Below are 53,152 nucleotides of genomic sequence, written 5' to 3'. Positions count from 1 at the left end.
ACATGCCCTTACACTGGTTGACCAGTAGGTGGCAGTGTGAGGCATAACAGATTGAAATGACATCAAGCTGATATGTTTACTACCACCATGCCTTTGATACATACAACTATCCAAACAGCATTTGCACACAATATATATATATATATATATATATATATATATATATAAAATTTTATTCTTTCTGAACCTCTGTTTACCCAGTAATTTATTTGATGTATGCTGCTTGTGAATAATATGACCAGTCTTAAGGATTGAACTTACCAGCCCTACATTTTTCCCATCAATGTATATACCAGGTAAGAGGGAAAAAATATGCGTATATAGGAATATAAATTTTGCTTACTCGTGTTATTATTAGGATTAGATTCAGATCCACCTTTCTTCAGGGTGGAAATGTGCGACAGGACAGACAGTGCAGAGGATAGTGAAGCTGAGCTGAGAAGGTCATTGTAGTTTGACTGAGATCATGCCCTTTATATTGTTTGACTTCTTTTGTATGTTTTTATTATCAATTTATTTAACATTCATTTCTATCTTTTCATCTTATTTGTTCAAGATCTCTGGTCTCCTTTCTTAGTATGCTTTTAGGAATATTACCAACGAGATGTTTAAAGCAGATTTGTATTGCCTGTTTGGTCCTTCACGATGTGTTAATTTTGTCTGTGGATATGGTGTAAGAGAACCCGCACATGCTTCATCATAGGCCAGTCAGTTCTGGTTTTGTTGGCTCTAACTGAGAACCGTGCGAACTGATCTTTACTCTGCAACTTCTGCCTATTCTAGAAGAGGAAATGTCATGAGGTTACTTTCGTTTTTAAAAAAGATGCTGTGTGTCAGAGGGTTTAGACCACATTTATTTTCATTTTCATACAATAGTTGTATCAGTTCCATTACCAGTCTCTTGGATCAGCTTTTTTTTTTTTATTCATGGGAAACAGACTGAAAATAAATAACCTTACTTAGTTAGTTTTTCTTTTTTATTGATTAATTCCATTATTAGAAAGCAGCTGTAGTAAACAGTATGTAGAGCCTTGATACTAGTCACAAAGTCATACCCTAAACTGGATGCCCTTTATTTCTTCTGCTCATATGTGAGTTACTGCTCCCTGGTGTAGTATATAACAAATGTTATCCTTGAATTGTGAAAACCTGTGCACACTCTGTATTTTCCCTTTCTTTTAAATCACATGGTGTGCTGTTTGTCTGTTTCACTTCATTTTTTTCTTTCTTTTTTTTTTGCAATCCTGCTGAAAAAACTGAGAAAGTAATCAAAATGTGATATTTTGCTGTCAAGCTCTTATTTTATTTTGCCAGATCACACAGTTCAGCCACTTTCCTCTGACCTGCGAGTGCCCTCAGGCATCAAACGGGTCATAAAGTCACAGGATGAGTTTTGTTCTGTTTTGGTGCATAACAGACACTTTAGGAAAGACAAATTGTTTCTCTGGATCCTTTTTCCTCAGGTAAATAAACTCAATTTTCAAAGTCTCACCTTTTGCCACAGTTTTAAAGCTCCCAGGAGGCAATTCTAAAAGAGCCATCAACAAAAGCCTGCTGTACAACAAAACTGGGGGTGATACAGCTTTCAGGTCTTGTGGAATAGCTTTCCTGGAAATTTTTTCTCCTATTATTTCCTATAAGTAAAATAGGTTAACCCTAACCCAACTACAACTATAGCTACAACAATAATATAAATAATAATTACGTATATATATATATATATATATATATATACGTAATTATATATATATTATATATATATATATATATATATAGATATATATATATATAATATATATCTTATATATATATATATATATATATATATATATATATATATATATATATATATATTCTCCAGCCAAGTTTAGTGTCAAGGTAATCTTTTAATTTAACCAACATGTAAGCGGGTCAGAAAATGGATGGATGGATGTTACTTTTGACTAGAAGTAATATTGACGTTTTGTTGTGACTCAGAATCCTCACTTGAAATTGAAATAATGCCGATAAATAGTTTTCTATTTATTACTGAGAAGAGTATAAATTGTAAAACAGGCCTTTTGAACAAAAAAAATGCAATTAACAACAAGGATTACTGATTACTTAAAAAAAAAAAACCAAAAAACAAATTTGTTGTAGGCGGAGCTTTCGCTCGGTGGGCGGGGTTTTGGTCACATGACCGGACAGCGTCCAGTCGGGTAATCATGGCGGCTGTCTCTGGATGTGCAGAGCAGATGTAGCGTTTTTGTCCGTAAACGATGCTGTTTGATCCACTCCCCGGACTTTGATCCGGACCTCGGTGAGCGGAGGGACAGGAGCCCCGCATGGGGACATGAAGGAGCGGAGGACAGACGCTCCTCACCGAGGCGGCTGTGACATGATGGCTCTGCTGGATGCTCGGACGCTGTGATTCCTGGCCATTGCTTTTGTGTACCAGCACGCTAAATGGTATTTTTTTCGAGCTGATCATTTGCATTTTTTTAGCGGTGTGCTTCTTGCAGATGTTAGGTTGTGTGCCCATGTGAATTTGGGTCCTTTTCTGTACAATCCCTAGAACAGCTGCATTGTTTAGTGGAGCAGCTGCGATCCAGGATCAGCACCTTATTTAGGGTCCTACTACAGCCAGTCTGCATGGACCCTCTCTCTGTTGCTCACACACAACCCTTCTATGACCGCTTGTGCTTCTTCTCATGTCTCTCTCAGTAATAACACTATGATAGGCTCCCCAGATGTGGTAGCTTTCACTAAAGAGGATGACTATGGGCAGGCCACTCCAGAGGCGCTGGATCTCCCAGAGGAGTTTTCCATACCTCTCCACCCGCTGGCAGACTCAAATCCTTGGGCCAAAACCTCCTACGCCAAGTTCACCAAAGACTTCATCCTCATCTCAGAGTTCTCGGAGCAGGTGGGCCCCCAGCCTCTCCTCACCATCCCAGATGATCCCAAAGTCTGTGGCACCTTCGATCTCAACTACTTCTCCCTGCGGATCATGTCCGTGGACTACCAGGCCTCCTTCGTGGGGCATCCGCCTGGCAGCGGCTATCCGAGGCTCAGCTTTGTGGAGGACTCGAGGGTTGTCCTGGGAGACTCGAAGGAGGGAGCGTTTGCCTATGTCCATCACTTCACTCTTTACGACCTGGAGGCGCGGGGCTTTGTGCGGCCGTTCTGCATGGCGTATGTAGCTGCAGATGAGAAGAAAATCATGCTCCAGTTTCAGGAGCTCTCGCTCCGCTTCTCGCAGGCCTCTGAGTGTCTGAAGGCCGGGAACAGAAGAGCTTTCGCCAAGGAACTCCAGAGGAAGCTCCAGGACCTAGAGTAAGAGCTTTCTTTCAAATCTACATACTATCTGATATAGCAGGGGTTCTAAAACGTCTTGTACAAAGGGCTAATAGTGATTTCTAGATAAGGCCAAAGGTTAATTTGATCAGGTTCATTTCTCAGTGAGATTAGGGGACGTGCGTTGCTCGGCCACCTCAGAACCTCTTGAAGCTTTGTAGTGATGATCTCTGCCATCTGACAGCTTTCTTACTTCAAATGTTAACATTTTCCCTATTTTTTACCATGTCAAATTTCTAAATAAACCACACAAGTTGGGAATTGAAAACAATGGCGCTTTCTGATGTCCACATCTCTGGAAATAGATGTCCCTGAGCCAATCCGCTTTCAGGAGATGTCTAAATGCATCTGGTGAATGCAAGAAACACAGACATACAGGTCGTAGTTTTATCATGTAAGGCCTCTTGAATTCAGGATTCAAGACGAGGATGTCCAAAACGTGCCAATAGTGGACTTTCAAAAAATACGGAAATATATATGTAATTAACCGTCTACGAGAGTTATACCATTGTGAGAATATTATCAAAACAACATAACTAATCCCTGAAACGATCATGTTTTGTTGATAGGCCAATTCATGTTTACGCGGGTAAAAAACACCGATTAAGGATTTATCTTCTTGTCTGTCAAATTTTAATACCCTTCCATAAGTCGTTTTGTAAAATCAGAGGTCTTTTAAAGATCTTAACTGTATTTTATAAAGGTGATATGGGGTTTTAAGAACACTTCACCTGATCAAAGTGTGTTTTACACATAGTTTTTATCCTTTATTTCTAAAGGGCCATCAGCCCCGGCACATTCGGCTAGAGAAAGTTTTCATTAAACTCGCATCTTGCTTTGCTGAGGATCTTTGCACAAAATTGAAGTAAGCTAAGCTGTCTGGCTAGTGTTAGCTTTTCTCTGTTTTGATATGACTTGTTGAATTTTAATCATTGGTGCTGACAATAGAAAAACCCTGAACTGATCTACATGAAACCAAATCAATGAAAACGACGAATTTTACCTCCACCTTTTTTGATGATTCAGCTCGCATCACCGTAATCATGGTGCCCCAGAGATAAGGTGTGTGTGTGTGTGTGTGTGTGTGTGTGTGTGTGTGTGTGGGGGGGGGGGGGGGGGGGGGTTGATTTGCCCTGTGGTCCTCTTTGAAATCTGTGTCCATTTTTAAATTTACAGTAACTGTAATAATTGTCTCAGGCTTTGTGAATGTGGACATAAACGAAATGATGTGCCTTCTACAAGGTCTTAAGATTAAGAATCAAGACTCTTTTATTGTTACCGTGGTGAAATTTTCTTTGAGACAGACACCGGCTCAGGATGCAGACAAACAATAGACAGGTAGACGCAACAGACGTAGACATTTTTTATTTTATTTTAATAGAGATTAAGTCAGTCAGTTGGCTACACTGGCCAAACCATAGACATTATATAGGTAGACGCCCCATGGACTGACGTTTCAATGCGGCCGCCATCTTGGGTGGGTCTCTCACGCAACACTGGTGCATTTATTTGTTCCGAGGAAGCTGTTTGCCCAACTAATATAAATCATAACTCCCTGAATTTTCATCTGATTTTCACACGGTTTGGTTGCAAGTCGCAGAGATGTGTTTATGATTTAGGACACTGTCACACATAAAAAAAACATGTTTTCATGCTAAAATATGTTCTTTTATGCTCTGGTTTATTACTGTATAAATAAATACGTGATTTCTTACTGGAATACTTTATTTATTTATGCTATTTAACAAGGACAGACATATGGTATGGCATATTATTAAATGTCAATGAATACATGCTCTCATGCTGAAATGCTTTGTTTTATGCTCTTAAACAAAAAGGCATGTTTTATGACATATTAATAAATGTGTAAATTAATACATTTTCTATTTTAATAAATTAACAAGTTGGATTGTTCATTTAAATGTATTTAACGGTCTCTCACACAGACAATCCTGAGCCCTTCTCTACATACCAACGATCATTTCTTAGTATTTTCTGTGTGCTGTGCATGCATACATGCATACACACAGTTTTTTAAAGGCCTGGAAAAGTGTTATTTAAAATTTCCAGGGACTTACACTACCCTGGGGCAGGAGCTTAAGACCCTTGGAAAGGGTTTTTCACAGCTTCCTGCATGTGTTTGTACTCTGTAAATCCGGGCAATGTGATGCAGCCTTAGCTTGTAAAATACAGAGATAACTAATTAATAAGCATGAAATTAGGTCCGATGGTGGGTTTCTGCATTGTTCTCACCAAGTAAAAACTCATCTTCAGACCCAATCTCATCCAAAAATGGTGATCTGCACCTCGTGATCTACTTTCACTAGTTATTGCCAGTTATTGCAACAGTAAGCTGCAGAAAATATGGGCAAAGTTGCTCCATCTGTGGTAACTCCTGTTGGCTGCTATGCCAGCCTAGAGGAGAGACCCATCCAATATGGCGGCGACGCAGGATGCTGTCCAGCACGGGACGAGGCGTCTACGTGTAATAATGTCTATGTAGCCAACCACACTTCCTGAGAAGCCCAAGCCTGCAAAATATTCTTTAGGGTCTACTAAGAAGACTCGTACCCAGTTCCAAAAGTCAGTCCTTTTTTAAACAACATGATTTACTGTGTTGCATGAATTAATCAGTCAAAGCTTCTTTGATGATGATTAAGCTACTTTCATGAGCAAAAAACACGTTACACTGACGTCTTTGTTCAAATTAGGCAAAAATCCAGATGCAGTAAAGCAGTTTCCAGCCTGCTGGTTTGCAGCTTTTAGAGGTGCAAGAACACAGTGTAGGGAAGGACGGGTCCCTGCGGTTATCTGACAGAAGCAGTTGGTGCTGCCTGGATCTGGAAAGGGTAATAAGGTAATTCCCAAACAATGGAGTCCATCATTATTGATTCTGAAAGGTTACTCACGTGTGGAAAACATTCCAGAATACATTCCAATCAGCTCCCAGTGGTCAGAGGTCGACGTTTAAAAAGACAATGGCTAAATGATGAGCAAAGCTCGTCTTATCAGAAACAACTCTGACCTCCTAAGCCTGCCAGTAAGAGATGGACTGCTCAAATGTACTTTACTGAAAACAGACTTACTGCTTTAATATTAAAAGTTCATGACAGAGTGATGGGTCTCTGATTATATGGCTTGTCAGGAAGGATTGCTCAGAGAATGTCTGTCTTTTCTTAAAAAAAAAAGTAAGCTTAATGCCGATACTGCTTAGATGTACAAAGTTGCGTTTTAAACAAACCACAAAACTTCCTAAACCAATGTCCACTAAAAAATGAAACCAAAACTGACACGTTTGATCATAATGGCCATTGTTAAACAGGGAAAACCCCAAATGCAGCGTATCAGACAGTTTTGATCATTTTGTAAAAAGCTTGTGTATTGAGCATTCATCAAATTCATACCAGCTCTGACGGCAGATGATCTGATGTTCTGGTGCGTCTCAGGAGTTTTTTCAGAAAAGTTGAATAATTTTGTCACGCATTTCAGAAAGCGAAACCCATAGATTCAACACAGATAGCGTGAAGTATTTCCCTTCTTGTAATTTTGATCATCATAGTTTACGGATGACAATGACCAAAATTGTCTTCTTGTCAATACTTCTTGTCAATAATCAAGCACAGTACCACCAATGTGACTGAACCACCTTTCGGTACCTTTATCAGTGGTTCTGTGTACCCTAATTGTATTCTATATTGTCATAATATGTAATATCACAGTTGTACTTTTTTTTAATAGTGCTACTGTCAACTGATTTCTGTAGGTGGGTTCCAACTTATTTTAAATTCTCTATAAGATATTGAAAACAATTATCAGTAGGCAGACGACCACCGGTATTTACATGTCCCTCACCCGCGTCTGCTTGGTTCTGCTCAGGTACACCCACTCTGTGCTGCAGCGAGAGGAGGGCCTGCAGAGGGAGGCGGGGCCTCAGTGCGTTTACTCCGCCCACACCGTGGAGAAGGCCAATGAGCTAGCGAACGTAGAGAAGAGCATTTATGAACACAGAGACCTGCTGAAGCAGATCAGCGCCTACCATCGGCATCCACGACGGGACCCGCACGCCGCCTCATGCCAGAAGTGTATGAGTGAGTGCCTGAGAGAGTGTGAGGAGCTGTTGGACAAATACGCCAAACTTGCAAACCCCCTTGGTTACAGCGAGAGGGTGTCCAAAGGCAAGAGTCAATTAGACGACGACGGAGGGGAAGAAGAGGCGGACGAAGACGACGAAGAGGCAATTAAACGCAGGCCATCCTACACGCCGCAGCTGATCAAAGCCAAGTCTGCGAAATGTTTTGACAAACGCCTGAAGAACCTGCGAGAACTGTGCGAGGAGACTTTCCACGAGGCCACCGTGGAGCTTCTGAAGGAGACGGAGAGGAGTTTCCGTGGCGACCTGTGTTATCTCTACACTCAGCGACTGGACAAGGCACTGCGCAGGAAGCAGAAAATTGTCAACTTCCTGTTTGAGGAAGACCTCGATGACAATGTTGACGATGAAGCTGAGACACTTAGACCGTTCTGTGCGGTGAATCATGCCGCAGACAACTACATGCACTTAAATCCACCTCACATTGTCCTGGGATCAGAGGCTCTTGAGCTTGATGGGCTAAAACCTCAAGGTGCACCAGACCCGGCGTGTGAAACCACCACTACTCAGGAGCTTAGGCTTCTGGGGATCCATCTGGACTCTTCTCCATCAGACCAGACCTTGGAGACACAGGAGAGCTCAGAAGGCACCAAAAGCTTCAGCAGCGATAAGAGTGGAACAGATCAAGCAGAGAAGCAAGAGAGTCTGGCGAGTATAAACACAGAAGGTCCTGATCCGGACTCGGATTTGACGCCGGAGCCTGACCAGAACGCCTACCCGGAGAGGGAAAGTAGCAGTGAGGACATGGAGACCACTGCTGGGGAGGACGACTGTGATACCGGACAGGACCAGACCCCCGTGTCTTTGCTGGAAGTAGTGTCCGAGCTGGAGGCCAGGAACGGCGATGAGTGCGAGCTGGCCGCCCGCTCAGAGCTGCTGGTTCCCATGGACACAGCTTGCTGTATGGCCCAGGAGGGTTTCCTTTATGAGGCAGCCGACCCGGATGCTGTGCTGTGCCTGGGCCCAAACTCTAACCTGATCCCCTCTCAGACTCCGGTGGTCAACCAGGAGCCACACGCCATGCACCCTATCCAGGACGAATACACAGTGGGTTCCCCATCCTCAGAAGGTCCAGCCACAGGGCTGGAGCTTCCTGTGGGCATTCTCGGCGATGCGGTTTCACGAACCTCCGTGGAGGACGGGTCGGACTGTACCATGAGTACTTCCACGGGCTCCGACCGGGCCGCCTCACCGCTCGGCTACGGGGGGTCGGTTACCCTCCGTCAGAGGAAGAAGGCCGGCCAAGGCGCGCTGAGGTTTGTGCGTCAGTACTCCTTTGCCATGCAAGCCCTGTGGTGTCTGCTGAGCGGCAGAACGCTGGTGGTGCTCGGGGCGGACGAGGGGAGGGTCCGCCGCCTCGTGTCCGCTCTGGCGCTCTTCGTACCCAACCCTGGGAAGAGTGGGGACAGAGTCCAACCCTGGCTGTCCTGTCCCTTCACCCTCACTGACCTGCATAGGTGGAAGCTCATTGGACTGCAAAGGTAAGAATCGATAAAGAAGTAAAATGGCTTCTACTAGGGCTGAACAATTAATCGCATTTTCAATATAATCGTGATTTAAAAAAACGCAATTTCCAAATCGCAGAGGTCTGCAATTTTTGGCTATGTAACAATTAGGGAATTAGACACGTCCATTAGGTGTCGGTAAAATGTTTAAAGTGGGTTTGCTCCACATGGAAGGGAAGACAGTTGCAGCAGTGAGATAATCTAATTTTATTACTTGTTTTAGAGTTTGTATAATCATACATAGCATTAAGTTCTGGTCAATCAGTTTAATACATAGACTTGCTTGTTGGTTGGACTTTGCACTTTATGTTCAACTAGGGTTGATGTCCAATTAAATTAAAAGCTGTTCTCTTGAATAATATTCTGATCAATAGAAACATTAAAAGTTCATATTTAAAATAGTCCTTGTTTACAAACATCTTTATTTAGAGGCCATTTTTGTTGCTTGTGGTTAATGTGGAGAGTAGTCAAAATTGCAATTTTGATTGAAATATATTGTAGTCAGAACGCAATCATTTCTGCTCCAAGTTTAGATGCTGTGGGTCTTTTAGCAACTAATCCACATGGCGACGAAACAAATTGATTTGTTGTTTGTATATGTCTAAAAAAAAAAATCGTATTAAATCACAATATTAAGAAACAAAATCGCAATTAGATTATTTTACAAAATCGTTCAGCCCTAGCTTCTACGTCTTTTTTGGCTTTAAACCAAATATACAGGGCCTTGTAAAATGTATCGCATTTTGTCATGTTTTAACTTGAAACTTTGTTGTGTTGTATTTGCAAGGTAGGTGTTAGACCAACACAAAACAGAAAACAACTGTGCAGTGAAAGGAAAATTATGATTTTCAGTATTATGATTAATAAATCAAATCTATAGAAAACGTCTAGTGCAACAAATTACCTTCAGAAGTCAGCAATTAAACTACACCTTGTGTGCAGTATAAATGGAGCTGTTCTGTAAATTAGTTTTCTTAGGGAACCTTAGTGAACCTTAGCAGCATCGTGAAGACCAAGGAACACAGCAGACAGGTTAGAGAGAGAAGTTTAAAGCAAAATAAAACAAAACCCCAAGCTTTAAAATGATCCAAGCATCAGAAAATGGAAAGACAGGATAAAATGGAAAATATTATTTAGAGACGCATCCAAGAGGCCCATAGTAGCTCTGGAGGAGCTGCAGGCATCCAGAGCTCGGATGCGAGAATCTGTTGAAAATATTATTATATATATTTTAGAGGTTGCAAAAGACTTGAGACTGGGGGCAGGGGTTCACCTTCCAGCAGAGCAGCGATACACACAGCCAGGTCTACGATTTAATGGAGCAGAAGAAAGCAAATTCACATTCAGCCTAAATCCTGATGAGAATCTACGGCAAGATCAACGATGCTGTCCAGCCTGTTTGACCGAGCTGGAGCCATTTTCCACAATTATGCACAGCTTTGTATCCAAATCTATTAAAATATGTGGAGGTTCGAGGTTGTTGTCGTATCAAAATGCAAAAACGTCCAATGGGTTTCAGTCCTTCGGTAAGGCAGCGTCTGCTTCAGAACAACGAATCAAAGAAGTCACGACTGAACAGAACAAAACCTTGAGTTTTTGTGGGCTTTTCAGAGTTTCTGCTGGTGTTGAATATTGAAGCGGATGAAATCATCATCCTAGTGGCTCCCATCACACCTTACTTCACAGTTACTCATCGGCTCTGACTCAGCCCTGGATGACTCAACCATGCAGCTCTTCACGCACATCTGTCCATGAACTTTTCTTTGCTCGGTTTCTGCAGACAGAACCTTGACTTTTCAACACTTTGCGGCTTTTAAACAGCAGAACAGATTCCAGCGTAATAGTGGCGTGTAGATTTAACCTCGTGTTTGTTGAATACGTTTTCATTTTGATTCCTATTTGGATAAGATTCTAGTAATCAGGGGAGCCCTTTCACTGATTTGGGCAAACGTCTTTTTTGTTTTTAGGAGCTCTAAGTTACACATCATGACGTAAATCTGCTAATTTTAGTACATTTTTGTGAAAGGCGTTCAAGAAGCAGCTTTAATTACCAATCAGGATATAAAATGCACAAAGTAGACACCATGGGCATTTTTTGGTCCTAACATTCTTACACTCTTCATATGAAGCGTCTGTTGGCATTAATATTCTTCATATATATTTTCAGTGTACTCTACCATACAAACCCTCATATTTATGTTGTTTTAATTACTTGAGAGAAAAAACTGTAAACAGGCTACAACAAGCTCTGAAGTATTAAAAATAAAAGAACGCTTACTCCAGAGAGGTTTTTGTTTCCCTTTTTGTTAATTTAGCATGTATAGTTTGACGTTAACATTTAATCATGGATGTGATTAAATCATGGGCTTTAATAGTCGAAAAAATAGGAATTGGGTTTGGGTCAGACATTTTCATTTATCGTGGGTTTTCTCTAATCCACGCAGGGGCATAGTTCTGCATACGGGTTAAAATATAAATAAAATATAAATGGTGTGTGTGGTTCTGCTCATCGTCCTGTCTGTACAAACATCTGGCTTTTGATTTGAAGTGAAGTTGATGGGTTCCTCTCAGACATCAGAACAGCCCCACAGGATGATCCTGCCACCAACATGCCTGACAGCTGATAGCGTTTTTAGGTTTATCGGCTTCCTTTCCAGTTTTCCAGATATACGTCTTGTAATTGGGATCAAACAGCTCAGTCTGAGGTTTTGTGGTTGTTTCATGTTGGTCTCAAACTGATTTTTTTTTTTTTAAAAGGAGTGATGTAATGGCCGTTTTCTACTGCAGGGTTGCGTCTCCAGCCGGCTCCAGCGTGCTCTACTCCCTGTCCCGCTACAGCCGCTACATCTCCATCCTGGACGCCGACATGAAGACCCTGCGCTGCCCTCAGTACCGCGGCCAGCTCCTCGCCAACATGGCCGACCACCGCACCTACATCCGCCGCGGCTCCACCTACTTCCTCCACCTACAGAGCGCGCTCTGCCGCCTGGCGGCCAAGGCCTTCCTCTTCACTTTCACGCACCACCTCCACCTGCCCGTCAGCCCCACGGAGGGGCCCGAGGCCGTGGAGGCCAGACGGCGGTGCTTCCTGCAGGAGCAGCTGGGGCTGGACGAGGAGGACAGCCAGATCCTGCTCTACCTCAGCCGGCTCATCACTCAGCGCTACCTGCAGGCCGCCAACAGCAACTGTGGTGCAGCTGGACCTTGTTTTAGTTTTAACTACATCACCAGCGTTTTGTACAAAATCTGATTCTGCTGAGGCGCTGGGTCCCTCCCAGCGCCTCAGCAGAAATCGCCGGTGACGCGTTGGGTTCATCCGGACCACAAGTGATCTTACTACGGTCAAAATCTCAGCGCTGATTGTTTTATCCATGTTGATCTCCGTCTGCCTCACTGTGCTTCTCTCTGATCTCACACCTTTCTCTGGTTGCAGAGAAAACCGAGGGCTGAATGTCTCTGCAGTGTCCTCTTCTTAACACTTCCATATCAGAGCAGACGAAGACCGGCTCCGCACGCTGTCCTTTCAATTCTTGTTTTTTCCACATCCATGCAAATGAGGCAAAAAAACAAAACTCTCACCCCGCTGGCGAAGAGCTGCAGCGTCCCGGCCGTCTGGTTCGACTTGGAGCCGCTCGCCAGAAGGTTCAGCCTATGTGTTAACAGCTTTTATATCCTCCGCACTACACGTAAACATGTTTTTCAGCCCAGCAACGCCACGTATGCTGACATTTTCTGTTGGCCGAGAACAGACGTCCGTTCGCGAAACACAAGCACGTTGCAGCAACTAGCCCCTCTCTTTGGAAACTTACTTCCATCTGTCTATTTTTTTTTTTTTTTTTATGATCTTGCTTCACTCGCCAACATTTTTAGCATTTACAGCCCACATTCCTGCAGAAACGGACGAGTGTCCATGTTGTTCCAAACAGCGACGCGGTGTAGGATTGTTACGATGTACATTTAACTTATTCAAACCTTTTTTTCCTTTAGGGGTAACGATTTCAGAGGGGGCGAGAACTAAACCCTGTCGGTCCAGAGGAATGATGTGATCTGTTAAACGTTTGGGACCAGCTGCTGAGGTGCATTTTCTGTTTAAACAGGGAGATTTTTAAAGGTGTTTAATCTACGTGTATTGAATTTCACTGTTGTCTTAAAGTTGCGTGAGAGTGACGTGTTGTCAGCATGAAACAGTCTAGTGTCAGAGTGATCACGTTGTTGGTAATATTTCAGTTTTGTTACAGTAACATTTACTGAGGCAATTACTTTTTTTTAAACTCTTAAGAATTAACTTTTATTTCTTGTGCCAACAGAAGCCTATGTTTCACTTCGGATACCTGCCTAACCTTTATTTATTAAAATACACGTGCACCAATCAGGCTTTTACCGGCATAAACCGATTTCTTTTGGTTTTCTCTGAGACCAGAAATGCCGGTTGTGATTTATTTATTTTTTGTTGTTTTCTTCTATCGTCTGAGGACTCTAACAGATTAAAGGCGTTCTGCAAGTAGCAGTCTTGAATTAAGGAATTACCAAGTTGTATCCCCATTAATGTCAAATCGGTGCATTTCAGTAAATTAGAAGATCATCAAAAGTCTTTTTTTTATGTCCATGAATTTATTTCACAAAGTAAACTTATGTCAAGCTTTTATTTCTCTTCATTTTGATGATCACGGCTCACAGCAAATAAAAAAAAAAAACGAATTCAGCTTCTGTCAAAATTTAAATATCACATCAGACCAACAAAAATAAGATTAGTTATATATGAAAATGCTCCGCTCACTGTAAACGGTCCACGAACTGTACAGTATTTTGCTGGAGCTCCTTCCGCACGAATCATTGCATTAATGCGGTGTTGTATTGAGGCGATCAGCCTGCGACGGCTCTAACAGGGGACCACAGAAAACACAGTGGACCAATAGCAGCAGACGACACGGCTCCCCAAATCATGAAATCATGCCAATGTCACACCAGACCTCAAGCAGCTTGGATTCTGTGCCTCTCCGCTCTTCCTCCAGACTCTGGGGACCTTGATTCCCAGACAAAATTTAATATTATGTATCACGGAGCTTTACTCCATGCTCTCCTCGAGCCTGTGGTTATTTCTGCTGCCCTTGTTTTTAACCACAGGGTGTCCTTCCACTCTACTTTCCATTAATATTCAAGCACCCTGTAAACAATCGGCTTCCTTATCAATGGCCTTCTCTGACTTCTCTTCACGGTCAGTGACTTGTCTGATCGACAACTGCTGTGTTGAAACTCACACACAAGCTATAACATGACCTTTCCGAAATGAAGTCCTTTTTTTAAATTATTGGTAATATTTTCTGAAAGTCTGATTTATTAAGTTTTCACTAGCCTCAATCAGCCACAATCATGAAAATAACGAGAGAAAAAAATTTAATATTTCGATCTTTACAAAATAACTTTTTTAATATGATAAAAGACAAAAATTTGCTTTTCACTGATATTCTAATTTATTGATTGCACCTGCATGTAGCTAATCATTATCTGATTTCAGTTAAACTCGAACAGTGGTGGGAGTTTTTAGTATTGATGCAGCTGATGATTTTTTTTTATTGTGTTTGATCTGCTGATCCCCAATCAGAGTCAAAAAGGGAACGTTGTCTGATCCCAATCACTGGCCAATTAATCAGCGCATCTCTGTAGCAGGATGCTTGCTACATGCTCCCCTTTTTCAGAGCTTCTTATTTAGGATGAAACACATTTCTAGGATGAAATCCTCAAAGAAGCGGCTTATATTCACCGCTTCGTGCCGCCTGTGACTGTGTAGACGGCGGCTACATTGACTGCATGGTCAGAGTTTAATGTGAAAGGTCAAAGTGCGGCCCTTCAGACTACAAGGAAGGCCTTTTTAACTCGTTTGTGGATATCGTTCGCCGCATGTGATGAAGTGTTACACCTGATTTATTCGCTTTGTTTTGGTTTATTGTCCTGTTCATGCACAAAACTGCTGAATGTAATCTGAAAAGCCATGCCGCTGTGTGCTTAACAAGCTGTCACCCAGTGTCCTTATGTTGCCATATTATGTCTGCTTTTTTTGTATGTCGTCAGCAGCAGGCGGCTGAGCTCCTTCGGCCCTGCAGGCGTTTGAATAAAGCACGATGTGAATGTCCCGTTTGCCTTCATGTTCACTTGTTTTCGCCTGGTTTGTCTGATCCGGTGAAACCGCCAAACTTCCAATAAACCGGCAGCCTCGTCTCCGTGTGACTTGCCTCCGCGATGACGGATGTGCGAGCATCTGAGGTGTCATGAATAATAAATGCACATCTGCGAAACACTTCTAATTGCCCTGCTGGAGCAGCGGATGGAAAAGGCGTTTGATGTGAAAACAAGTGTGCGGCGGCAACATGAGCCGTCCTCATAACAGTCTGGACCAAAAGGCGAGCGGGCGGCTCGGCGTGCAGCTTGTGGCGTGAACTAGTCTGCCTCAGCATCCAGAGGTTAAACGCTGACTGCTGGTCCAGGGAGGTGAGATGCAGGTGCAGGAGATGCTTGTTGTGTAGCAGCGTTGTTTTAATCGATCAGGGATGCTCAGAGGACGAGTTGATGCGCTTCATCTTTTTAACTTGCCGGCAGGTTAATATTGATCATGTTTGTGACTGAGTCATAAACCTATAGGATATGTTTGAAAGACCGTTTTTGAGAAAGAAAATAAATAGTAATGTTCTAATAAAAGATAAAAAGCAGAGCTGAGGTCAAAGTTCAAATAAAGAATCCCCAAATGTGGAAAAATCAAGAGACCTCATGGTGTAAAATCATGTTGAAAGGGCAGATTTAATTTTTTTTTAAGTGGTCGGCAGCATTCCGAGAGCCTCAGAGCTTATTCAGTGTATAGACTTTTTATTTTGTTTAAGTCCATAATGCATTTCTGACCACTCTCAGGCTTGTTTTTTTTATACAATTTATTAATGTTCTTTGAAGTGTTCAAGCATAAAGAATTACACACAGCACCTTGGGATAGTATTCACACCCTTTAAACTTCACATCAACAAGGAAAATGTCTTGTTTTTGCTGAGAAATGCAAAAATACAACTAACAAATTTAAGGTATGCTTGGCTTTGTTTTTATTTAAATTGCCATTAGTTCTTTGATGTTCAATGTGAAACATTTAGCATACTTTGCAGGCAGGCATTGCTAAACTGGCTTTTGTGTGTCATCCTGTTCATCTGCATCACCATGAACAGTAGCCCTCTCAGCGCTGTACTACCAAAAACGGCCCACGTTCTTGCAGCTTGGAGGTGGAGTTGAGACATCATCTCGGGGATGAAAGGGGGAAGACTGTGCAGGACCCAAGGAGGCATGCTTACCCTTGATTCTGTTATTATATTACAGATCTAGAAGGTCCACCTGGATGCCTCCAGGTTATCTCTCAATGCGAAAAGCAAATATATAACAGAACCAGAACAAATTTTGGCAGATAAAAGTCATAAAATGAGTGTTGATTCACTGCTGGCTGGATTTCTCAATGCTTGGCAATGCTAACCTTTGTAAGGCAAAGCAGGATTATTTGCATAGAATCATACATACACAGGATAAGACACATTAAAACCACCAAATACATGATAACAAAAAACATCACGAAAAAAAAGGAAAAAAAAGGTCAAAATACAGATTCAAGCGAGACATAGTAGAAATCAGATGATAAAGCCACATTTAACCTTTACAGGAAAGCTGAAGTAAACATTATTTTTGGTCCTTATATAAAGAGGAAAAAAGTTTCTGCACATCTGAGGTTTCCATGAAGCTTTTTTTCTAGAGCTGATCAGATTTTAAACTAAATGCTGCCTCCTCTTGTTTTACTGGAGAACCACATTTCACTGCAGTCAGACGTCTTTGGGGGTTTTGATTCAGATATGTTGATTTATATGCTAATAAACATATAAATTGTCTATACAGCTGAGAGCCTGAAATACTGATGGTATTATAGGTGAACCACTGATAAACAGTATTTATTTGTGTGCAGATCACCTGTTCCGGTAGTGCTGGATTCAGAGGAGCTCTTCACTGTTTATGGTGTGCAATAGGATGTTAAACATGTCAGAGAAAGGGCTTTTTTTAATATGCAAGATAAATAGGTAAATGTTTCCTGTGTTTAAATTGTCCAACAACATATGTTCCTCTTACTAACTTTGCAGGTTGGGTTTTCCTGCTCCTAAACACACTGGTTTAAGTGTTCATTTTCAATTGATTACTTTTAATTACAGTGTAATTTTACATTTTTAAATCTTAATTTTTGCCTTCGTATATTAAATTATGTTGATTTTATATATGTCATTTGTTTTTATTTGTGAATTAAGGACCTAGGTCTGATAAAGTTTTAATTCTATTGATTCAAACCTATAAAAAAAAGTTAAATCCCTTCCATTGTATCTTTGGCATAGTGCTTTGGTTCGGGTTGTTGTCCTGCTGGAAGGTGAACCTCAAGGTTCAGTTCAAGGTTTGTTCTGTTTTTAGCGCTATCCATCTCCCCATCGACCTCCCTGCTGAAGAAAAGCATCCCCACTTGATACCACTGCTAATAGTCTTCAGCAGATGAATCAGAGGGGGTCTTTTAAATACCTGGAAACTAAAGTGGACACACAGGCTCCAGCTTTATAAAGGTACGTCTCCACCTGCTGAGGAAACTAAGAATTTTTATTTATTTTTATCTTGGGAAGGAGTTTTTAACTCTGGTTAATATCTGATCAATAGAATCCATCTTCCCTTGCAACATCCTGGTATAACTCCATCATGGCCAAATATAAACCCAAACTGTCCCGTGTTATCAACCAGGCCAGCAAAATTACAGGGATTCTGCAGCCACACCTCTTTTTTAACTGTTTGAGAGCTCTGTGATCAGGAAGGCTACCCTGACCACAGAGGATCCGTCTCACCCCCCTTCATTACTTGACCCAGCTGCTCCCATCAGGTTCCACTGGTTCAGGGTGACGTACCATTTTTAGGTTTTTGCCAAACATTGCATTTTAGATTCATGACCATATTAGTCTCATCCGATCAGAGAACCTTTGCTCTAGGTATCCTACAAAGCTTGTAACAAATTGCAAAGCTCTGAAATCAATGCAATCCTGTCACACTTCCATTAAAGCCAGGTTTTGTAAAGTCTGTGACAAACAGCCGTCTGGTCAGTGGATTATCCCACCTGAGCTGTGTATATCTGCAGCTCCTCCAAGGTTCCTTGGATCAGGTTACATCCAACCTGTGAGTATAGGTGGACGGCCATGTCTCCTTCAATTTTTGGATGATGGATTGAATGGTGAGATGTTTTATCAACACTGCTTTAGACTTCATATCTTCGCTTGAACTACATCCCTTACCTGCCCTGTGTGCTACTTGATCTTCATGATTCTTCAATCAATTCACACACAGACAGACTTATAAATAATAAGGTGACTTCTGAGGACAACTGTTTGCAGTGCATTTTATTTAGGGGTGTTATAGTGAAAGAGGGTGAATACAAAGCCCCAAATGAATTGTTCCAAAAATATGACAAGTTTGAGTTGGACACAAGTTCTGAAGTGCAATTATTTTTTTGATCCACGCGTTGTTAGTGGGGGAAAAGAAAAACAAAAGGTTGTTTTTTTTTTTTTTAACCCCAAAGGGTTTGTTGCCTTCACATAATTCAGTCAGGAATTGGGCACAAAGAGAGGAAGACCTGCAACAGAGGTCCTGAGGTTGGGAATCGAACCCTGGACAAGACCTCCATATACTTGCTGCCCCTTCTGGCATAATAGAGTACATCAATAACAGCAAACAAGTATTTCTTTTAACATATTCATTTAGACCCATGAAGATTAAAACTCTCCCTCGTGGAAAGGTTCTGCAGAAGTATCTCACCTCTGATTTTTACATACTTATATAACGGTTAAAAGAGGTGATACCTAACTTATAATTGCATTAAAATGACAAACGAAAAGCACAGAAGACAGGAAATGACAGAAATGTTTTATTTAAAAATCATACTGTAATAATGAAGGAGAGGCATCAGTTTTAATCAAAAAAACTCACCCAAAAATAAAATCAAGACCAAAAGTACAATAACCTACATTAGATGAAAACCAATGCATCAGAACTGACCTTCACAGGGAGCATGACTATCTGGAATGACAGGTCCAACTCAGAAACAGTCCATAACAAAATATTCAGAATATTCAGAATAAAAAGTACAGACAGAAATCTAGTGGTAAACAAAAACATGGCCCCTGGTCACAGTTTTCTCCCCATTGCAATGCTTGAACACAGAGGAACAGCAAAAATATTGATCCCATATAAGGGCAGCCGACAGGTGATGATAAAGATGTGTTTCTGATGCAGATGAGGGAAATAAAAATCGCTTCAGGCTTATACTATGAAAACTAGATGAGTCCTCATGTCAAACATCAACTCCGCTCAGCCAGAGCATCCTCTGCATCCACAGTGAGTGCACTCAATGATCCTTCCCTGCAAAAGACAATAATGTAAGACCGCTATCTGTAGTATACACATCAAAAATAAAGCTGCTTAAAGCAGTGAGGTTTGCTAATGCTCTGTTAAACTTACGACTTCCAGCTTGCTCTTGGGGACTCTGCAAATGCAGTTCGTTCCAAAGTTGGTGTCTCGTGTTTGGATGCAGCGCAGGCAGCACAGGTTCTCATAGCCCTGCTTCTTCCACTTGGCTATCAGGTTCTTGTCCGCATAACCTTCCTTTATGCAGTAGTCATATAACTCTGCCATGAGACACACAAAAAGAAGAAGCGTCTAATCCTTAGGATATAAACTGCGCTCCCGTTTCATAAACGTAGTCATAGATCTTTTAGATGTAGAGAAACTAACATAAATTAGATTTCATTCCTGAAACCTCACTTTGTCTTCAAGGGAGCTTCTGCACATCTTTTATGGCAGCATTTAATAGCTTTCCATACATTCATTTTTGCCAATTTTTAAATTCTAATTATGAAATTTAATCAATATTTCTGCAAGGGTCCGGCTTTAAACATGATGGATGGATGGATTTTTGGGTAAACAGATGTAAACATGAATCAATGGATGAAAAGTCAAATTAACAGGTGGATAATCAAAAGGATCAATAAGTGGATGCATTTATAGATAGATAAATTTACAGATGGATGAATGAAAGAATGAGCAAATAAACTGATAGAGGCACAGTTGAATAGCCAAACTAACAGACGGAAAGATAATAGGACAGTAAATGGTGTCTGGAAGAAAAGAAGAAAAACTTCACGCTAAACTAATCTGGACCTGGAATATATCAAATGCCACACACTGATGAACCAAAAAGAAATTCTGACTTCAAATTACCATTTCCAAGTTTGCACAGACACACTAGCATTTAAATTAAAACCACTACAGCATTTAAGACAGAAGAGGAGAATGACAATAAGATTTGGCCGTTGAGTATCATTATGGATCCTGTGTACCTCTGCTGATGGCTTTTCTTTTGTAGAAGAGGTCGAAGATGTACCGACTGCGCTGATGGTGCAGCCTGAAGATTGGCCAAAGGGATTCCACCTTTCGCTTCCCCTCATGAGGGTCTGTTTCAGCTGGGACACAGAGGACAAGAGGCAGATTAAGAAAACGAGTCTGAAGATACTTTCATCAATTATCCAGAGATTCTGAGACTTAACCCAAAGCAAATCAAAGAAATCAAAGATTTAATAGAACCACCACTGGAACCTGCTTATATTAGGAATAAATATACCCTGAAAGAAAACATCTTTGGGACTTGAAGATCATCTTAAGGGAATCAGACCATTCTTTTACCCCCCACACACCTTACTGTAACCAACATAAATCAAAGAAAGGCACACACATATATAACTGATGGATGTACTCAAAAGAACTGTGGTCTTATACCTTTTGTGACGTCACCAGAGGGACTTGCATGCTCAAGCTTCTGATTTAGGGGGTATTTTTTTTTAATCTTGACTAAAGTTCAATTTATTACAAAACAGCTAAGCAAATATTGAAAACTGGTCATGAAATGATGTTATTTAGATGACAAACTATCTAGTGAGTTTCGCCGATTGTAGGTACAAGCCTTGCCCGTTAGCTTTAATGGCGGAGACTTATGTTGTTGTTTTTTTCCCGTAGCTATTTCAGGCTTTCTTAATGTAAAGGCCCATATCATACAGCCGAAGTATTGGGACACATGGATAAAACATAATAATATGATATGATAAAAGTATTAGATCACGTTTTGTCTCAATGGCTTCCTGTATCCTAATTGTTTGCCATTTCGTTCGCTAAAAACACGATAAAAACGGACTTACCTTCTCTCATCTTCTGATCCAGCTCATCCAAAGTGGGCTCAATGAGCTCCCATCCGTCGGGAGGTGGCTTTCTGCTCCTCTTTACTTTCGGCATTTTGACTGTTTTGAGCAAAACTACAGCAAAACAGGAGCTTCTGGCTTTATCGATTTTCTAACGACCGAGAGCCCGTTTCAGGCGCACAAATTTTACGTCATCGCGGGGACTGGTGACGACGCAAGTAAAAAAAATAACACATGCTGTAGTTGATAATTGTTTACGTTTTCTTTAGTCAGTAACGTTTTTCAGTTTATTTAAACTTGTATTGTCTTAGTGAATCCTTATGAATGTTAACATAAACTTGAGGCGTTATTTATTTTCTGCCCTATTGCATCACTTTAGTACTCCCGTTCATTGCCGTAAAGTAAAAATGAAAAATCATTCTATCTCTTCACACATATAAATATTATCTTCTTCAGTTCACAATAAAATGCTGTGCAGATTTTAGCTTTGTTTTATAGCAACATGAATGAACTTTTAAATCTTTATACATTTCGTGAAAACAACATTTGTTGACAGGCAGATGGTCGAACCCCTCAGAATAGCTTCAGCTCTTCGCCTCTGAGTTTAGCCAGCTGTCAGTTTATGCTGTTGCCTTAACATTTATGTTTTCGTTCAGCTTTTTCCTCTTTGATAACTTGTAACAGAGGCTTCGTTTGACAGAATGCCAAAAGGAGGTAAGAATAGCGGCTACATGTCTTACATCGGTTTTAAAACTCATTTTTATTCATCTTTTTTGTGCTCGCCGACAAGAGAAGACGATCCCAGCGACGCGCTTCTTCATTACACCCACCGGTGTCCCGTTTAACTGCTCTTCTAATTTTGTCAAACATAGAGAGATGGTTATAAATAGCTATTATAGGCTTATATGTATCCTATAACAGATGTTTGTTAACCTGTCAGTTCTTCAGATGTACACAATGTATCCAGGTGTGTGAGTGATGTCATGTTTAATTTTGTTTCAGGCAAAAAGGGTGGCCACAAAGGTCGCATGCGCACCTACACTAGCCCCGAGGAGATAGATGCCCAGATGAAAGCAGAGAAGGAGAGGAAAAAGGTTGGTTCAAGAGGGTGTACCCGATTTTCACTTACTCATGCAGTGGAATCTGTATTTCTCATCACGCAATGTAAGAATATCTATTCTACTTTTTCATTGCAAGTAAGTTATTATAAGTTGGGGCTGCATACTTTTACAAAACAAGTGAGTTTAATAGAGTAGTTATTACACAGGCTACAAAGATTTGAAACACGTTAAAGAGGGGCTGGCACCAAGTGTTATTGATAGTATAAAATGAAGCCCTTATTACTTTATACATTTCAACATAAGAAATCTGAATATTTAACATCATATGAATTTATATAATGACGAAGAAAAAGAAAAAAAAGAAACAAAAATAATCCAATATTCAGTCCTGAGTGCAGCTCTAAAGGACACCTTTAACCTTTCATAATACAAAATGTAGTTTAATATTTACATTATCTATTAGTCTTTATGGTTTATATTATATTCTTGCAGATGTTAACATTGGCTACGAAATTAGATGTGTTTAAAACTGGCTGAAATATAACTGATTGGCTTTTAAAGTCTGCACTGTAACACACACGTACAGTTTTAACCTTAAGTCAAACACTTTTTCAAAACACTTATTTGGGAGAAAATGTAGCAGACAGATGTGTCAGACCTCATAGAGTCCATTTAGCAGCTTAAAAAAACGTACAATGACACTGAAACACACTCGTGTACAGGCTGGTGCCAAGTAAACAAATTATTTTTGTTAAACAATTTAGAAAATTTTAGGGGTTATTTATGTCCCTCAATTTACATTAAAACAGGTGAAAAGCTGTAACATAGAAATCACAAAAATTGTCTATCTAAAAAAAAGGAAATTTATATTGCTTTGAAATCTTCAAGCAAATAATCTTTTACTTCTAATAACATATCTGTATGGTTATAATCATCAGCTGTGGAGATGTTGGGTGTTATATGTGATATCTTTGCTCTTAACCCGTAGTTCTTGTTTTTTTTTTATGTATCCTACCTCTGCTTTGTTTTTGTGTTACAGCATGAACAGGAACAGGAAGGGGAAGAAGGAGCATCTCCTAAAGACGCAGCAGAAGAGAAGCTCCCGGGGTCTGACTCAGAGGACAGTGATGACGACGATTCTCTGGTACCACATAATCCCTCTTCCACCATTGCTCTGTTAGAACATGCACACACTGTTTAAAGTATCAGTTAGTAGTACTGTTTTCATTCTTCAGATTTGTTTGTATTTTTGTTAGTTATAAAACCGCATGACCCAAAATAAATTATGGTGTTCATCTGGGCACCACTTTTGAGCAACTTTTATTCAAAATGTACATGTTAAATATGTATTGTGATATTTCTTACCATATGTTGACAAACCTCAATATCTATGACGACCGGCCCTAGCACTCGCTGGATGAGTGGACGGGGAAGGATTCTGGAGCTTAATGCAGGAAAAAAATTCAGGACTGAAAACACAATTGGTTCTCATTGGTCTCATCTTACTTTATCATTTTAAAATTTCGGAGATCTTAGCTATTTTTCCTTTTTGTTTTAGATTTGTGTTTTTATTCCTGGTTTCTGTGTGCATATCTAAAAAATATATATATCTTTTAAATCTAATTATTGTCTTTTTCACTTTTTTCTGTAGAGAAAGAAAACAGGAGTGGAGGGATTGATAGAAATTGAGAACCCCAACAGAGTGGCTCAGAAGTCTAAGAAGGTGACACAGATTGAGCTAGATGAACCCCGACAGTTATCAAGGAGAGAGAGGTTCGTGGTTACTTGTTATTTCCTGTTCATCAAATATTTTTTTTCTTACATAAATGCATTGTTTTTCGTCAAAGCATCTTATGTAGATATGCTATGTTACAAAAATGTAGCATGTTTCTATTTCTGCTGCTTGTGATTTGGTGTTGTTCCCTGCTAGAAAGTCAGAGCATGTTTTAAAAAAAAAATAAAAAAGATTTAAATTCTTACGTTATATAATCCCAGCTAGAAACACTGAGTGTTTAATTTTTCTCATAAACAGAGAAGAGATTGAGAAACAGAAAGCGAAGGAGCGGTACATGAAGATGCACCTGGCAGGGAAGACGGACCAGGCCAAAGCAGACCTCGCCCGCCTTGCCATAATCAGGAAACAAAGAGAGGAGGCAGCCAAAAAGAAAGAAGAAGAGAAAAAAGGTCAGGCGCCAAAGCTGGGGATGAACTTTTATATTGTCAAAAAGTGATCAGCCCGGATTGGACTCCAGTAGGTTGATATTGACTTCAGTAGACCAGAGAACTGTCAGGAAGTACGTGAAGAACGAATGACAAAACCTGACAGGGACCTGAAGGATAGTTAACCCAAAGTTAATTGTTCGCTGTATGTTCAGAATAGGACAAATACAGAATGGACCGTTTCTAGTCATTTTGTAGTCCGTGGATGGTCCGAGATCTTCTGTTTGCAAATAGTATGAAAACCAAAACACGAACAAAGCCCTAAAAGTTAACTGGAACAAACTTTATCTAGAATCTCTTTTTAAAAGGTTTCACTAGTTGTTATCATAGTTCTCCAAATCTAGCTGGAAAAGATGTTCAGCTGAAATATAAAATGACCTACAGCATGTCATAAAACCTTTTCAGTTTGTGTTGCAACAACCATAAACCATAATGTGATAAAAACCAACACACTGTGCAACCAAATATCCTCAGCGGTCACCCAATTAGTAAATTAGGTGTGTAATTTCCTTTGAATTTATTTAAAGGCCTCAGAGGTTTGTTGGAGAACATGATTGAAGAGCAAGAAACACAGCAACGGCTGGGGATAATGTTGTGGAAAAGTTGACCTAAGCAGGGCTAGGTTATATCTTAAACTGGCCTGGCAAGATGAGAGCCAGGCCAGAAGAGGTCTAAACTTTTACACCTTAATGTAAAATGCTTTGTGTAAAAAGTCGTAACGATGCACGTCACCCTGAGCGCACCATCCCCATAGCGACACATGGTGGTGGCAGAATCATCCTGTGTGGATGCTTTTCTTTAGCAGAGACATGCTGAAGAAAAGCATGTCTGAGTAGATCAGAAGGTGGAAGAGGCTAAAGACAGAGCAATACTGGCAGAAAGCCTACGAGAGGCTGCAAAGGCCTAACTAGGGCAAAGGTGCGCCTTCCAGGAGGAGGATGACGCTAAGATTTTATCCTGAACTACACTGGAGTGGTTCGGATCAAAGCATATTTAAGTGTCAGAACAGCCCAGTCAAAGTCCACACCTGAAACTACATAAGAATCTTTGGGAGGACATAAAAAAATTATCTTCCCAGACACTCCATCCAATCGTACTGATCTTGCATAGAAGTATGGTGTAAATGTTCTGTTTCTAGATGTGCAGAACTGTTAGTAATATACTCTAAAAGAACTGCAGCTGTAATTGTACTAAAAAAGGAGCTTATGCATGTTATTAACTCCGGGAGGCGCTAAACACAAATGCACGACATACTTTAAAAGTTGCAGTTAATTAAACATGTTGTACTCCATCTGTTATTTTCCTCTCGCTTGCTAATCAGGCATTGCTTTGCATCAGTCTGCTACAACAATATCAATCTAAACACATGGAGGTTGTGGGTAAATGTGAGCAAATGTGAAAAAAGTTTAGGCATGAAAAAGCTGTCTTTAAAAGCAGAAAGGTCAATATGATGGATTAGGAGGCAGGCAGTAAAAGTGACAAAATGTGGAAAGGTTCAGTGAGAATAAATGTTTATTCAAGGTTCTGTTTCCCAGCGAGGGGAAGTACTTCACTTTATCGCGGTTACTATTTATAAATTAGTTTCTGAAATGATTATTATTATTTTACCATTGCAGCATTATTGTTTGGCGCGGCTGCTGGTGCCGGTGTATTTGAACCAGCAGTTTAGTGTTCTCAGACCTACCTTCACATCTCAAAACCATGCGGCCTTTCTGTACGGCCACTGTTTACGTGTCCTGACATGCAGCTGATCTGATTGTCTGCCTGTTTTTCTCCCTTCTCCTCCGACAGCAAAAGAGGCAGCGGCAGCGGCGGCCCGAGGAGTGAACTCCCTCTCTCTGAAATGATGCAAAGTCTTTATCAGAGGCCTTCTCGCTCATTCATGGACTGGGGCAATATGCATTTGACTATTTTTAACGGAAGACCAGTGAAGAGTATTTAAGGTGACTGTCACTACGAACAGTTGGGAAATGATTGACGAGGCAGACGTGGAGAGCGGTTGTGAATATTTGCCATGGCGTGACGGCTTCGAACCCCTCCTGGGAGTAAAGCTACAAAAAAGAATACATTGATCTTCACATACACTTGGAATGATCCCCTCAATGTTAATCGCGGTATGCTTATTATTGTACAATTCCAACTTTGCGAAGTGAGCAATGCCACTGTCTTCTTTTTTTTTTGATCATACATTGTATATAACTGACTCATTAAAACAAATTTCAGATTAATTATATGAAACCAGTAAAAGTCGTCTATTCGTTATTTGCTTGAGTTTGTGCAGAAGCCCAGGGCTGTCAGCCTGCAGGTGTATCGCAGGTTGTTTCCAGCTTTAGTGGACGGGCCTTGTCTGGAATCAGACGTCTGTGATCTGGTTCAATACTGGTTTTCCCAACCTGAGGTGCAAGGGTCCGTGTCGGATCTCCTGATTGGGGAAAAAGGGATGAGTCAATATTGCAGTTGTTTACTTTCTAAGAGATATAATCTCTGACAGACTCCGTTTTATTTCAAAACCATTATATTGATAGATCAAAGTGTTACTTTTCTAATCCATGAGGACTCTGGGGTATATTTATTTAGGTAGAAAGTGACCACTAAGCATTTCTGAGATCCATCAATAGGTCTGGTGAGAGAAAAAACAAAAGTGGCGCTCTGTCACCACTTCAGCACAGACGTGTACAGGTGCATCACTGGGTATCTGTCATTGAAAAGATTATTTGTTTCGGTCATTCGATTTAAAAAGTGTAACTTGCATATTGATTTTCCAAATTTACTGTCATCTGAAAAGAGGACCATTGAGCAACATTCCTGAGCAACAGTTGTAGCCCATATCCTGCATATATCTGTGTGTGGTTGTTCATGGCGATCTCGCTCCAAGTGCAGTTCACACCTTATGAATCTCCCCCATAACTCTGACACAGGTTTTCCTTCCGTGCTCTCAAGCCTACAGTTATCCTTGTTTGTTACACCACACTTTTTCCCTCCACTCAGTTTTCCATTAATATGCTTTGATACGACTCTCTGAACAGTCTGCTTCTCTAGCAGCGACATTTCATGTTTTTCCTCCCTTGTGGATCGTGGACGACCGTTATGTCAACAGTTTTCCCCATGATTGTGTGACCTATAACAACAATTTTTACTTTAAAAATGCTTAGTGGTCTTTCACTGAGTGTGTAATGAATTTTTACGAGTTAAATTTTTACATTGAATCATCCATCGATCACACATTTAATCCTTAAATTCTATTCAGATTTATTAAAGCTGTATGTGTGTTGGCATACCTCTGCATATATAAAGTGGACATAGTATTTGGTTTTAAAGTGTACCTTAAAACATTACTTCACCAAGAAGCCTCTACTTTTAGATTAGTTCTATTTCAGCCATGTTAGAAAACAAACTAGACTAAATAATGAAACCTCTATAAACACCTAAGCAGCCATGTCTGAGAAGACCCCGAAACAATTAAGACTCGCTAAAGTTACTCCACTGCACATTAGAAATACATTTTTTATAACTTTATACCATTCGTCATTATATATTTATACCTAAATAATTTCTTCATGTTCTTCATAAACAGAGGGATATAGAGCACACGCTCCATCTTTTTGGAGACAAAATAAATGAATCTGTTACAGTAGAAACAATTTTTGACATTTTTAGAAAAATACAAACTTTAATTTAGATAAAAATTTCAGGAAACGTTACATAGAGAAATAATTGTTCTGTTTTTAAAGATGTTTTTGTAGTATCCATCCATGGCTACTGTTTTCCTGAGGTTTGGATATGAATAAACGTCAAAGGCCATTTGTTGATGACTTTTTAATCTGGGAAAGATGAGGACACGTCATTCAAGTAAAGCTGATGTGTGTTGATCTTCAAACATCAGGAAACGGCTACAGGACGGTAAGTATTTAGCATCTATTCCAGGGGTCACCAACACGGTGCCCGCGAGGACCACGTGGTGACCACGAGAATGTTCTAAAAAAAAGCACAATCTACCAGTGAGCTGCATCTAAAACTTTATTTTATTCCATTAGTCTTACTGTTTATTCACACTTGCATTTATATAGATTTAAAAATGACAATATCTATAACAATGCATGAAAAATATGTTTTACATAAAATTAAGGTGAACTTTGACTTTTTGACACCATTGAAGTAGCTCTCAGTTTCAAAAAGGTTGGTGACCTCTGATGTATCTACTACGGGTGTAACGATACATCGATTAAATGATTAATCATCCATTTACATACATGCAAAAGAAAACATGGAGCCACATTGTCATCTTTAAGATGCCTTTGTAAGGCATGAGATTATAGTGAACAGGGGATTTATTATTGTTATTGTTTTTTTATAGTTTGAAAATTGCTGTTTTTGATTTAAATGGCTGATGCGTAAGAGCTTATAAATAAAATGGTCAAATCACATTTGTTTTTGTGTGTTGATAAGAATGTAAATAGTTGTGTTTAGAGGCCGAATCATATCATGTTAATGGCAGACTTGTGAATTGAATTTAATCTAAATCGTAACAGACTTTTTGATATCGTATCGTGATGAAGCTGGAGGTTTACACCCCTAATAGCTAAAGTCAAAGTAATTAAAACGTTTGAAGCAACTAAAACTGTGACAAACGAGACTGGACATGGACCCGGGTTCATGTTGCCACCGCACAGGGAGGGAGGAACATTTCCAACAAAGTGAGAAAAATTTTGGATATTTTCAGTGAGATGCTTTGCTGATGCAATGAAACATTCATTTATTATGAGGCTTTGCATCAAAACAACTGGATGGATTTAGCGCTCCAGTTTTAAAGTCCTGACACAGGACCTCCGTATCGCGGGGAACAGACTTTAGAATACTTCTGCAACTTTATTGATCTCTGAAAATGGCTTTGCACCTTCGTTAAAGAATTGCTGTCATCGCATTGACCTTCTAGACCAGGGGTCCCCAATGTAGGGGTCGCGAGATAAGATGTTAGAGAATATCCTGGTTTTAATATAGCAAATGTATAGCTTTAAGTGTGGAATATTGCACATCAGAGAACATCCAATATTTTGTCTCAGAAATTTATGAAATTTATCTTAGAATTTCTGTGTGTTTTTTTTTTTTTTAAAGTCACACAGTTGTTTGCACAATCGTTCAGTGTCCGGTAACTACGAATAATGTGATGCTGATATGCAATAAAGATTTAGTATTCTCTTATTTTTAAAACCAATACCAAAGCGTAACTTTACAGGACACCGAACATTTCTTATTTTAACACAGTTTTTTGGCACTGGTATTTCAGGGGTCGCAGGCTGGAAAGTTCAGGTCTGCATCTTCAGAATCAGAAACAATGATTCTGTTTCCATGCGCCACTAACCTTGAACAAACTTCACAAATAGATAAATAAATAAATAAATAAATAAATAAATAAATAAATAAATAAATAAATGAAAGACTGAGTTCTTTTTAATCAAGGTTATCAACACATTTATTTAGAGTTGCAGCGTCGCCAGCTTGGGCGGGGTTTCCTAAAAACGGCGGCACGGGGTATCATCTTTTTTTGCGTAAGCGGAAGAGAAGACGAGAACGCGATGCGATTGGCTGAAAGTTTCGCGGACTTTGCTCTCGGAACCTTCCTTTGTGTCAGATCTCCGAGAACCGATCCCACTTCTAGCTCTGCTGTTGATACAGGCGGGAGTGTCCATCATCATCATCACCTGGTGAGTGCCTCATATTTTTACCTCAGCCCATGTGTATCTGAGCAGGTAGGAACAGCGTTTGCATTATCCCCCCCCCCCCCCTCCCTCCCTCCCGCTGCAGCATATGCCTCTGCTGCAACACTCACTCCTCTCAAAACAAGCTAGACTGCGTTTTTAAATCTCACTCACCATCTATTTTATTCCATTCCCCCCCCCCCTTTTATATTTCTGGGCAGCTGTCTGGGCCAGATTGTTGTGGTAATGAAAGACCTGCGCTGTTCAGCTGATGGGACACATGGCGGCTGTCATGTGCAAAGACTTAGACTGGGCCAGCTGCAGCTGCAGCTGCAGCCACAACAAGCAGAGGGAGCAAGGGCTGCTTGATTCACTGGGGATGTTTTGACAGATTTTACAGGACACTGCTCTCTGTGAGGGTTCAAAGGTTAATTGATGAGCCTGAGGGGGTTGCGACATTGTTGTCTGCAGGGCTTTGCCACCTTTTATAGTTTGAACCTTTCTCGCGTTTAAAACTATGAAACTTATAGTTGGTTTGGGTTTTGTGCGAATAAGAGGTAGTGGATGATTACAAGGTAGTCTGTTATAAAATTTGGAAAATTTTATAACAGGGTTTAGAAAGATAAACCAGCATAAAATGGGAAAATGTATAGGGAAATATTAGTAACTGTTACTTCTAACTGCCACTTTGATTTTGATTTTTTTTCTTTAATGACAGTAGGACTCTAAAGTCTCAAGTGTTTAGGGGTAGGAGTTTATAAGTTCTCACTTCTTCCTACCCCATTTTGAGCATGATATGTTAACTGAAACAAAAAAATCTGTATTTTCTCTTCTTTCTTATGCACTTCTTGTTACTGTGCACTATTTTTTTTTATATTTGTATCATGTTCGAATAAATTTCATTTCATTTCATTTCATTTCAAAAAAAAAAAAAAAAAGTGTTATATGCATTTTGTTCAAACACCTCTCTGAGCTCTTGTGAGTGTCGTCATTTAAAAGCAGAGAGTCTGGACATGGCTGTCTTCCTAAACTTAGGGGCCAGGCAACGAGAGATCATCAGAGAAGCAGCCAGGAGGCCCATGGTAGCTCTGCAGAGATCCAGTAAAAATAGACAACTACTCTGATCTGTATGGAAGTGAGGCATCCCCACTGTGAACCATGGTGTTGGCAGCGTCATGCTGCGGGGATGCTTTTCACCAGATTAATGGCGTTAAATACAGGACAAGCCTAGAAATAAAACCCCGATAGAGGCTGCAAAAGACTTGAGACTCGGGTGGAGCTTCAGCTTCCAGTCGCCGACCCTAAACGTCCAGGCGGAGCTGCAGTTAAACGGTTTATTCCTGTGTTATAATGGCCCAGTCAAAGTCCAGACCTAAATCCAACTCGTAATCTACTGCTTAAATATTGATGTTCCAAATCCCCCCTATTCAGTCCGTCTGAGCTCGAACCACGGATACATATGGAAGCCCACATTTTGGATTTCGGAAACGAAACCCATATTTTAATCGTGCCTAACATTGTGTTGGCCCAATGCGTAGAATCAATAAAAACACGTTTTACGACACAGGGTTGCGGTTGTAATTTGCAAAGAGGGTACGAGGCAGGAGCTGACTGCTAGTAACCGGGGCTGTGTTGCAATGGTTGCATCGACTTTAATGGATTCTTTTATGCGACTTATCGAAGTCTGCGATCCTTATCTCTTCTTTCAGATTTGCCCCGTTGAGTCTCCAGGAAAAACAAGCATGCCTGTAACAAAGAGCCAGGGTGCGGGCAAAGAAACATGGGACTCGCACAACAAGATGATGCTGGAACCTCTGGCCGTCAGCGACTCAGAGGTGCGTCTGCAGCGGGTCTTTGAGTCGACGTGTGTCCGGGACGTCGAGTGTTGCTGTCGTCCGTGCAGCACGTAACGCACGTGGCCGCAGTGCCCTTGAGTCGTACGTTGTTTGTGTTCCAGGTGTTCTCCATCATAAAAAAGGAGAAGCACAGGCAGACGTACGGCCTGGAGCTGATAGCGTCGGAGAACTTCGCCAGCAGAGCTGTTCTCGAAGCGCTCGGTTCCTGCATGAACAACAAGTACTCTGAGGGGTACCCTGGCCAGAGGTACAGTTCCTAATCCAGTTAACATCGTTTGTTCTGCGCTGTTATTCAAGGCACCAATGAGCACGATTTCTCACTCACAGGTACTATGGTGGTACTGAACATATTGATGAGCTGGAAAGACTTTGCCAGAAGAGGGCGCTGGAGGTCTTTGACCTGGACTCTGAGAAATGGGGAGTCAATGCCCAGCCATACTCAGGTAGAGGTCCTGCACCCGTAGCGATGCCAGCAGTATGTATGGGCCGTCAGACAGATGATTTGTTCTTATTCATCTCTCTGCAATATTTCCAAGAAAAAAAATATGTTTACTAATATATATAAAAACAGCATTTTCACTGAGTGCATCTAACGGCATTAATTAGCCGAAGTACGTCTCAGTAACTCGAGGGTAGCATTAAAATGTTAATGCATGCATAGAATGATATACTTTAGGTGTTTATCTCTGCTGCTTTTTATCGTTATGCCGTTACAGCTAATAAAAAAAACAAAAAACAATTTAGTTTGTCACGAGTGTTGGATAAGACCAGTCAACAGAGTATTATTGAAAAAGAAACGTCGGCCTACTTAAAAGGAAGTCCATGTATGGTACATGGCGTGGGCTGCTGCTGGGTGCCACTCCCTCCTCAGACCAGTACATCTACCTGGCCATTATAAAAATGCTCACAGAAAGAAGAACTGAGCCCAAAGAGGTTGTTTAAATATACCGAGCAGGAGCTTGAAGAGAAAAGGAGCTGAAAGAGGACGATCCTGAGCTGCTAGCGTACCGTTGCATCATTCTTCACTCTCCTCTGTGCTGCTGATGATGAAAATGATCATTTTCTCCTGCCAGCATCACATGCTGAGGAAATTCCTCTAGCAAGCTGATGCCAGTGCTGATGATCTTTTGCTCCACAATAATGTGAGATGGCTGACTGAAGGCAGGGTCTCAGCGCGCTTTTGGTCCATCAGGAGGGAACTTTTTTGGGAGAGCTCAGAAGTCCGAAGGCGACACAGTTTTCTCACTATTTAGAAAATAAGAAGCTCGTCGACAATGTGGCCTGTTTGGTTGATATTGCCTCACCTCTGAATCAAGTGAGTTTGGGACTACACAGATAATTTAGTCTGTGAATACTTATATGCTCAAATCTGTGATGTCACAATTGTGACACCATTTTTTTGAACGGAAGTTATTTTGACTTGACAGTCAGATATTATAGTTTAGTTTAGTTATTTATTTCATTCAAAAATAACTTTACAATTCATACACACAACACTAGCAAATCGATGCATCTTGAATGAAAAGGAGCAGAGAGAAGAGCAATCTTATGAGATCTGCCCCTTGGCTTATCTTACAATAATTGTGCATCAGTTCTGTTACTTTTTTTTTTTACAGTATTTACATCCATCTTGTCTCAGTTATCCATATTTGCTGTAATTACATTTTACAGTATTCAAAAATATTGTATAGCATGCAAACTCAACTCAAAGCGCTTAACACAGAAACAAAAGAAAACATGTTAAACACAAAATCCTTCTGCTTCAGAAAGCATTTTATAGGAAAGAAATAAAAGCTAAAATGCAACATTTCTCTTAATAATATAATATTATTGATTATCAACTTGATCACATCATGCAGATACTGATACAGCTAATAGGCTACTGTAATATATGACAATTGCATCATATCATCTTCAGGACCTCTGCTTAAGTACTTTTTTCCTAACTGGACCTTTTTAGGTTTTAGTTGAATAACCCTCCCCTAGACCCTAACATGGAGACATGTTATGCTGTGAAATATGAGTCTCACACGTGAAACTGAGTGATGTACTGGTATTTTATCAGATCTGATGCACATGATTATTTTTAAATCCCACCAATACTTAAAGCTGGATAATCATGGATGATTGGATGTGGAACCGTCCCTAAAGATGGCTTCTGTTTCCCGTTCGTTTTATCTCCTTGTTCTTATCTTCGCCTTGCTTCCTTGTCTCTCCTCAAGGTTCCCCGGCCAACTTTGCCGTCTACACGGCTGTGGTGGAACCCCATGGCCGGATCATGGGACTGGACCTTCCAGATGGTGGTCACCTCACCCACGGCTTCATGACTGAGAAGAAGAAAATCTCAGCAACGTCCATCTTCTTTGAATCCATGCCATACAAGGTGCAAATAACATGGATTTTTCAGCGTGTGTTTAGTTAGATCTCTGGGACAGGTTTCTGAAAGTAATAAGCGAGTGTATGTTTATTCAGAGGGATGACTGGGGAATCATCGGCCATCACTAATGTAGTCATGTGGTCGTTACGCTGCCCTTTGGCTTCTTATGAAAGCCAAAAAACATTGCTCAACACAGGAAGAGCTTAGAACCTGCAACCCTGCACTTATCTGACCATATTCCCAGATTCTCAGCACATTGTTACAAACTACAGACATTTATGAATGGGTCTTACTCGGACCAGTGGCTTTGTAAATAACTAAACTCATTTTGCTGTGACCTGATGTTTCCTTATCCTTCATTTAAAAAAAAGATTAGAAACTGTCTCGATCGAGATTAACGAGACACTTAATCTACCATTATGGTTTTGCTTCCTGTGGAGCAGTAATCTTACTAATTTATAGTTATGCTATAAATTATTTTATTTGCACAAATCCTTTTTATTTATATGACCTCTATGATATTGATAGTGACCAAAAGTCTAAGAAAAAGTAAAGAATAAATCATAATATAAAGAAAACTTTTGCTGTTTAGCTGCCAATCGATGCATCTCTGTCACAAATCAAATGAAGGTTGTTGTTTTTTTGCTAATATTTTTAGACCCAACATTTGATAGATAAACAACCAAGTTCATACTTGAATACTTAACATTTAATCATAATGTTTGACACTAGATGACACCGTTTCCAGTTGAGTTCTTCCTGTTACTCTGTGGCGAGAACGGACCTCTCCTCCAAGTCCTCTGCTAATAATCTGCCAAACATAGAAAATACTTCACTTAAGCTGTTGTTTCATGACAAATTGGCTTCGTTATGTGGGTGCTGTTTGTATTTACTTTTAAATCGTGATCTGATTTTTTTATTATCTGCCAACTTAGACTTTTATATATCTTTAAACTAGAATCAGGTTGAAGTAAATATAGGTTGTGGTGGCTAATGTTTAGCTTTTAATAAATGTAGAGGTACTCTTATGTCATGTATTTAATTTACAAAGTGTATATTTTCAAACGTATGTGGTTTGCTTTGTCTATTTGTTTTTTCAGGTGAATCCAGAAACCGGCTACATTGATTATGGCAAACTGCAGGAAAACGCGCGGCTTTTCCACCCAAAGCTCATCATCGCAGGTTCTTTAATGAACGCACGTATGCGGACAAGCCTCTGTAAAGTTAATATGTTTAAATAAACATTACGTTTTTTTTTTTCTTTCTTTCTGGCTCCTCATTTAAGGAACAAGCTGCTACTCCCGTAACCTGGACTACGCCCGATTGAAGCAGATTGCCGCTGAAAATGGGGCGTACCTGATGGGGGACATGGCGCACATCAGCGGCCTGGTGGCTGCTGGGGTGGTGCCGTCGCCCTTTGAGCATTGTGACATCGTTACCACCACAACTCACAAGACTCTGCGCGGCTGCCGTGCCGGACTTATCTTTTATCGGAAAGGTAGACCCTTTCATAAAACACACACACACGATGCACTTTGAATTTTCCTGTTGCTCGCCCCTGTCCACATTCATCCCCTTTAAATGTTTCTCTAACGAACTCCTCCACCAGGAGTACGGAGCGTGGACGCCAAAGGAAAGGAGACTCTGTACAACTTGGAGTCTTTGATCAACCAGGCTGTGTTTCCAGGGCTGCAGGGAGGACCACACAACCATGCTATTGCAGGTACACTTTTTATCACCATTAAGTTTTCATGTTGACATCTGCAGCTTCTTGCAAAGGGATTTACCCTTTTTCCACATTTTTTTTTTTTTTTTTTTTTTTGGTTTTAAACCACCAAAGACAACGTATGGCATATTTTTAAAGTGGAGGAAAAATTAGATATGGTTTTAAAAACAACCACAAATCAGAAAAGTCTGAGGTGTATATATATTACTCTCCCTAACTAAATAAAACTTGTTGTAACCGACTGATGGGGTTCGTCTATGTGTGATTTAATCTCAGCATAAATCCAACTGTAAGGCAAAATATCTCAGAGGTTTTTTTGGAGAACGTCAGTGAACAAATAGATGGATCCAACGTCACGTCACTTCCTTCCTCCACAAGTGCCCTCGCCTCATTTTGGGGCAAAGTAAGACAATTGAAAGGGTGCAAAGGGTGCAGTGCAATTTCTGGGCTGTTTGGTGCAATGAAAGAGCAAAATAAAACTCAAGTTTTATAACACAAGGGAGTATGAATGCCAAGCAAGGCAAGCAATTATACGTTGTAAATGTCAGTCCCTGACTGGTCAAGATGCATATAAAAACTTTAAAGGGACCAAAGTCTGTCTCTTCAGCTCGTCTCCTCTGAAGTGGAGCAAACAGTCCCAACCAGGAGACAGAGATATTGTATCTGCACATGCATAACAACTCGATTAAATGTCCAGCTCTTTCAAAACAATTTCTATTTAACATTTTTTTATGAATCATGAGGCTAGTCAATAAATTGCAACCAAAAAAAACTTTTCTGAAAAGTCCAACTGAGATTTGAAGATTGACATCACTCTCCCCCCAATATGACCGAGTGAAGCAATTTTGCAAAGAACAATGGCAGAAAAATTTATTCTTTAGATTTTCAATCAGATGTCTGCATACCCCGAACCAGGGAGAGCTGGTTCTACCAAGCACTGACTCAGGGGGACTGAATGGTGTTAGCGGCACACCTCTCAGAACTTGGAAACCCAGTTAGTGGCTACATCCGAATACCCTGAATAATAGCTTCTATTTCCTGCTCCTTGACATTTCACGGGGTCGACAGTGAGAACTTCATCATGGCTAGAAAAGGAGTTTTGACTGTTGTTGGACAGCCTTTAATGATGCGAGTCAAATCAGGGCCTACAGTAGTTCTGAACTAGAAAAGTGTGCCCTCTTCTCTCTGAACATTTTTGTGGATTTCTGTGAGGGGGCTGTGCTTATACGTCATGTCACACAAAGGATTGTGGGATACCTAAAGGGTTTTTAGAGCCGGTGAGCGACGTCGCGGGGTTCCTAGGTAAAACTAGCCACGGGAAAAAGCTTACAGGCTACTTTTCTAACCTCCTTCCTTACTGACTGCACTATTCGGACAGCACTTATCACGGCGACCGCTGACACACTTCTGCTTTGGCTAATGAGTCCTTGCTCTGTAAGAGTATTTGGATTGAGCCAGAGTGTTTTGATTGGGACTTGGTGTTGGTTGAAGGACAAACACAAGGTAGGACAGAATTGTGAAGTTTGTGATTGCATGTGGCAGAATGTAAGAAAAAAAGTTTTTTCAAGGTATACATGTACTATTGTAAGTGATTTATGTGTGTGATTAATGTCAGAACCCGTGTCACTGAGGTAATGTCCGTTCCTGGCAGGTGTTGCTGTGGCTCTCAAACAAGCCATGACACCAGAGTTCAAGGCTTACCAGCTGCAGGTCCTGGCTAACTGCAAAGCTCTGTCCAGCGCCCTCATGGACCTCGGGTATAAGATTGTCACTGGTAGGTGTCTCAAACACAAAACCTTTTATTTGATTTAAAAGGGTTATTGCAACATGTGTTATTGTGGGGAATTAAAGAGATGCAAGTCAGCAATCTGCATTCCTTTGGTCTTGTCTGCTGCCTCCTGTGCAGGTGGCTCTGACAACCATCTGATCCTGCTGGACCTGCGCAACAAGGGAACCGATGGAGGACGAGCTGAGAAGGTCTTGGAGGCCTGTGCCATTGCTTGCAACAAGAACACCTGTCCAGGTAAGTACAAATGACAGTAATTTAAACTTCTTGAATAGTTGAAGGAGGTTATTATTATTATTATTATTATTATTATTATTATTATTATTATTATTATTACTCTGTTTCCCCAGATCAGTCGATCTTTTTCTAACATTCATGTTCATCATAGGTGATAAGAGTGCTTTGCGTCCCAGTGGTCTGAGGTTTGGCTCTCCAGCTCTGACCTCCAGAGGCATGGTAGAGGAAGACTTCAAGAAGGTGGCTCACTTCGTTCATAGAGGTAATGTAAACTGAGAGGTGGCTTTTGCGTTAGTCACCAAGATCCAGATATGTCTGCCACGACAATTATTTTTAAAAGTAAAAGATGCGACTTGCGTTCTCCCCGTAGGTATTGAGCTGACGCTGGAAGTGCAGAGAAGTCTGGACCCCAAGGCCACCCTGAAGGAGTTCATCCAGGCCTTGGCTCAGGGAGAGAAGTTCCAGCAGCGGGTGGCAGAGGTCAGGGCAGAGGTGGAGGCTTTCGCCGGGCAGTTCCCCATGCCTGGCCTTCCTGAGCTGTAGAGAACAGAAGACCACCCTCCTATACTTCTATACTCCTATATACATCAGATCAAGAGACTTCCTGATGGCTTCAATACATTCCTGCAAGTACAAGTTTTCCCCTAAAGCTGATTTTTCTCAATGGATGGGAAATTATTGTTAGTTGCTATTGTTACAGAGCTTTACTGTTTCAAACAGAAAGGTGATTGTTTTTCATAGATGGTTAGATGTTACGTTTAAATTAATGCTATACTTTTCCATCTCTGGAGTTTTCCAACAAATTGCTTCAGCTTGAAACCCAAACTTTGATCCACACATGGCTAATCAAGATGTCTATGAATCTATACGATTTAATTAACTGGCCAACATTGCTGCATTAAGTTAAATAAAAGATGACTAAAAGGACTTACTGTGTGTGTGTGTGTGTGTTTTGTTTTATTTTAAATTGTCTATAAAATCAAAGCAAATTCCAAGAAAGACAGTGGATTAGATGTGACGAAACCGACCGAAATATTTAAATTCAAAAGTGGTCAAATCATTACGGTAAGGACCTGCCCTATCAGTCATACATTTGAGTCCTTAAAGTACTGAAGTAGTACAGCCAAACTCCAGTTGTATAGTACATCTTAAAAGTGTGGTGTTCATTTCTACTCAGAAGCCTTTACCCTAATGCTACTAAATGCAACAAAGTACCTTCAGAAGACAGAGTCCTCCCAGTTGTTATTGAATCTCAGTTTAAATCCAGCTGCTCTGTAAAAGCCTCAGAGGCTTGTCTGAGAACATTAGTGAACAAATGTCACCAGGAAGAGGAAGGAAGACAGCAGCCAGGCCAGGGAGCAAGTTTTGGAGATGCTCAAAGCAAATTGAAAATATAAAACAAAACCCAAACTGGAAAATGCAAAGAGCGTAGCAAAGCTCCCAACCAACAAGACGTGGCCATCCAGCTGAACCTAAACTGGCTTGCAAGGGCCATAGATACTCTGGAGGAGCTGCAGAGATCTATACTTGCACTTGGGAATATCTGGCCTTGATGGAAGAGTGGTAATGGAGAAGCCATAAGCCAACCAGTCATGGAGGGAGCAGAGCAAACATAAAACAAGGTGCTCTGGTCAGATGAAACCAAAACTAAACATTTAGGCTCCCATGTAAACTCATTTTGAAAGGAAAACTAACAGCCCCACGAGGAAACGGGGGGATGCTTTCCGTCCGCTAGGACAGAGAAGATGAATAGAGAAATTAAAATCCTGAAAGAAAACCTGTTACATGCTGCAGACAGCCCAAAACAGTTGATCAAGTTATGGTTTAGATTACAACTCAAACGTCCTAACAACGCTTATAAATCTGAGTCTGACGCACAATTTACGCCGCAAAATACAAACACGATGCAGTTTGATTTTTGTCCGATGACGAGCGAGCGAGAACTGGTGAAGCAGCACAGAGTAACAATAAGTCTAGCGCTCCATAAAGATGTTATTAATCAGAGAAATCTTTCTGATTGTTTTACAGCGTTTACTTTCAGCGGGTAAACACGGCAACACACCTCGGCTCCCCGCAGCCCATTTCTGTCTCAATATGCGTTAAAACTGCCTCTTTAAAATTAACTGCACTGTGCAGTCTGCGCCTGTCTGAATCGCAATGAGAAGTATTACAGCTCCTTGAGTGAGCATAATCAAGAAATCCCCCCAGGACCCGCGGTAACAACAGCGGTGTGCATGTTCTGCGTGTCAGAGCTTGTCACCGGTTCAAAGTCGCGGCACCATGAGCAGCGCGGCGCTGTTTGTAGGCGCTGCGCCATCCATAGAGACTGAGTCACTCAATTTAATCTCGTAAATAAAACTTTCGGCCCGAATTAAATGTTTCCTCTGCTGACGTAAACGACGTAAAGCCAGGAGAGAGGAAGAGACATTTTCTGATTCTGACTCGGTTTCTTCTCCCGGATCCGTTGCGATTCTCTCCTCTGTTGCCTCCAATTTCTCTCTCACTCTCTTCCTCTCCTCTTTAATGACTAACTTTCACCTTAGATGTCTCACCTGTTCCCCTGATTTCAGCCTATTGAGCATATTTGCGAGAACTATTGAACCAGAGACCACAAGCCATATGCGGATATACAGCACAATGTGGAATTTTCATCTTAAAATGAAGCGTAGAAGAAGATTTCTTCTAAATAAATACAGTTTATTAAGATTTTCGTGTTAATAATGTATCATTCCGTTATGACACCCAAGCACCAGACTGAGGTTTTGCTGCTAACACTTTATTTTACGAAGAACAGGACAGGAAAGCTTTCACTCCGCCGGTCCCCAGAATCACGACTCCTCTACCCGGAAGCCACACATTTCTTCCGGTATGACCCCAAAGAAATTTGATTTAAAGGAACAGTAAGTGTGCAACAGCATTTAGCAATAAAGTCTAATAAGGATCATTACAATACTTTTTTATTTATTGATTAAATTAACATTTTTTTTGAGCTTTACAAAAGAAATGCTTATTTACACATCTTTATTGTGTGTGTGTGTGTGTGTGTGTGTGTGTGTGTGTGTGTGTGTGTGTGTGTGTGTGTGTGTGTGTGTGTGGGGAAACACAGTCAGACAGTTTTCGCCGTCGCACCCCCTAGTTGCAGCTCGCGCACCCCCATCGGTGCACGCACCACACTTTGGGAAACCCTGGTTTAGATCATGTTTGACCATTAAAGACAATTTGAGAATGTATGGCAAGACTTAAATATCGATGTTCATAGAAACACAGAAGTGAACTTTTCTAGATATGTGGAGGCATACCCAAACCAATACAAACTTTAGAGATGTCTATTTGGAAAACCTTTTGAATACCATGACTACTTTTTCACATTTTTGTATTTGTTTTGACACAATATACGAGTAAAATGCACAGAAGTTTGAGGCTGTGACAAAACGTGATGAAGTCCAAGTAGTATGAAGCACTGTGAGTGGTACCACTGTGTGCCACTATAAAATATTGCCGAATAATTGAAACCAACCTCCCAAGGCACAGGGAGGTTGGTTTCTGAACTGCAATAACCATCTGAATTCTCCGTAAAACAAGTACAGACTGCACAGATATGATCAGTGTTTTTTTTTTTTTGGAGCTGAGTGCAGCTGCTCTCCAGCTATACTACTCCCCAAGGTGTCATCTGTGGGTATCCATCCATCCATTTTCTTCCGCTTATCCAGGGTCGGGTCGTGGGGGTAGCAGCTTCAGTAGGGAGGCCCAGACGTCCCTCTCCCCGGCCACTTGGGCCAGCTCCTCAGGAGGAATCCCAAGACGTTCCCAGGCCAGCCGGGAGACATAGTCCCTCCAGCGTGTCCTGGGTCTTCCCCTGGGCCTCCTCCCGGTGGGACGTGTCCAGAACACCTCACCAGGGAGGCGTCCAGGAGGCATCCTGACCAGATGCCCGAGCCACCTCAACTGGCTCCTCTCGACGTGGAGGAGCAGCGGCTCTACTCTGAGTCCCCCCCGGATGACTGAGCTCCTCACCCTATCTCTAACGGAGAGCCCAGACACACTACGGAGAAAACTCATTTCAGCCGCTTGTATCCGGGATCTCGTTCTTTCAGTCACGATCCAAAGCTCATGATTATAGATGCTCATTATGATAGATGAGGGTAGGAATGTAGATCGACCGGTAGATAGAGAACCTCGCCTTTTGGCTCAGCTCTCTTTTCACTAAAACGGACCGGTACAGCGCCCGCTTCACAGCAGACGCCGCACCAGTCCGCCTGTTGATCCCCTCATTCTTGAAGAAGACCCCAAGATACTTAAATTCCTCTATTAGGGGCAGCACATCTGTGGGTAAGAAAACCTAATTTATTAAGAATTAACAATCTATATCAAGCAGCTTAAGCTGTTTATTTTATTGCTATTACCAACAAATATCTCAGTGAGCTTCACTTTGGACTTGAACACACTGTTTGAACTCAGTTTTAGACATTCAGCCGCTGCTAAATTAAATCTACTTGGTCGGGTCTAAGGGTTGGAAAAAAAAAAACAGGCTGTCTTGGAAAGCTTCAAGCCTGAACAGATGAGGACACAACAGCAGACCGGGCTGCACAAACAAATTAAAGGGGTGGCGGTGGTGGTGGTGGTGGGGGGGGGGGGGGGGGGGGGGGGGCATTCTTTTTTTCAGGGGGGGCACACTTTTTCAAAAAGCATTTTTTAGGCCTCAGGCTGAACAGTGGTTCTGTGACCACTCCTACAGAGCTGAGAAAGAAATTCTCATTAAAATCTAAAAAACACAAACAAACAAAAAGCAATAGTGTAGTCAGTGTTGTCAAATTAGGCAGGTTTTCACCCAATTAGCCTTCTTTTGAGCACATTGAGCTTGAAAAAAAGAGCTTATGGGCAGGTTGTAAAAATCTGGAAAGCTTTTTACAACATTTGTTGGGCTTTTGAAAGAATTACTAATGAAATATATCAAAAAAGTTGTCAAAGTCTAGCAGAAAACTAAAACCATTTTAATAAAATGCCATCTCCTTGAACTCATTTTACTGGTCAATTTATTTTTGGAATGAGTCAAATCTGACCTCATCAATGAATAATAGTTATAATGAATAATATTAATAGTTATAATAAAACAAGAAAAGAATAATGGTTAATCAAGTGTCACTGTCAAATTGTATTGGTCAATGTAAACACCCCAAGAGGGGTTGAGTTCCACTGATCAACTTAAAAATATTTCATGGCTGTGAAAGAGAAATGTTTGATGGAGCTATACTCTGTAAGAGAAATGAAGTTTATATTGAGGTAGATTTACAATTCATGCTGGGAAGCTATTGATAAAAGTTTTTTTCCGGTTGATATATCCTGATTTTTAAAGTGATCTTATGTGTTATTAGGTTGTCTGATTGTACATTTTGTGCGGAGACGGTATGCGCAACATTTTTTTTTTTGCTTCAGCACAGTTGTGTACTAATGGCATGTTCTGATGTGTTTAATAGTTCTATGCTTTTAACATGAGCGAGTTTGAGATTTGAGCTTGTTTTATTCTTTTAAATTGGGCAGGTTTTATGGTGGTCTGGGCTGGAAACCATCAGTGAGAAATGGCAACCTGTAGCACTGTCTTGACTCAAAAGTCAAGCATAAGTGCCACACTGATAAACATGAGCGCTGGGATCAGGCTGAACACTGAAGTAAAAATTCATACTAGCAGAAGTTCTGTCAGCAGCTAGGAGAACAAGGATCAGAACAAAGCAGAGTTCCCTTCTGCCTGCAAGAAGAACAAACCTAAGTTTCTTCAGTTTGGCAGAGTTTTACTCCTTGGTTCTGCTCCTTGTGCTTCTAGCTGTCTAGCTAACCCTCCTAGCCTGAATGTTTACTCCAGTGTTGACTTCAATGCTGACATTTCAAACAGAAATTTCAGCTCGCTCTTGCTTGCTTCTTTGTCACTTCTTGTAATTGTTTGGTAATCAGACCGAATATCCATCCCGCCCTACTGACACCGACATTGACCACAACCGAACCGCGGAGTCTCTGAAGGCTATGAATGTATGACCGAGCGACCCTCCCCTCTCCAGCTGTAATCGCCCAGTATGTTACCTTTAGTCGTTGATTTGATAGACATTATATACGTTGGCGCCCCCTTGGGCGCAGGTTTGCACATCGACGTCACCGCCATATTGTATGTGGCAGAAAGTAGTGAACATATGTTCCCTGTAAATATGTTTTAGGTATTCAGATGTAAAGATTTAGATGGAGCTTATATATACTTGTAAAAAAAAATATTTAGAGATTAATTGATAGAGATTGGGAACCAGATTGGCCTTTGATCGATGTGCATATATAGATTTTGAAGTATTCTAAATAAATAGGCAAGGCAAATTTAATTATATAGCACATTTCAGTACAGAGACAATGCAAAGTGCTTTACATGATTAAAATATAGGAAAATAAAACTGAATAAAAGCAAGCAGGAATAAAATGCAGAAACAAAATAGAACATGGGAATTTTTTTTAAAAGCAAACAAGTAAAAACAGTTGAAATACAAAGTAAACTAACTATATTCCAGTAATGCAGTTCAATTAGAACAGTCGAAGGCAATCCTAAACAGATGTGTTTTTAACCTTGATTTAAAGGAACTCAGGCTTTCAGCACTTTTACAGTTTCCTGGAAGTTTGTTCCAGATAAGTGGATCATAGGAACTAAATGCTGCTTCTCCGTGTTTAGTTCTGGTTCTAGGTATGCAGAGTAGGCTGGAGCCAGAAGACCTGAGTGGTCTGGAGGGCTGATACACTGATAACAAGTCTGTGATGTATTTAGGTGCTAAGCCATTTAAGGATTTATAGACTAACAGAAGTATTTTAAAGTCTATTCTCTGAGATACAGGGAGCCAGTGTAAGGACTTTAGAACTGGGGTGATGTGCTCTACTTTCTTAGTCTTAGTGAGGACGCGGGCAGCAGAGTTCTGGATCAGCTGCAGCTGTCTGATCCACTTTTTAGGCAGGCCTGTGAAAACACCGTTGCAGTAATCAATTCTACTAAAAATAAACGCATGGATTAGTTTTTCCAGATCCTTCTGAGTCATTAGTCCTTTAATCCTGGAAATGTTCCTCAGGTGATAGAAAGCCGACCTTGTAATTGTCTTTAGATGCTTTTGGAGGTTCAGGTCTGAGTCCATCACTACTCCCAGATTTCGGGCCTGATCAGTGGTTTCTAGCTGAAGCAGCTGAAGCTGTGTGCTAACTTTTGATCTCTCTACTATTTGTCCAAAGATTATTACTTCAGTTTTGTTTTTATTCAATTGAAGAAAATTTTGGCACATCCATGCATTGATTTCTTCAAGGCATTTATTCAGTGCTTGAACTGGTTGATAGTCACCAGGTGACATGGTGATGTAAAGCTGTGTGTCGTCTGCATAGTTATGGTAGCTGATAATGTTGTTTTTTATTATCGGAGCTAAGGGGAGCATGTAGATATTGAAGAGGAGGGGACCCAGGATGGACCCTTGGGGAACCCCACATGTAATTTTTGTTGTCTGGGATGTAAAGTTACCTACTGACACAAAAAGTCCCTGTCCTTTAAGTAGAATTTAAACCAGTGGAGAGCTGTAGCAGAGAGGCCGACCCAGTTCTCCAGGCGCTCTAACAGAATGGAGTGATTAACAGTATCAAATGCTGCACTGAGATCCAATAGAACCAGCACGGTGGTTCTTCCACAGTCTGTATTTGTATGGATGTCAATAAACACCTTGATAAGGGTGGTCTCTGTACTGTGGTGAGCACGGAAACCAGACAGGAAAACGTCAAAGCGTCTGGTCGTTGTTAAGAAGGAGTTTAATTGTTGAAATACAGCTTTTTCAATAATCTTACTGATAAAGGGGGGGGGGGGGGGTTGAGATGGGCCTGTAGTTCTGGAGTAGTAGTTTGGCTAAATTGTTCGTTTTCAGCAGTGGTTTGATAATTGCTGTTTTTAGGGACTGAGGGGAAACACCTGACAGAAGGGATGTGTTTATTATCTGACTCAAATAAGAAGCTATCACAGGCAAAACTTTCTTAAAGAAAACTGTGGGTAGAACATCAAGGCAGCAGGAGGAGGAACTTAGCTGCTGAATGATCTCCTCTAAGCTTTTGTAGTTTATTTGGCTGAATTGGGACATTTTGTCAGGATAAGTTCCAGCTGAATACAGCTTTGGTTCTGGAGTTGGTATGGATGTACGAACCCATCCTCTAATATTTAAGATTTTCTCAGTAAAGAAGTTAGCAAATTCATTGTCTTTAAAGGTGCGTTTTTTTTACGATGTCCCTTTGGCTAAACGAGTCACTGGAAATTATGCTTTCAAAGGTAACAAAAAAACGATCAGATAGGGCAACATCAGTTACATTGACTTTAGAAATCTTTAGACCTTTAGTGATGATCAAGTCAAAATATGTCCCTGTTTGTGTTGGCTGTTTAACATGTTGAGTTAAATCAGAGTTTCTAAGTGTGTCACACAGTTATTTTGCACTTCTGTCTTCAGGGTTGTCAACGTGAAAGTTGAAATCTCCCACAATACCTAAACAGTCATATTCAACGCATATCACAGACAGGAGGTCACTAAAATCATTAAAAAAGTTTGATGTGGACTTAGGAGGCCTGTAAACATTCAGGAACGTAGTTTGTACCGGGCTCTTTATCTGGAGAGCCAATGGATGTTCAAAAGATTTTAATTTTCCCAAAAACACCTTTTTACACTTTAGTGAATCATTAAACAATGTTGCTACTCCTCCACCTTTCCTTTGCTGTCTGCTCTCACAAAGAAAATTGTAGTTGGGAGGAGTTGACTCCATCAGAATATGTGCTTCATTAAATTCATGTGACCATGTTTCTGTTAATAACATTACATCAAGATTATTGTCAATAATGAAGTCATTAATTAAAATGGATTTTCCTGACAGAGATCTAATGTTTAGTAAACCCAGTTTATATGACTTGGTGGTTGATGATGTCTCTGTGGCAGGTTGCATCTGACAGTTTATGACTTTTAAGTACAATTGATTGTTCGTGTTTGTTTTCCTTTTGCTTTTCTTATTTCTGCCACGTATCATCACAGATATTCCATATTCTCCGTCAAGAGGCCCAGGCTGATGCTGGAAATGGTCTTGTCTGATAAACGTGCGGCCACGGCCCGGTGTGTATCACAGAAAAGTTATCTGAAGGTCCTGAACGTAGGAATGTTGGGGCTCTGAGGCTTTTAGAAGATGCTTGTTTAGTCATAGAGCTGCGGTTGTCAGAATGGCTATGTGGAGAGGATGTCAACTGTAGGCCAATCTTGAATACTTTGTTCATGTTGTGAGAAAATTCCAGAAAAGGAACATCTGGGCTTTGTGGAGAAGAAGGGGAGGTGGGGGCAGTACGGACCGGTGTTCGTGGCGATGGAGGTTTTTGGTTATCTTTGGGAGTGAAAGGGGAGTCCTCTCTTTGTCCTGCTGAGATCTGGGATGAATCTTCCTGTAATTCTGACGTAGCCTCTTTCTGTGACATCTTTCTGGCTATCTTTATCTTGGCTTGCTCGGGCTGTACTGGACTTATCATTTGTTTTGGCACTGTTTGAGCTTTGTTTTGGGACAAAGCTGATGGTGCATGGTTCACAGAATAGAAGATGTTTGAAATCAGCCGTTTTGCACCTGACCTATTTAGAGAGAAACCATCTCTGTTGCACAGATGTCTCCTCTCCCAAAAGATCTTAAAGTTGTCTATGGAGGTTACGGTTGTTTGTTTGCTTGTTTTTTCCAGCCATTTGTTTAGCATCAGAACTCTGGAAAAATTCTCATCTCCACACTTAATGGGCACATGAGGGCCACTGAGAAATGCGTTGACATTAAGGTCATCAACTAAATTTAGCAGATGAATATAATCCTCTTTCAATACTTCTGATTTTTTCCGGGTGGCGTCGCCCAGGGCTTCAGCTTGTATTATGAGTTTTTCCAAGGTCGGGTGTTCTTTCAAGATCCTTGGAAGGATATCTGATACATCAGACACCAGTCCACAGTTCGAATCGTTATAAATCAACACCTCTGTGTTTTTGTTGTTACAGAAATGTTCAATCCCACTTACAGATCCATTGCATAAAATCAGGGCCCTTGGCCCTGTGGCATGTTTTTCTCTGGTTGCTTAGAGCGAAAATTGTTGACATACCTTTGATTGTTGTCATGATCCTCCAGGGTCTCATGTTGGAGTGGAGCTAATCTGTTAGGTAACGGAATTCCAACATTTCCAGCAGGTTTACTCCTATTGTGGTGGATGGGTGTGGTATTGATCACGTCAGCAGTGATTGTAAGATTACCTGTTTTGCTCACCTGGGTAGTTGTCAGTGAGGGGGGTGATAGTGGATGTCTACTTTTTGCTGACCGCTTTAAGCTTTGGATGCCTTTTGTACCCTTTTTGCCTTTGATCACGGCTTGAACCTGTGGATAAATTTTTTTTATGCTTCATTGCAACTGGTATTTTGAAGATCAACAATAAAAGGATCTTAACCGCAGCTTGGACTTAAGTTTTGAATAGCGAGCGCGTCAACAAGAATCCCCCTATTCAGCTGCTCGGCGACGCAGAGTTTGTTTGACTGTCGCCAATATTTGTCAGCAAAAAGTGGACGGCAACGTGAGCCCACACAACCACCCTACACCTACGAAAGCGGATCACTTGAGACGGAGAAGGAGAAGACAACGGGGGTATGTAACTTTGTGCCGTTTAAACCCAGCTTGGTTCCGCCAGGTGAAGCTGTTGTTGTGACGCGCCACGCGCCCCGCTACGCTTTGCTGCTGGACTGTGGCCGTGGGATTTTGGTGTGCGTGGCTCTGCGTGATTTCAGCAAGCTGATGCTTTGAAGTTTCCTGTAATTTGGATTTTGGCAAATGACGTAAAATGAGTGGATCATCTGCTGCATCTGTTGGTGAAAAACCTGAAAAGGATAAAAGAACTATCTTTCTTACTTAGAAAGCTCACGCAAATAAAATTGAAACGATCCAAACAGAGCGGAAAAGGCATGTAAATAAAATGAAAGGTGTAATTGTGTCTCTCAAAGAGCTAATGAAAGACGATGAAAGTTATTCACAAGTAATGTTACAGTTGGATGAGTTAAGACACCTCTCTAAGGATGCCAATGCATTGCATGACTCGCTGCTGACTTTAATTCCACTTGATGAGAAACATAAGCAAAACACATGGTTCTCAAGCATCACTAAGTACAATAAGGGGTTTATTGAGGATGTTGAAATATTGTTTTCTGAAACTAATAAATGCTCAAGCAGGCCATCCTACGGCATGTTACAGTCAGAGAAAACTCCAGTAGGAGGAAAAGTGGAGGTTAAAAAGCATATGGAACCTGAATTCTCTGTTAATCTCCAGCATGACAACCACGAGGATGTGTTGCCATCTGATAGTGTTTCAAATCAAGGGAGCAGGTCAAGCTCTAAAGTATCATCAACTTCATCTGCACGTCTCAGTGCAGAAGCTGAAATGGCCGCCTTGCTCACGCGTTAAAATATGCTCAAAGAAAAACATGCTCTGGAAGATCAAGAGGAGCGACTGAGGAAAAGGAAAGAACAGCTTCAGCTTGAAGCGGAAATAGCTGCAACTGCTGCAAAAGTAAAAGTGCTGAAAACTGGATCTGCAAAGCAAAGCACAGCTTCATGGAAATCTAACGGAATGGAATCCTATTTCAAAACAGAAGGAAATGCTCTTGAGCTCCTTAAAGCAGATTCAAAGACTTGTTTCACAGACAATTCCCAAGAGAAGTAAAGATTTTGGAAATGCAGAGCTACAAGGAAAAACAGTGCAACAGAATGCGACAAGGGAAAAACCTGCACCTCTTCTTATGGGGCCTTCTGATCCTCTAACCAGGACAGCTTCATATATGCCTCTGCAGGAAGCAGCTCAACCAGTAGCCAATGAAACCCTGTTGTCCATCATGGAGAAACACAACGAGTTAACTTGTAACAACACCATACCTTTCTATGTCTTTCTTCACTGCCTAGAAGAGAAATTTAACCCCTTGATGGCGATCCTCTTCATTTCCAGGCCTTTATGCGTTCATTTGAACAGGTTATTGAAGCAAAGACAGACGATCCTTATGATTGCCTGCATTATCTTGCACAGTACACTAGGGGTCAGCCCTGCGAACTTGTCAAAAGCTGTCAACATATGCCTGATGGTGCTGGATATGTAAGAGCAAAGACTATGTTGTATGAGCACTTTGGAAATGTGCATATTATTGCATCTGCTTATCTGAATAAAATTCACTCATTTGATTAAATCAGAAGATGGAAAGGCTCTTCAGGCATACTGTTTGTTCCTATGTGCATGTTGCAATGCAATGGAGGAGGTTTATGATCTTTCTGAATTAAATACACCTGCCAATATGCTTGCTGTGATTAGAAGTTTGCCTTATAAGTTGAAAGATAAATGGCGAACAGCAGCATGTGACATCCAGGAGAAGCAGCATCGCAGAGCTACATTTATTGACATCGTTTTCTTCCTTGAGCGTCAAGTTAAAATTACTACAGATCCTGTCTTTGGAAATCTATGTGATGCTCCATCAACATATTTAACAGTCAAGAAAAGTGATGGAGAGAAACGTTCTCCTCGTCCAAGAACTAGAGGAACTAGTTTTGGCACAACCATCTCTGCTGTTGAGAGAAATAATTCTTCAGAGGCTCAAGAACATCAGACTGCAGTGAAGACTTGTTTGTTTTGCAAAGGTGGACACAAACTGGATTTATGTTCTCTGTTTGATAAGAAACGTCATAATACGAAGATTTTATTTCTTAGGAAGAATAATGTGTGTTTTGGTTGCCTGTGCACAGGGCACATCAGCAAAGAATACAGAAATCGCCTTTTATGTAAAATCTGTGGTTTCAGACATGCAAGCATACTTCATATCCACCACAAGAAGAACAAGGTCAAACTTGACACTGAGCCAGATAACACTCCTGTCACAGTCCAGACTAGTGGTTTTACTGGGGCCGGGTAACAAGACTGTAAGCTTTCCATTGTGCCAGTCAAAGTAAAATCAAAGAAAGGTCAAAGAATCGTGGAAACATGCCTTTCTAGACCAAGGGAGTTCAGCATCCTTTTGTACAGTGGGTCTTATGGACAAGCTGAATCTCACTGGGAGAAAAACAAAGATTATTTTGCGCACCATGGGACAAGAGAAAGTGATGGACAGCTTTATTGTACCTGAACTGGAAATCGCTGGATTGCACAGCAATATGTATTGTGACATGCCTGACCTTTTCACTCAGCACAGAATGCCTGTAGACCTGAGTAACATTCCAAAGCAATGCGACCTGGATAAATGGCCACATTTGAAGGATGTTCATTTACCAGAGATAAAAGCACAGGTGGAGCTCCTAATTGGCATGAACATGCCCAGAACTCTAGAACCTTTGGAGGTCATCAGAAGTGAAGGTGACGGACCTTTTGCCATTAAAACGATGCTCGGTTGGACAGTGAATGGGCCATTTGAAAAAGAATGCTGTGAAAAACCAATTTGTCCAATGTAACAGCAGATATCAATTAATATCTGCTGTTACATTGGACAAATTATGGAAACAACAGTTCAAGATGGACTTCCCTGAGAGCAGCTATGATGAGCATGTGGGGCTGTCACAGGAAGACTCTAGGTTTTTGGAGTTGGCTAATAAGACAGTGACCTTGAAGGATGGACACTACAGCATTGCCCTGCCTTTGAAAGACAGAGACATAAGAATGCCTGATAACCGTGTACTTGCTGAACAACGTGCCTTAAGCTTGAAGAAAAGGTTCATCAGAGATAAAGACTTTCACAAACATTACACTGTATTCATGAAAGATCTTATATCCAGAGGTTATGCAAAAGGAGTGCCAATTGCAGACTTGGAGCGACATGATGGGAAGGTTTGTTATATCCCTCATCACGGGGTTTACCATCCTACCAAAGGGAAGATCCGGGTCGTATTTGACTGCGCGGCATCATTCCAGGGCATTTCTCTTAATGCACAGCTCCTAAGTGGTCCTGATTTGACAAATAATTTGGTTGGTGTGCTGACTAGGTTCCGAAAAGAGCTTGTTGTTTTGATGTCTGATATTGAAGCCATGTTCCATCAAGTGTACGTACCAGAGGAAGACGCTGACCTATTGAGGTTTTTCTGGTGGCCTGGAGGTGACTTCAATCAGAGCATGCAGGAGTATAGGATGGGCATTCATTTGTTTGGAGCAACGTCCTCTCCGAGTTGTGCTAACTATGCTCTGCGGAAATGTGCGGAAGACAACAAAGCACACTTCAACCAGCAGGTGATTGACACCATTCTACATAATTTCTACGTGGATGACTGCCTTGCTTCAGTAGGCACTGAAGAGGAAGCAATCTCTCTTTACACAGACCTCAGACTCATCTGCACCAAGGGAGGCTTCCACTTAACAAAGTGGATAAGTAATAGTCGCAGGGTCCTGGCAGTAATACCTGAGGAGGAGAGAGCTAAGGAAGTTAAAAATCTAGATCTGGATTGTGACCTATTGCCTGTTGAGCGAGCATTAGGAGTTTGGTGGTGTTTACAGTCAGATGCGTTTAAGTTCTCCATTTCCATCCCAAACAGGCCATTGACCCGGAGAGGAATTCTTTCTATGGTCAGCTCCTCCTACGACCCTCTGGGATTCCTTGCTCCTGTCATTTTCACAGCTAAAAGGATACTTCAAGATCTGAGTCAGAGGGGTATTGCATCAGATGTTGCTCAAGAGTGGCAAAGGTGGGTGGAAGAACTGCACCTGTTGGACAACATCAGCATCAAATGATGTTTAAAACCTACTGAATTTGGAGAAAAAAACTACTGCTCAGTTGCACCACTTTGCAGATGCGAGTGAGAAGGGGTATGGTGTTGTTACCTATTTGCTGCTGCATGACAGTCTCTTACAGGCACACAGTTCCTTCATA

At 41.0% G+C, this 53,152-nt stretch overlaps 4 protein-coding genes and 1 pseudogene across 4 annotated transcripts; 4 read left to right on the top strand and 1 right to left on the bottom strand.

Annotated features, from left to right (window-relative positions):
* Positions 1 to 2,162: 2,162 nt before the first annotated feature.
* Positions 2,163 to 15,122, top strand: smcr8a (Smith-Magenis syndrome chromosome region, candidate 8a). Its single transcript, XM_036148343.1, has 3 exons — positions 2,163 to 3,315; positions 7,213 to 8,967; positions 11,779 to 15,122. The coding sequence occupies exons 1-3, from the start codon at positions 2,669 to 2,671 to the stop codon at positions 12,239 to 12,241; spliced, it is 2,865 nt and encodes a 954-aa protein (XP_036004236.1). The 5' UTR covers positions 2,163 to 2,668; the 3' UTR covers positions 12,242 to 15,122.
* Positions 15,123 to 18,930: 3,808 nt separating this feature from the next.
* On the bottom strand, positions 18,931 to 21,478 carry bud31 (BUD31 homolog). The gene is made up of 4 exons (XM_012852953.3): positions 21,276 to 21,478; positions 20,424 to 20,546; positions 19,546 to 19,712; positions 18,931 to 19,446 (listed from the first exon to the last, which is right to left on the bottom strand). Exons 1-4 carry the CDS (start codon positions 21,367 to 21,369, stop codon positions 19,396 to 19,398), a joined length of 435 nt encoding a protein of 144 aa, XP_012708407.1. The 5' UTR covers positions 21,370 to 21,478; the 3' UTR covers positions 18,931 to 19,395.
* Positions 21,479 to 21,844: 366 nt separating this feature from the next.
* pdap1b (pdgfa associated protein 1b) lies at positions 21,845 to 26,803 on the top strand. The gene is made up of 6 exons (XM_012852952.3): positions 21,845 to 21,989; positions 22,278 to 22,369; positions 23,376 to 23,480; positions 23,988 to 24,109; positions 24,369 to 24,520; positions 26,348 to 26,803. Exons 1-6 carry the CDS (start codon positions 21,977 to 21,979, stop codon positions 26,401 to 26,403), a joined length of 540 nt encoding a protein of 179 aa, XP_012708406.2. The 5' UTR covers positions 21,845 to 21,976; the 3' UTR covers positions 26,404 to 26,803.
* A 3,311-nt stretch (positions 26,804 to 30,114) lies between these two features.
* LOC105917987 (serine hydroxymethyltransferase, cytosolic) lies at positions 30,115 to 39,161 on the top strand. Its single transcript, XM_036148341.1, has 12 exons — positions 30,115 to 30,303; positions 31,962 to 32,087; positions 32,210 to 32,355; positions 32,436 to 32,551; positions 34,331 to 34,491; positions 35,586 to 35,667; positions 35,771 to 35,983; positions 36,095 to 36,208; positions 37,863 to 37,985; positions 38,118 to 38,234; positions 38,386 to 38,496; positions 38,605 to 39,161. The coding sequence occupies exons 1-12, from the start codon at positions 30,130 to 30,132 to the stop codon at positions 38,775 to 38,777; spliced, it is 1,656 nt and encodes a 551-aa protein (XP_036004234.1). The 5' UTR covers positions 30,115 to 30,129; the 3' UTR covers positions 38,778 to 39,161.
* Positions 39,162 to 52,108: 12,947 nt separating this feature from the next.
* The window catches only part of LOC118566333, a 7,321-nt pseudogene continuing 6,277 nt past the window's right edge, over positions 52,109 to 53,152 (top strand).

This window comes from Fundulus heteroclitus, chromosome 16, assembly GCF_011125445.2.
Source record: "Fundulus heteroclitus isolate FHET01 chromosome 16, MU-UCD_Fhet_4.1, whole genome shotgun sequence".
In the NCBI taxonomy this organism is placed as follows: domain Eukaryota; kingdom Metazoa; phylum Chordata; class Actinopteri; order Cyprinodontiformes; family Fundulidae; genus Fundulus; species Fundulus heteroclitus.
This window is presented reverse-complemented; position numbering and strand designations above follow the sequence as displayed.

Excerpts from the sequence above, each read along its gene's own strand:
- smcr8a (XM_036148343.1), top strand. The coding sequence starts at position 2,669 with ATGACCGCTTGTGCTTCTTCTCATGTCTCTCTCAGTAATAACACTATG. Across the intron at positions 3,316-7,212 it reads AGGAAGCTCCAGGACCTAGA|GTACACCCACTCTGTGCTGC; the intron begins GTAAGAGCTTTC and ends GGTTCTGCTCAG. Across the intron at positions 8,968-11,778 it reads AAGCTCATTGGACTGCAAAG|GGTTGCGTCTCCAGCCGGCT; the intron begins GTAAGAATCGAT and ends TTTCTACTGCAG.
- bud31 (XM_012852953.3), bottom strand. The coding sequence starts at position 21,369 with ATGCCGAAAGTAAAGAGGAGCAGAAAGCCACCTCCCGACGGATGGGAG. Across the intron at positions 20,547-21,275 it reads GGATCAGAAGATGAGAGAAG|CTGAAACAGACCCTCATGAG; the intron begins GTAAGTCCGTTT and ends TCTGTGTCCCAG. Across the intron at positions 19,447-19,545 it reads CCAAGAGCAAGCTGGAAGTC|GGAAGGATCATTGAGTGCAC; the intron begins GTAAGTTTAACA and ends TGTCTTTTGCAG.
- pdap1b (XM_012852952.3), top strand. Across the intron at positions 23,481-23,987 it reads GTGATGACGACGATTCTCTG|AGAAAGAAAACAGGAGTGGA; the intron begins GTACCACATAAT and ends TTTTTTCTGTAG. Across the intron at positions 24,521-26,347 it reads GAAAGAAGAAGAGAAAAAAG|CAAAAGAGGCAGCGGCAGCG; the intron begins GTCAGGCGCCAA and ends CTCCTCCGACAG.
- LOC105917987 (XM_036148341.1), top strand. The coding sequence starts at position 30,130 with ATGCGATTGGCTGAAAGTTTCGCGGACTTTGCTCTCGGAACCTTCCTT. Across the intron at positions 34,492-35,585 it reads TTGAATCCATGCCATACAAG|GTGAATCCAGAAACCGGCTA; the intron begins GTGCAAATAACA and ends TTGTTTTTTCAG. Across the intron at positions 35,984-36,094 it reads ACTTATCTTTTATCGGAAAG|GAGTACGGAGCGTGGACGCC; the intron begins GTAGACCCTTTC and ends CTCCTCCACCAG.